Source organism: Sorex fumeus, unplaced genomic scaffold (genome assembly GCF_029834395.1).
Source record: "Sorex fumeus unplaced genomic scaffold, SorFum_2.1 ptg000006l, whole genome shotgun sequence".
Lineage (NCBI taxonomy): Eukaryota > Metazoa > Chordata > Mammalia > Eulipotyphla > Soricidae > Sorex > Sorex fumeus.
Window position 1 is genome coordinate 2,851,854 of NW_026606063.1, and position 72,089 is coordinate 2,923,942.

Below are 72,089 nucleotides of genomic sequence, written 5' to 3' on the forward strand. Positions count from 1 at the left end.
ATAGTTCCATTTGTTTATCTCTGTTTTCACTTGCTTGGCCAGAGGTGTGTCATCTTTGAAGATACTGTTAGCTTCAATGTCATGGAAGGTTTTGCCAACCTTGTCTTCAATATACCTTATGTATTCCGATCTGTGTTGAGGTATTTTATCCATTTTGATCTTACTTTTGTACACGGTGTTTGGTAGAGATCTGAACCCATTTTTTTTTGCATGTCGCTGTCCAATTTTGCCAGCACAATTTGTTAAAGAGGCTTTCCTTGCTCCACTTCACATTTCTTGCACCCTTATCAACGATTATATGATCATATTTGCGGGGGAGGCTGTCAGTATGTCAGTATATTGAACCCTGTTCCATTGGTCTGCATCTCTGCCTTTGTTCCAGTACCTTGCTTTTTTAATTATTACTGCTTTTTGTAGTAGAGTTTGAGGTTGGGGAGGTTGATTCTCCCATTTCCTTTTTCCCAAGAGTTGCTTTAGCTATTCGTGGGTGCTTAATGTTCCATATGAATCTCAGGAGTGTTTGCTCCATTTCTTTGAAGAATGTCATGAGTATCCTTATGGTGATAGCATCAAATTTGTACAATATTTGGGGAGTATTGCCATTTTGTCAATGTTAATTCTCCCAGTCCACTAGCAGGGGATATCTTTCCATTTCCTCGTGTCCTGTTTTATTTCCTGAAGTAGCATTTTGTAGTTTTTTGTATAGGTGCTTTACATCCTTAGTTAACCTGATTCCAAGTTATTCAATTTCCTGAGGATACGAACGGGGTTGCTTTTTTCATGTCACTTTCTTCTCTCTCATTATTTGCATATAGGAAAGCTGTGGACTTTGGGGTATTGATTTTATAGCCTGCAACTTTACTATACAAGTCTATTGTTTCTATGAGTTTCTTGATAGAGGTTTTAGGGTTCTCTAAGTATAGTATCATATCATCTGCAAGTAATGAGAGCTTGATTTCTTCCTTTCTTACCTGAATGCCCTTACCCGCTAACTTTTTCTTTCCTAACCGCTATTGCAAGTGCTTCCAATACTGTATTGAACAGAGTGGAGAGAGTGGGCATCCTTGTCTCATCCCTGATCTTAGAGGGAAGGCTCTTAGTTTTTCCCCATTAAGGATGATGCTTAGACATAGGCTTGTGGTAGATGACTTTGACTATATTGAGGAACGTCCCTTCTCTACTCATTTTGGTGATGGTTTTCATCATAAATGGGTGCTGGATCTTGTCAAATGTTTCTTTGCATCTATTGATATGATCATATGGATTTTATCTTTTTCGTTGTTGATATTATGGATTATGCTGATTGATTTCTGAATAATAAACCATGCTTGCATTCCCGCGATGAAACTTCTGCACCTCAAAAGAAACAGTGATCAAAATACAAAGACAGTCTACAGTTGGGAAAGGATATTTACCCAATACTCATCTATAAGGGGTTGATATCCGTTCAACAAAGCACTGGCTGAACTTCACAGAAGAAAACATACAACCCCATCAAAAAATGGGGTGCTGAAATGAACAGAAACTTTCTCAAAAAAGAAACCTGAATAGCTAAAAGGCACATGAGAAAATGCTCCACATCATTAATCATCAGGGAGATGCAGATCAAAACCACAATGAGATATCATTTAACACCACAGAGACTGGCCCATATCCACAAGAACAAAAGCAACCGGTGCTGGAGTGGATGTGGTGAGAAAGGGACAATCCTACACTGCTGGTCGGAATGCCAACTGGTTCAGACCTTTTGGAAAACAGTATGGACGATTCTCAGAAAATTAGAAATTGAGCTCCTATTTGACCCATCAATACCACTCCTGGGAATATATCCCGGAGAGGCAAAAATGTACAGTCGAAATGACATCTGCACTTGTATGTTCATTGCTGAAATCACAAAATCACAATCACAAATCATACTGTTATTCGTCGATTCCCTCGAGCAGGCCCCAGTAATGTCTCCTTCATTCTAGCCCTGAGATTATATTCAAGGCTCTTTAGGAGAATGAGACCCATCATTGTTACTGGTATTTGGCATATTGACTACGCCACGGGGAGTTTGCCAGACTCTGCCGTGTGGGTAGGCTACATTCGGTAGCCTGCCAATTTGTCCAAAGTAGGAATGAGATAATAAGATGTCATAATAAGATGTCGCGCGGCCACATTTGAGGCCGCACGGTTCCAGAAACTGGTTTTTATAGTCTCTGAGTCTTGGCCGCTGATGGGATTACATGGCGCCAGGGGGCCAGTTGGTGGCTGTGACCCCTGCCTACTGGAATTTGGAGGATCTAGGTGAAGGATTCTCGGCCCAAATCCGAGTAGGCTTGGAGATCTCGGCCCCGGAACCCACGTGACTTTGTCCCTCTGCCAGTACCTTCATGTGTGTGGAGAGTGTACTCAGCATGGTGGTGGCTGGTCCTGGAGGTCTTTGGCTGCCGGAGCCCTGGTTGGTGTGGGGAGGAAAGCTCAACCCGCTCCCCTCCAAGGGTCCCCGGTGGCGAGGACAGTCAGGCGCGGGGGCAGGAGACTGCACTGTTCTCTTCCGGGAACTGGTTTTTATAGTCTCTGAATCTTGGCCGCTGATGGGATTACACGGTGCCAGGGGGCCAGTTGGTGGGTGTGACCCCCGCCTACTGGAATTTGGAGGATCTAGGTGGAGGACACTCGGCCCAAATCCGAGTAGGCTTGGAGATCTTGTCCCCGGAACCCACGTGACTTTGTCCCTCTGCCAGTACTTCATGTGTGCGGAGAGTGGTCTCAGTATGGTGGTGGCTGGTCCTGGAGATCTTTGGCTGACCTCCACAATAGACAAAATCTGTAAAAAAAAAAAAAACCGAGTGCCCAAGAACAGATGACTGGTTAAAGAAACTTTGGTACTGGTTAAAGAAACTTTACTACACAACTGTTAGAAAAGATGAAGTCATGAAATTTGCATACAACTGGTTCTACTTGAAAAGTATCATGCTAAGTGAAATGAACAAAAAAGAGGAACAGACATAGAAACACTACACTCATCTGGGGAATATAAAGTAACGGAATGGGAGTCGAACATCGAAGAATAGTTGAGATAAGTACCAGGAGGTCTGCTCTAGGGCTTGGAAGCCGGCAACACATGCTGGAGGAAAAGGCAGCTCAGATAGAGTAGGGAACACCAAGCAAAGGGTGTTTGAAGGATTTGCTCGAGATGCGAGATGCATGATGAAAGTAGACTATAGAATGAACACCTCTACTGCAAACCACAACACCCTATAGGAAAGAGAGAGAAAAAGGGAATTCCCTGCTATAGAGGCAGGACCGGATGGGGGCAGATGGGGTGGGAGGGTGGGTCGGCTACTGGGGTCATTGGTGGTGGAGAATGGGCACTGGTGGAGGGATGGGTACCGGATCGTTGTATAACTGAAACCCAACACAAAAGTTTGTAAGTCTACAACTGTACTTCATGATGTTTCACTAATAATAAATAAATATAAGAAGAAAATAAAGAAGGAAAAAAAGCTAAATTACATATCAATGGTGTGAGAGTATCGATTAAGTTCAAAATTTAAGTTATTCATTTTTCAATTAGTGGTATTTACAAGTGTTTTATCAATGTTAAATAAATTATCCAAATTGCACATTTGGTTAGCTCATAACTATATAATAGTATTCCCTGAATGTTGTTGGAGTTATCTAGCTCTTATTTTTCAATAGCAAAGAATTAAATAAGATAATTTAGTACAATTAATCTTTTTAAATTTTTTAATAATATTAAATTATTAAATGTATTATTAAAATTGATTCATTCTTAGTGTGTTAAAAGAATATATTAGTTTATATATAAATAAACGTGTTTGAAAATATAAAATCTTTTTCAAGATATCAAAAGAGAAGATAAAATATTAGAAAGATCTAAAGGAAATGAAATTCTGAAACAGGAATGGGGAAGACTTACTATTATAAACCAGGTTTTCAAAGAGGTAGAAACAAAACAATTCAAATATCAGAATTAATGTTCCCTGGTGAGTACTGAAGAGATCCAACATATTTCTTGGCAGAAAAGATCCAAGGGAAAAATGCATGGACAAAGCTAGATGTGCACATTGGGTTACGTATGATAAGATTCCTTGATACATGGTTAGAGGAGATATAAGAGTCTAGCCTGTAAATTATGACTTTTATTTATTCCTATTTTCTTTGCAAAGAAGTCCTTACCTAAATCGTTAGAACTGTGCATTGCATCAATGAAAGGCCTTCATGTGGCACCCATGGGTAAGAGATAACGCCTTCTAATACAAGCAAGACATCAGTGAAGTCCTTGACCAGTACCCATCTGTAAGAGACAACCAAGGGAAGCTGAGAAGAGGAGGGTGAATTGGAAGCAGCTGTCATAGAGCCAGATTCTCTGAGAATTATCAGATGGGTGCTTTAGAGTGAGTGATATGGTCAGAAAATGACCATTTCCAGTGTCTTAATTGCAAAGGGCACTACAGCGTGTCAGGACTCATAGGGAAATTCACTCCTGGAAAGTTCATGAGAGGAATTTCCTCTCAAAAGGTGCTGAGGGCCTGTTTCCAGCGGAATCTCTGTGTTTCTCTTTAGGTATGTGATCTGTTGGAAGACAAATGAAGCTCTTTAGTTTGGAATTTCCTTTTCTTGGAAATATATATTCTGTCTATACTGTTTTGGTCTTGGTAATAATTTTTAGTTTCAGCCTTGATGGCTACGTCTTCCTTCTTAAATTACATTTATTATTTGTCACTGCAATGGTGAATTTGATGGAGATTATGCATCACTGGACTCCTTGATTCTCCAGTCTGTCCGATGGAGGAATATCACCACTAATGACCATGTAACATCCTTTGTCATTAACTACCAAAGATGAACCTGGACAGAATACAGCTTGAAGATTGCACCCAGAGGTGCTCAGGGACCATGCAATGCTGTCCTCCGGCATGCAAAGCATGTCCTCAGTCCTGCAAGGTATCTCTCCAACACCATAATCAAAGTTTGATTTTTCCATCTCCATTCATGTTGATAAGCAACCTTCTTCCTCTGGCCTTCCTTATAACAGGAAGGAAGGATAAGGAACTGTCAGACTTTCAGAAGGATTGATAACCAGGAATTCCCAGGCTCAGAATATGAAAAGATGAACTTTGAGCACTTAAGAACAGAGAGGGTAAAGCAGTTAAATTCACGACTCTGAGAAATCAGAACCCGAGTTCTTTTGCATTTTCTAGCTTCACACTCAAGTGGAACAAAAGAAGACCTATTTGCTATTTCATTGTGAACTTTTTAAATGAAATGTCGTTGAAATTTGCTATTTCAATGTAAACCATATATGTCTAACTCCAGTGAAAATTTCTCACTTCTCTCCCAGATCTAATCCCATTCCTCTACTTTTTTTATGGTAGTAAATATTCTATAATATAGCACAGTGGTAGGGTGTTTGCCTTGCATATGGGCAGCCTGGCAGAGCCGGGTTTGATTCCTCTGCCCCTCTCAGAGAGCCCGGCAAGCTACCGAGAGTATCTCGCCCACACAGCAAAGCCTGGCAAGCTACCCGTGACATATTCAATATGCCAAACACAGCAACAAGTCTAAAAATGATAGCGCTGCTGAGCCCGCTCGAGCAAATTGATGAACAACGGGAGGCTGTGCAGTGATTATTTAAATATATATGTATGTATAGCTTAAGCTATAAATTTTGAAACGTACTTCTTTTAAGTATCAAAATCGTTGCATGATTTATACCGCTGTTTACTAATACAGTTTTCTTAACTGGATTCTTTTATTTTACCATTTCTTATCTCCATGGAAATATGAATTATTTGTTCTCAAAAATTTCTGTGTGTGTGTGAGTGTGTGTGGTGTTTGTGTATCTGTGTGTATCTCTGTTTTTGTGTATGTGTGTGCATGTACAGGTATGTATCGATGTGTATATGAGTGTTCACATGTACAAATGTATGTGTATGTCAGAGATGGCTTGGACACAAACATACAAATACTCTCATTCAGATTTAAAACAGGTTTATACCACGCACTAAGATAGAGTACTTTCCAAAAAGTACTTTTCTGCAAAGTGAATTCTCTCTAGAGAAAGTGCCACTTCCAATAGTTCCCCTAATGCATCCTTTTTCAGATATATTTCAATATGAATGACGCTGAGAAATTCCTACTTGAGAACCAATACTAGATAAACTTATGAAATTTAAACTTGCTCCCCCCAAAAAGATGAGAGAGCTTCGAATGAGTGATCTTTTTTATGGACAAATTGTCCTTCTTTTTGGATACGTCAGATTGATGGCAAGAAAAGGCATAATTATCATGTGAAATGACAGAAATATTTGGCAAAATACAACTTGTAATTTCACTTTTCCTGATCCTCCAACATATTGAGAATGTTCCGCACTGGAAGTGGATAAAAGGCAGTAATGGGAGCTTTTCTTCCCAGCTGGCTCGGCACTTGACAAGCCCTGGAACTCCAGCAAGGGATTTAAGACAAATAAAACCAGCTACAGCAAAAGTAACAAAACGACAAAAATAAAAAGATAAACCTTCCTTTATTCTGCCCTTGTCTGGCTAACACTGTCACTTAAGTGTCCAAACAGCTGTGGCCATTCTAGATTGCCAGCAGACAAAAAACAAAGTGGCTTCTACAAAAACAGTCTCAACTGATGCCTTTTAACGGGCGACAGGGGAGGATAATTCGTCGCATCTCCATCTCTTATAAAACCTGTCGCATTTATCTGTGAGCAAAGATTAAATAACACTGTGTCCAAGTTTAGTGACTAATGAAACAGGCTCAGTTCTAAATGTTCCCGTAGACCTGATAACAATAGCCCTCATATTAATTCTTTGACTCCATTCCTATTTATATCATTCTTTTAAAGAAGGAATTTATTAAATTGCTTGACTCACATAGCTAATAGGAGTTGAAGCAAGGATGCAAGGCCAGGTTTGATTGGAAAACACGTTCTCCAGCTAAACTGTAATACTTGTTTTATCTTCCTAAACACTTATTTACCTACACTTGATCCTATGTTCCTTGCTTAAGGTATAGTAACTTAGCAAGTTACTGAATATGATTCTCTTAGCACAGCGGGTAGGGCATTCGCCTTACAAGTGGCCAACATGGCCGACCCGAGTTCGATACCTCCGCCCCTCTCGGAGAGCCCGGCAAGCTACCGAGAGTATCTCGCCCGCACGGCAGAGCCTGGCAAGCTCCCCGTGACGTATTCGATATGCCAAACACAGTAACAACAAAGTCTCCAATGGAGACATTACTAGGCCCGCTCAAGCAAATCGACGATCAACGGGAGGGCCTTTACCTTTTACCTTTACAAGAGAAAAGTCACCTTTCTTTTGTTTTCTGCTTTTGGGGTCACACCCAGCGATATACAGGGGTTACTCCTGGCTCTGCACTCAGGAATTACTCCTGGCTGTGCTCAGGGGACCAAGTGGGATGCTGGGAATAGGACCCGGGTCAGCCATATGCAAGGCAAATGCCCTACCCTATGTTCTATCACTACAGCACCCAAAAGTCACCTTTCTTAAACCAAGTAGTTTTTATAAGTGAACTCAGGACTATGAAGGCCTCTCTCCAGCAGGATCAGAGGCTTCTAAGAGAGCCGCAGGGCTCAAACCCACATGACCTTACTTATCCCACAAAGAAATGAGACTCAGTGAACTTCCCTTTGCCCCTCTCTTGGAATCATTCCCATCTTGAACTCAAATAAAGAACAAAAGACATTTCCCACCTCTGTTCCATAGAGGTAGGAAAGTGGCAGAATTTTTTTAACATTTCCTGAAGACTGTAAGTTAATTAAAAGAAAAGGGAAAGTGATGTGGAAAACGAAAGATCCCCCAAATGATCATTATTGCAGCAACACAAAACAAATTTCTTAAATTCCAGAGCCAAAAAATTTCTGGCAAACAAATGAATTCCTCTATTACTCCAAACAAGAGGCAATAAATGGATAGCTAGATATTCCTTGCCAAAAATGGCAATCCCGCTCTGGCCCTGAGAGATAATACAGAGCCCTGAACCACTTAGTCATTCCAGTGGCTTCACAATAGTTGATGTACAGTAAGCTATTATCATTGTGAAAGAAGTGATTGCAATTTTTCCCCTTGGTGGCAAATCTAAAACTCCCTGTACAAAATCCATTGGCTTTTGTAGGTATAAAAGCCACTACCTTTGTTGTCAACATTTGTGACACGGTCCAGCTGGTTTCAAAACCAAGAAGACATTTAGTGTACATGCAATGAGATTAGCCGTACTTGCTGGCAATGTAATTACTCGGCTTAATCATTTTAATGATCCTATAAAAGAGACTGAGGTATGTTAGCAGAGGATGAGCAAGGGAGCCTGGGAAGGCCATTCTTTGAAGCAAAATGCAACAGTGGAGTGGAGGAGATAAGCCAGGATTTGTTAGTGGAGCTTCCAGTTTGCAGTGACATCAGAAAACTAAGCAGATCTGAAAGTGACTTTCACCAGCCTCTGAATAAGATTGAATAGAAGCTGTTTGATGGAACTGCACTCATTGCTTTTGGATAACGCCTAACACTCTCTGCTCTTGTTTTACAAATTGAACCACATAACACTAGAGATTTCGCCTATAAAGGCATTGGGATGGGATTTAATTCAAACTTTAACCCTGGGGCAGAAATCTCCCCGCAGAATAACCCTAAACAGGTTATCCACTATCTGGATGGATCCTGTTGATGATTCAGCCCGACTGATGGAAGCATCCCATTTAATGTCTGTTTTCCTTTCTAATGGATATGATATCTTCCTGGTAAGCGAACTGAAATGCATGTCACTGAAATAGCTGACCTGTTTGTTCTAATTCCTTCTGAAATCTCAACATTAATTTTTAGTTCTTTTGCTCCGCATAATATTTGAATGCACAAAACATGTAATCCTTGGAATCATCCTAGGAGAGATTTTTAATCAAGTCTAGACCTCAACAGTTCTTCATGGGTATAAATCTTAATAGTTGAGAGTAAATAAATTTTCTCTTATTAAGAAGTAATTAAAGGAAGTATGAACTGCTAGTTCCATGAGTTTATTCTTTCTTAGAACCACATAAGCAATCCATTATATATAATGGATTATATATGCACATGCAGATACATCACAGCAACATAGAACTAGAGGATACCATACTAGGTGAAGTCAGTAAGTATATTATATATATATATATATATATATATATATATATATATATATATATCACTGTATCACTGTCATCCCGTTGTTCATTGATTTACTAGAGCAGGTGCCAGTGATGTGTCTATTCCTCCCGGCCCTGAGATTTTAGCAGCCTCTCCTTACTCGTCTTTCCCAGTGATTGGAAGCTCTCTCAGTGTCAGGAGTCAGGGGAATGAGACCTACTATTGTTACTGTATTTGGCATATCGAATATGTCATGGGAGCTTGCCAGGCTCTGCCTGTGTGGGCAGAATACTCTCGGTAGCTTGCCAGGCTCTCCAAGAGGCATGATTTATATATATAATTTGTTGCCTACTGTATGAACCCCATCAAATATGATGTGGTAATTATGGAAATTGGGTAGGAAGTGTCTTATGATGTGTCGTACCCGCATGGTCCAGAAAGCAGCCTGGAGAGTGGCGGCAGTTGGGTAGTGGAGGTTGGCTGCCAGGACTATGTCCCTTGAGGCAGGGAAGGCGCCAAGTGAAAACAGTCTGGCGCGGAGTCCTATACATATATATGTGTTTGGGGCCATGCCTGGTGGTGCTCAGGACTTATCTGACTCGGGTATCACTACTGGAAAAGCTTGGGAAACCCATGGAGTGCAGGGGATGAGACTCAGGTCAGTCATGTGCAAGGTGAATTCCCTCTCTGAAGTATTATTGTTCCAGCCCCAGATAACATTATTTTTCTGTTAAAATTTGTCTTATGAATTTTGAACCAAGACATGCAACCAATCCCATGTTTGATTATCAAGTTACATATTAACTACGTATCTCATTTTTAAATTACAATGCCACTTTCCATGATATTATTGATTTCAATATTATACGAGTGTACATACTCATAATTAAATATGTGTGTATCCATCGCGAATATTTGCATTTATATTCATTCCTGCTTTTCTTAAGATGTTTGCATCTACTCTTTGTTTATAAATAGTGGGGCATGATTACACTTACATACACAGTATGACAAATTATTGTTTGGGTTTTTTGTTTGCCTATTTCATACATAAACAACAAGTAGGGCTCAGGGCTTACTCCAAACTTTAACCTCAGGGATCACCCACCCCTGTAAGTGCTTGGAGGACCATATGCATGCCAGATATTGAACCCAGGTTGGCTGTGTACAAGGTAAACATCTTAGCTGTTTTACCATATAATTAGCCCTGCAAATTATTATTAAAATATCAAATTAGTCTAAAGAATGATAATGAAACTAAAAAGGCAGATGATAACACTCTCACCTTACTCCTTGTAATTTAAGAATTTTAATTCTGAAGCACTTTTATGCATCATCTATTTTTTGTGCTTTTCTGTACAATCCATTGAAATATATATTTTCATTCTTAGTTCATAAATAAAATTTAAGTCGCAAAATACTAAAAATTCAAAGTAACGAAGTGGTAGAGCAAGGACTAGGAGCAATTCTCTTGACATTCAGAAATCTTTAATATATATAGTGCAAACAAATATTAAGTACATGCGATTGGTTTTTGTATATTGAACAGCAGAATCATTGCCTTTGGTTTGCTCATTATTGAAGGGCTTAACCATTGGCTACTGGTGCAAAAACTGCTCAACAGTAATCTCTAATCACTGATCAATCTCAACGACTGAGAGTTATCAGTAAATCTTATGTGATAAATTCAAGCAAGGTACACAAATGGATGATGCATGCAAAATTCAGCAGGTATAAATTCAAAACTTTTATGCTGGCTCTCATTCATTGATACTCTAATGAACTTTGTTTCCTGACAAAATCTTCATGTGTAATAAAAGTTAATCATTCTTTAACTAAACGAAGCAGAGCACTGCAACATACTATCTTGGAGTCTAAAGTGAAATGACTTCAATGCTCACACTTGTTCTACTCCTTTCCAATCAGAGAGCTATAAACTTGAACTTCCAATAAAATCAGAGCCTTTGAAGTGGCCGTTTGTTCTTAAAAGGCATCCTGTAGCATACCAATTGCTGAATCTAGAAACTCTCCATTGATATTCCACTTAATAAAATAGCACACCAGACACGTTTATTTTAAGTTCAGGTTTAATTAAAAGATAAGAAAAGAGTGACAGAATGCAAAGGAAGTCTGGATGTTGGGTTTTTTTGTTTGTTTGCTATTGCAGAGTAACTGCTTGTATTTTTAACTAATCTCTGTTCATGTCAGATGAAGAAGCACTTATACCTGTTTGCAGTTTACTTGTTACCTGCCTTTTTCAGGAAGTTTTAACACACTTGCTCATTCTGGGTTGAAATCCTGTATGAACCCATCGTTGTCGAGCTGAAAAGTGCTGAGACAGAGTTATCATATAGCATTATTTACATTAAAACATTTTCACTTGTTTGGTCAGGGATGCTTACTGAGGAATTACAGTGCATTAACCTATGTTCTGAGATTTTCTTTTTTTTTTTTTTTTGTTATGTGTGGGTGTGGGAGAAGTGTCTGGCATAAACAGCCCCAAGATAGAAAGAAACAGCGAACATACATATTAAAGGACATCAGAAAATTCTGTATTGCTGTATTTAATTGTTCTGTATTTTAGAATGACTCTGGTTTTCAGACTCAAGTCAAGCTACCTATTGATACGTATTTAAAGCTTATAATTAATCCCGATGGACAGTTCCACAATGAAATAGACCACATCATATTCAATCGGCGGTTTTGCCTAACCGATGTTGCTGTTGTCCCAAAATTCCAAACGGGATCAGACCACCGTCTTCTTCGTGCAAAATTCTACCTCACAGAATGAGGAGAAAAGAATGCAAGGTTTAAGAAGAGGACTCCCAGAACAACCACCAACTGGGAGCTCTTTGGCTCTATTGTGGCAACATGGGAAGATGCCGTCATTGACAACATTGATGAGGAATACGATCGAATGATTCAGCACCTCCATGATTGTGCAAAGAATGCCAAGAGAGAGATAACCACAAAAAATCGTCTTTCTTCGAACACTCTTGAACTTATTCGCCAACGTGGCTTGGCACATGCCTCAGGCAACCACAAGCAAACATCCAAACTGGAAAAACAGTGCAGAGAAGCCATCAAGGATGACCTCAAAAACAGGAGAGCAGCAGTACTGATAGATGCAGCAGAAGCTGGGAAAAACATTTGTAATGCCCGCCTGTCCTTCACCAACTACAAAACCAAGATGACTGCCCTCGGACATCATGATGGATCTATCACATCTTCCAGAAGGGCAATGGAGAAGATTATTCATGACTTCTACTCAGATCTGTTTAATAGCCATATCCACTTGCCCACATACCACATACCACATGATGGATATGCCGTTCCCAATGTTCTCCCTTCCGAAATCCAACATGCCATCTCGTTGGTAAAGAAGCAAAGAGCACCTGGCCAAGACAAGATCAGACCTGAACACCTGAAGAACTTACCATCAGTACTCATCAATACATTGGCTCGACTCTTCACACACTACCTGTCTGAATGCAAGGTTCCATTCCAATGGAAAACCAGCAGGACTGTACTACTATACAAGAAAGGAGACATCCACGACATTGGCAACTATCGCCCAATCTGCCTATTGTCTGTCATCTACAAACTATTCACTCGAGTCATCCTGAATAGGATTAGCAGAACACTAGATGAAGGACAACCATGTGAACAAGCCAGATTCCGAAAAGGATTCAGTACCATCGACCATATCCACACAATTACCAAGCTCATTGAGGTATCTCGGGAGTTCAAGATGCCGCTCTGTCTAACGTTCATTGATTTAAAGAAGGCCTTTGATTCTGTTGAGATGGAAGCGGTCATAGAAGCCCTAGCCAATCAGGGCGTACAAACTCAATACATCAGGATCCTTCGTGAGCTCTATTGCGGATTCACTACCAAGATCTCACCATTCTACAAAGAAGTAATCATCCATATCAAGAGAGGGGTTCGGCAGGGTGATACCATTTCACCAAAACTCTTCAATGCCACCCTCAAGAACATCATGCAATGACTAGAATGGGAAAACATGGGAGTGAAGATAGATGGTCGGCAACTACACCACCTCCGCTTTGCTGATGACATCGTTCTAATAACACCAAACATCAGCCAAGCGGCACAAATGCTGGCCGACTTTGACCGTGAGTGTGGAAAGGTAGGACTACAGCTGAACCTTACGAAGACAATGTTTATGAGAAACAGCCTTGTTCCTGATGCTCCATTCGCTCTCAACGGAACCACCATCTCCGAATGCAACAGTTATATATACCTAGGTCGAGAAATCAACATGATGAATGACCTGGCACCTGAGTTGCGCAGGAGGAAGAGAGCAGCTTGGAATGCCTTCAAGAGCATTGAAAAAATAACTAAAAGGACAAAGAACCTCCAGCTACGAGCACATCTCTTTGATTCCACTATTCTTCCTGCATTAACATATGCCTCAGAGACCTGGACCCTACAAAAACAGGATGAGAACGCTATTCGGGTCTCTCAAAGAGGAATCGAAAGAACTATGCTTGGAATATCTCGATTCACTCAAATGAGAGATAGAATCTGGAGTTCTGATCTTCGTCAACGCTCAAGAATCAGGGACGCTGTCTCATTTGCCAAGACATCAAAAATCAGATGGGCTGGACACGTAATGAGGTTTACAGACAACCGCTGGACTAGAGCCATTACTGATTGGATTCCACGGGACATCAAAAGATCACGTGGACGCCCATCTATAAGATGGTCAGACTTCTTCGTCAAGACCCTAAATGATCGGTTTGAGGCTCTGCATGTTCCTAGAACAAACAGATACTATTGGGCTACGCTAGCACGCAACCGGGATGAATGGAGACGTTACTGGCACCCGCTCGAATAAATCGATGAATAACGGGGATTAAGTGATTAGGTGATTAAGTGATTAATTAATCGAGCATTACCTATACATAACAGATGTTTTTCCAAAGATACTTTATATTATTATAACATTCAACTTTTTCAGTACCTGCCCATAAGACACATATGAGAAAGATCTCACTTGATTGTGAGAGAAATATGAAGGAGGAAGAAGGAAGATGTCAGAGGCAGCTTCTGTCATGAAGTTTGAGAGACTAGTTCCTTTGACTTGGCTCTCTCAGTTCTGCACAAAGCTTCTGAGTTGCATTTTGGCCTTCCCTTTCCCCAATTTCTAGGATAGAGCATAGAAGAGAAAATAAAACCTCATGAAAATGGTGCTGAATGAATACCCAAGTTACCTGTTTCTTAAGGTAAAGAAAATGCTCTTAAGAGCATATCATTTTTAGAAAAAAATAATAATCACATTATAACATTCCAAATATTTGTAAAAATGCCTTTTCTAAAAGAATGTAACACATAATTTTTTTTTGCTCTTTGGGTCACACCTGGTGATGCACAGGGGTTACTCCTGGCTCTGCACTCAGGAGTTACTCCTCCTGGCGGTGCTCAGGGGACCATATGGGATGCTGGGAATCAAACGCAGGTCAACTGCATGCAAAGCAAATGTCCTACCTGCTGTGCTATCTCTCCAGCCCCAACACATAATTTAAAAAAAAATCTATGGGTTCATTATAGGAAAAATCCATTGAGATAAAAAACAGTTTTATTTAGATACTATATAAAACAAAATATTGGCTATCGACTACTTATCAAAGTTTTTTCATATAATATAACTCCGTTTGATCTTTAGTACAAAATTTATACCAATTATTCTATATACTGAGTTCTCAAAACTAACTTGCTGAATGAGTTATACAATTCATTCAAAATTAATCCTTACCCAGTTTAGAGCACTCATGTATAATGTCTTTAAATCTTTTGGGATTCTCATTGAACCATTCATTCAGTTTTTCAATTGATAGATCAAATAAGGAAAATTTTGTCTCCCTTTTGGTATCTGTTAATAATATAAATTTTGCTTAGGATGCAACCTCAATAATAATTATTTTATTTTATACACAAATAAGTATTTAAAACTTAGAACTAATAGAATATTACATATACATAACAGATATTTTGTGATAATTAAAGAAGAAATAAACAAGTACCCAGGATTAGATTAATTACCTCAAACCATTATTAGCATTCTTAATCCCCTTTTCACATAACTACTCTAAATTCTGTGCATTAACATTAATGCATGATTCTTTGGGGATTTATCTAGGACCTAGATAATTTATGCTGACATAGCACATAAAGCACAACGTAGGTTTTTTTTAAGTAGATACTGAAATCGATGGGCTAGATACATTTTACATCTATTTTAAATATTTATGCTTAGACCACTTCTAAAGGAATTTGAGGTAGCTTCAATTTTGTTATAAGACTTAAATATTGTGGAATAGGATGCCTAAAAATAAGACACATGGTTTGAATATTATTACCAGACACAAGATAGTCAGCTATTTCGTGTTGTTCTCAGAGATCTAAGACCCAGGTCTTAAAAGATCTTGGGAAAAGAGGGGGGAAATATTTTTTCATCATGTCAATATTGCAATCATTCAAAATATCTAAATCAAACTTCCTTACAGAGTTAAGAGACATCCATGATGTAAAGTTAAGGAGGAATTTATGGTGAACATCTCAGACACAGATTAACACAATGAGTAATCTATGATGTAATGAAAGATAGAACTGTTATTTTAAGTACATGCATTTACCATTAAACTTTCATAAAGGAGGAGGCATAGTATTAAATCTTACTCAGTGAGAGTCTGATATCATTGTGCCTAGGTTCTGCTGAATTCTGATTGTACAAATAAATGTGAGAAAAGCAAATTAAGAGACCATCTGATGGGCACACAATCCCTTCATGTAGTCATTCTTCCTCTCAAATACCACATGTCTTTAGCAGACACTTGGCAGCTATTAAATTGTATACTCAAGATTGAATTCTCTAACAAGAACCTATAGTGGTGATAATCTATTGTTCTGGCTAAAGAGTGAGCCATATACTTCAATCATTTTTGACATATCACTCTATCCACAAGACGCACAGAAAAGAGACATTTTTTCCTGATGCAGTTACAGGGGCAGACTGGAGACAGACAAGCCCTTTTGGAAGTCAATTATGTTAAGAGTACATCTCCATCTGTGTCCATCCTGCCCTTGGAGGGAATCCGAGTTAAACCCCTCATATAGACTCAAGCTTTCAACAGATCCAAGAAAAGGCTGCTTCTGAAAATGATTGCCACAAAATAACTGCACTCATTTGTGGGATATAAAAAACATGGTATGAGACTAATATTTAAGGAACAGTAGAAGCACGGGCCAGGAGGATTGGTCCACGCTTGGAAGCTTGTTTTAATTGCTTGGAGAGAAGGCAGTTGAGATAGTGAAGGGACCTCTATGACAATGACAATTGGAAATGATCACTCTGGATAAGATCTGCATGTTGAAAGTAGATAAAGGAATAAACATGATAACCCCTAAGTAACTGCATTACAAACCAAAATGATCAAAAGGGGAGAGAGACAGAGAGACAGAGAGAGACAGAGAAAGAGAGAAAGACAGAGAGACAGAGAGACAGAGAGAGACAGAGAAAGAGAGAGAGAGGCAGAGAGACACAGAAAGACAGAGACAGAGAGAGACAGAGACAGAGAAAGACAGAGACAGAGAAAAACAGAGACAGAGAGAGACAGACAGACAGAGGGGAAGAGAGAAAGAAAGAGAGAGAGAGAAGAAAAAGAAAAGTGTGTGCTATGCACATCTTGGGGTAGGAGAATGGAGGGATAGAAACTAGAGACATTGGTACATTGGTGGTGGGAAATATACTCTGATGGAAAGATGGGTGTTGAAAATTGTTTGAATGAAAACAGATCATCAACAGCTTCATAACTGTATCTCACAGTGATTCAATTAAAAATAAAGAAAGAAAAAAGAAAAGAAAAAATACTTGCATATTTCCCTTTGAGAAATTGTTAAAGCCAGTCCCTCTAAGTCAAACTCACTACCAGAAGCTTGGCCTTTTTGGTTAACCCCATAGTCCAAAGACTTAAACTAGGTTTCTACTATACTCTCTGAAATCTCCAAGCAATGTCTTCACGGGTTCCCCTGAGTATGCTGCTGAAAATACTCCCAGTGTCAGGTATGTTTTGTTCAGTAATGCATCTACAACTAGCCCTGACAGTCTTTTCCCTTGCTTGTCGCTGCCTTTTTCCTAAACAAACCAAATCACAAAGAAAGACACTCTAAAGTACATGCCTTCACACACATCATCTGCACAACTCCAGAGTAAGCTTCTTCTTTGCTTGGTTTGTATTTCCCTACGAAGACTTTTTGCATCTGATTCACTATTCTTCATTCACTCAGATGCCAATCAGTTTCATATTTATTTTATGATAATTCCACCATCTTCTCAAGTGTCTGGGCCGTGAGGCCTCCACCAGCAGTGATTTAATCTTCCATCCTATTCGAGCTTATCTTCAATGAATACTGGTATCCTTTTGAAGTTTTTATTGTATTTTATAATATCCACTATGATTATTCCACTTCTGATCTTTCTCACCCTATGTCCATCATTCTAATGTCTTCATGTTCTGCTTTTATTCATACATCTTTGATCAATCCAACAAATTAGCAGAATTGATATTTTGCTAGCTCCTTACACTCTTTAATTTTTCTTTAGAGCTTGAATCTCAACCTGAAATTATGTATCTGTATCATTACCTTACCCCCCTAAGTGTGGCGGTGTCAAGAGATCAGCTTTTTATTTGTGTGACACCTACAACAGAAGGGCATCCAGAAATGTTGAAATTTCTTTGTTTTTTATTCACAAGTGAACAAACAAATGAAAGAGTTAGGATATGAGCAAAATAGCCATAGCAAAAAAGATACACAAGAACAGTTCAAGACTCCTGCTAAGAATGAAATAGCACATCATGAAGGGAATAAAAATCCCACAAGGAAATAATGAGAAGTACCCCAGCATTTAAGACTATGGATAAATGTATCCTATATCAAAGGAAATGCCTATCCAGGGATGTAGACCTACTAGTGGTTCTGTTTTTGACAGACTCTGACATGTAAAGAGAGGAATTTCAGACTGCTTGACAGAATTTTCAAATAAAAGTAATTGCAGTGGACAGTTTAGACATATAAAAATCCCTTAACTTATGAAGATGAGCTAAAACAACTCAAATTTTTTTAATGCTAAAATAATATTTTTCCAGAGATTTTGCCTTATTTGAAGATATTTGTCATTGTTTTTGTGGCAATCCCAAATCATTTTGGGGCTTGAATTCATTTTCATGATAGAGAATATCATATAAAATTTAAACTTATTATGTAAGTATTGTTACCTGATGCTTATTAACCCACTTTCCTATACCAAAAAAAAATGAAAATAGACAAAAACAATCGATGTAATGTTGTGCTCTCCCTATGTTGGTGATTGCTGGGAAACCATAATACACTCCACTATTAGCTTCACTAGAAAAACCAACCTAAATGTGTGCTGAAAAGACCATTTATTTAGATAGAAAATAGTGGAGCTTTTCTTTTTCTGTGCTTACAATGTCTGTGACTTAAAGCATGTTGCCTAATTACTTTGGACCACTCTTCTACATCTGCAAATGCAAACACTAACATCTGCCTGGAAGGTTAAGATAGAACATGCATGATAATCAGAGTGGCTTAAAAAAGAAAACAAAAAAAAAATTCTCACTCTCACATGGGCTCAATACTTTCACTATGTCAGTTACATCATATTCCGAGGTAGCAAATTATTAGATAAAACATTGAATTGCGGTCACGGTCCTCCCATTGTTCATCCATTTGCTCAAGTGGGCCCAGTAACATCTCCATCGCGAGACTTTGTTGTTACTGTGTTTGGCATATCGAGTACGTCACGGGGAGCTTGCCAGGCTCTGCCGTGCGGGCGAGATACTCTCGGTAGCTTGCTGGGCTCTTCAAGAGGGATGGAGAAATTGAACCCAGGTCGGCCACGTGCAGGGCAAACGCCCTACCCGCTGTGCTATTGCAATAAAACAATGCTAATCTGTGCTATTGCAATAAAACAATGCTAATGCCTGTCCTTCGCCAACTATAAGACCAAGATGACTGCCCTCCGACGTCCTGATGGATCCATCACATCCTCCAGAACGGCAATGGAGAAGATTATCCATGACTTCTACTCAAATCTCTTCGATAGCCATGTCCACTTGCCGACATACCAAATTCCACAGGATGGGTATGTCGTTCCCAACGTTCTCCCTTCCGAAATCCGACACGCCATTTCGTCAGTAAAGAAGCAAACAGCACCCGGCCCAGACAAGGTCAGACCTGAACACCTGAAGAACCTGCCATCAGTACTCATCAATACACTGGCTCGGCTCTTCACTCGCTACCTGTCTGAATGCAAGGTTCCATCTCAATGGAAAACCAGCAGGACCGTACTACTGTTCAAGAAGGGAGACATCCATGACATTGGCAACTATCGCCCGATCTGCCTATTGTCTGTCATCTACAAGTTGTTCACTCGAGTCATCCTGAATAGGATTGGCAGAACACTAGATGAAGGACAACCATGTGAGCAAGCAGGGTTCCGCAAAGGATTCAGCACCATCGACCATATCCACACGATAACCAAACTCATTGAGGTTTCTCGGGAGTTCAAGATGCCGCTCTGCTTAACGTTCATTGATTTAAAGAAGGCCTTTGATTCTGTTGAGACGGAAGCGGTCATTGAAGCCCTAGCCAATCAGGGCATACAAGCCCAATACATCAGGATCCTCCGTGAGCTGTATTGCGGATTCACTACCAGGATCTCACCATTCTACAAAGAAGTGATCGTTGATGTCAAGAGAGGGGTGCGGCAGGGTGATACCATTTCACCAAAACTCTTCAGTGCCACCCTCGAGAACATCATGCGACGACTGGAATGGGAAGGAATGGGAGTGAAGATAGATGGTCGGCAACTACACCACCTCCGCTTTGCTGATGACATTGTTTTAATAACACCAAACATCAGCCAAGCGGCACAAATGCTGGCCGACTTTGACCGTGAGTGTGGAAAGGTAGGACTACAGCTGAATCTTACGAAGACAATGTTTATGAGAAATAGCCTTGTTCCTGACGCCCCATTCGCTCTCAATGGAACGACCATCTCCGAATGCAACAGCTATGTGTACCTAGGTCGAGAGGTCAACATGACAAATGACCTGGCACCCGAGCTGCGCAGGAGGAAGAGAGCGGCTTGGAACGCCTTCAAGAACGTCGAAGAAATAGCTAAGAGGACGAAGAACCTCCGGCTCCGGGCACATCTCTTTGATTCCACTGTTCTTCCTGCATTAACATATGCCTCAGAGACCTGGGCCCTACGCAAACAAGATGAGAACGCCATTCAGGTCTCCCAAAGAAGAATAGAAAGAGCTATGCTTGGAATATCACGTTTCACTCAAATGAGAGAACGAATCCGGAGTTCTGACATCCGTCGACGATCAAGGATCAGGGATGCTGTCTCATTTGCCAAGGTGTCGAAAATCAGATGGGCTGGTCACGTAATGAGATTTAAAGACGACCGTTGGACTAGAGCTGTTACTGATTGGATTCCACGGGATGTCAAGAGACGGCGTGGCCGCCCACCTACCAGATGGTCAGACTTCTTTGTCAAGGTCATGAGCGATCGGTTTGAGGCCCTCCATGTTCCCGGAGCGAAGAGATGCCATTGGGCTACACTAGCACGCGACAGGGACAAATGGAGACGTTACTGGCGCCCGCTCGAGCAAATCGACGACTAACGGGAAGTTAAGTGATTAAATGATTAATCTGAAAGTATAAGATCCTTCTGTCGAATAATCTGAGCTTCTTAAAAGTCATGTATTAACCTAGAACATGAAGTAGCTGCTAATAGTTTGGGGAATTTATTATTCCCAACAAATTCAAGATTCTATATAAGAGAATAACATGATGAGTCTATATTAGTTTTAAAAGAATAAACTATGATTCAGTCTTCTGCCAACTACAAACACTTTTTTTGAGTATAGAGTTGAAATACATTTGTGCTGCAGTTGTACATAAAGAATAGCATTTTAAGCCCTCATTTTCCCTACTTTAGCACTTCTCCATAATTTATCTGTCACTTTTGAAGTTGCACCTTTGGCAAACTTAAACTTGCAAAGAATCCTTATAAGAAATGCAAATGTCCATTTTTACAAAGACCAAGACTATCCTTCCTTAATGCCTTTGTTTATGCAGACATTAATCCTGAGCCTAGAGGATACATAAACTGTTCTTTCTTCAATGACCTGTAAAAATGCAAACTCATAAACATCTAGTGTCAAATTTATGGCCCTACCTTAAGGGGCAGGAAGCTGTAGTCTTGTGGCAATGCCTGAACTCCACTGCAACTGAAAAATGAGTATGTTCTCAACTGTGTTCCCCAGCTCCTCCAAATTCAATATCGAAGTCTTGCCTCTATTATCTTAGAATATAACTATGCTTTTTCATTTCATTTCATCATACTGTTAATCGTCGATTGCCTCGAGCAGGCCCCAGTAACGTCTCTTTCATCCTAGCCCTGAGATTATATTCACGGCTCTTTAAAAGAATGAGACCGATCATTGTTACTGGTATTTGGCATATTTGGTAGGCCACGGGGAGTTTGCCAGACTCTGCCCTGTGGGCAGGCTACATTCGATAGCCTGCAAGTTTGTCCAAAGTAGGAATGAGATAATAAGAGGTCGCGCGGTTCCGGGATCTGGATTTTATAGTCTCTGAGTCTTGGCCGCTGATGGGATTACACGGCGCCAGGGGGCCAGGTGGTGGGTGTGACCCCCGCCTACTGGAATTTGGAGGATCTGGGTGGAAGATGCTCGACTCCAATTCGAGTAGGCTTGGAGGTCTCGGCCCCGGAACCCGCGTGGCTTTGTCCCTCTGCCAGTACCTTCATGTGTGCGGAGAGTGGTCTCAGCATGGTGGTGGCTGGTCCTGGAGGTCTTCGGCTGCTGTAGCCCTGGTCAGGGTGGGGAGGAAAGCTCAACCCGCTCCCCTCCAAGGGACTCCGGGAAGGAACACCCAGGCGCGGGGGCAGAGACTGCACTGTTCTCGTCCGGGATCTGGATTTTATAGTCTCTGAGTCTTGGCCGCTGATGGGATTACACGGCGCCAGGGGGCCAGGTGGTGGGTGTGACCCCCGCCTACTGGAAATTGGAGGATCTGGGTGGAAGATGCTCGACTCCAATTCGAGTAGGCTTGGAGGTCTCGGCCCCGGAACCCGCGTGGCTTTGTCCCTCTGCCAGTACCTTCATGTGTGCGGAGAGTGGTCTCAGCATGGTGGTGGCTGGTCCTGGAGGTCTTCGGCTGCTGTAGCCCTGGTCAGGGTGGGGAGGAAAGCTCAACCCGCTCCCCTCCAAGGGACTCCGGGAAGGAACACCCAGGCACGGGGGCAGAGACTGCACTGTTCTCGTCCGGGATCTGGATTTTATAGTCTCTGAGTCTTGGCCGCTGATGGGATTACATGGCGCCAGGGGGCCAGGTGGTGGGTGTGACCCCCGCCTACTGGAATTTGGAGGATCTGGGTGGAAGATGCTCGACTCCAATTCGAGTAGGCTTGGAGGTCTCGGCCCCGGAACCCGCGTGGCTTTGTCCCTCTGCCAGTACCTTCATGTGTGCGGAGAGTGGTCTCAGCATGGTGGTGGCTGGTCCTGGAGGTCTTCGGCTGCTGTAGCCCTGGTCAGGGTGGGGAGGAAAGCTCAACCCGCTCCCCTCCAAGGGACTCCGGGAAGGAACACCCAGGCGCGGGGGCAGAGACTGCACTGTTCCATACCTATGCTTGGAAATAGGTATTTATAAAGTTCATTAAATTAAGATCGGGATACTTGAATGGGCCTCACCTAGTGGAATTGGTGTCCTTATAAGGGAATCAGAACATACACAATTATAGAGAAAAAGCCAAATGAAGACTCAGGGAGAAGTAAGCAATAGACCAGCCTTGGGGAGGAAAGAAATCAACCCTGATGAGAACTTGATCATGGTCTACAACTGCCAGAAATATGAGAAAAGGAATTTTTTGTGTCAACCAACTAGTCTGTGGCATTGTTTATGACATTCATAGAAAACCAACACTCTCTCTTAGTTGACTTATACGTAATACCCTCTAGACGTAGCAACCAGTACAAAATCCTCAGCCGTGAATGGTAGATGGGAGTTGGGAATAAAATCTGGTCTTCTGGTTTAGGTGAATCTTTACTTATACCCTTAGAACCCTAGTTTTCATTAATGCATCGATCACAACACATTTGATGTAGTAGGTTTTTTCATTTATTTCCTATTGTAGACATGCCTTCCTTATTTTATCAGCAAAATATGGGGTGTACTCAAAGATGCCAAATCCCCCCACTACCTTTAATAGAGAGAAAATGAAGTTGGGTTCCAGCCTAGGCAAAACCACTCTGGTAGGGAGGAGCAGAATCCTACAAGTGGAAGAGGCAATATTTATCTTTGGCTTCAGCCCTATTAAAAAGGTCACTGTAATTTCATTGTCTCTTGTGATTCTTACAGGCTATGACTACTGAGTCGATAAGCCAAGACAAAATCTGGTAAATTCAGTCTTTGCAGGAACCCTTAATAGCAACGTCAGGGGCTCTGTCAGACAGTCAGCATTCCACTTCAAAAAGCGTCAAGGCCCAAAAAGTGATTGATTTTATTTCACGTTATTTTTTCTACATGACACAATCACCCAGCAAAAACCACAACTGCCCGTGTTGCTTTCTGTGTTCCTAGCTGAATTATTAATCTTTCTGTCAAGTCTAATTCCTGACCCTCAATTTAATTCTATTTCAGCGGTTGATGCCTTTATTAGCCTCTGCTCTTGAATTTGGCTGCTCCCTGGGCTCTCGCCTGCTGAGAAACTGTTTTTCGAGTCCTTAGCAGAAACACTCTGTGCTTTATTGACTCAGATTTTAATTCCAAATACTATTCTCACTGATCAGGTACTTGAAAACAAATGTTTTGAAAGGCTTCCCTCATGCGCTGAAAGACGATTGCCGAATTTCATATAGTTCAAGAACAGAGAATGATCAGAAAATCTTTTATTCTTTATGCCATGAATAAACTCTGGAAGAATCAATGATGCTGAAGGTGAAAAATAAACAATTTTAAGAACACTGACAATGGAGAAATATGGATCAGTAAAAAGGGAGAGTGACTAAGTCCAGATTTCACTATTTCTGAGCATTATTAGCTATTATAGCAGGATAAACATATTCTAATAAAATATGAAGCCGCTATTTTTTAAAAGAGAAAAGGCATAATCCATTAATTAACGAAGCATGAGCTTAGTGTGAGAGATCAATATAACTAAATAAAACCACTTCAGACCCCGGGACTGCACATAGCTCAGTCCAGCACATATACAATTTCTAGCAAAGCTATATATTGAATCAATTAATTAAGCTGCCTTAACACTTATTTGTACACCCTCAACAACCCCAGCAGAATTCTAAAGTGTATGGAACAGAGATCATGCTCCGGGCAAAATGATATAAATCAATAAAATACACCACTATGCCCCATGGTGAAAATTAAAGTTAGATTACCAGCTTCTTCTCAAGTCCACTTCTAGCTGTAAAGCAGTTCTATAAATACCCTCAATGTTATGTATCCCAATACTTCTCCGGTGATAGAATGTACACCTCTGTACAATGCTATTACACTTTGGGTGAATCTAATTATTAGAGAATGTCTTCTTATAATGACTTCTTTGTACTTCTACTGCTATCTGCAGACACCACAGGGACACTGGAAGTCATACAGTGACCACATTTTATTCCTGGGCTACTTGCTAGCTTTTGGAATTAGCTTGACTCTCTCTTTGACATTCCTTCCCCATTTCCTCTATGGAAACTCACATAAAATGGTTTATATGCCTTTGATAGACTTGATCAGATTCATCAAGACATGCCTTAATGTGTTGCATGTCTATAAACTATTTACTCCGGTCAACATCCATGTGTCGGTAAGCACAGGGTTTATTTCCTGTGATTTTTGCAAGTGGTCTTCCAGAGATTATCAATTAAGGTCAACAAGTATTTAGTGAGTTGTTTCTATCTTTTCTTTTTGCCAGAATTACTTGAAGAGGAACGACGAAAGCAGTGTCAATATCTGCCAGAGCCAGTTAGGATAGAATGGTGGTTTTCAGCTAATAATCCTGGGACCGTGACTGAGTCACAAGCATACAAAAGGTAGAAAACTGCTGGTCAACCACAGGGATTACTGTCAGTCTGGGACCTGTGCACAGATGGCTATCCAACTCCTTAGGTATAAACAGGTTGAAAATTGCTACTCTATGGGGATCCATGTACAATAGAGATATACAACAGGTAGGGTGCTTGCCATACATGAACTGCCCTGGGTTTGATCTCAGCACTCCACAGTTTCTCAAGCCCTACCAGAGAAAGTTTTACCTGAGAACAGAGCCATAAGTAAGTATGACCTCTACTACCTGTGGTCCAAAAGAATAAAAAAAATGAAAGAAAAAAAGGAAGGAAGGAAGGAAGGAAGGAAGGAAGGAAGGAAGGAAGGAAGGGAGGGAGGGAGGGAGGGAGGGAGGGAGGGAGGGAGGGAGGGAGGGAGGAAGGAAGGAAGGAAGGAAGGAAGGAAGGAAGGAAGGAAGGAAGGAAGGGAGGGAGGAAGCAACAGAGAAAGGAAGAAACCACTGCTCTCTAGGACAGTGCAAAGTGATCCATGTTGTAGTGAGATAATACAATGTTGTGGTACTATAGTGAGATAAATACAAAATATTGTATGATTTCATGGATTCTTAGAGATATTTTTAAGACCTCTACAATGACAGTAAATTCTGAGACAAATGACTCATCTCTGGAAAACAGCATGTCTTTCCTTAGTGTACCTGCCAGATAGTCTGGAAAAGGACATGAAGCCTGAAATGAATAAGTAAACACTGGAGTGAGAGTAGGTCATAGTCCTCCACACAATATAACAGCAGAACAAGCTGGAGCTCATACACAGCAGAAACCCTTCCCTCATGGCTCTTCAGTCTGGAAGCCCAAGATCCTGGTAAGAGCATGCTTGTCCCTGGGCAAGGCCTCTTCTTGCTGCAGGCTTCTCCCTATGTGGTCACATGAGGAAATATGCAAAAAAATTCCCTAAGGTCTCTTTGCTGAGGCCTCAAATTGCAGTGATAATGACCTAATAATTTCCCAAAGGCCACCACTCTGAATGCTACAATACTGATGATTAATACCTCAATACACAAATTGTACAGACACAAATATTCAGTCTATAGCACTGCATTTGTTTTCTAGGACTGATATGATCACACATTTCAGTGGATGGCTTACATGAACAGAAAAACATTCTTTTAAGCTATGAGGCACAAGCACGAAAATCCAGGCACTAGGGTTTTACTCTCTCCAAATCTATCCTCTAGGGAAATCCATCCTCTACCATCTTCTGTAGACCCCAGGTGTTCTGTGCCCTGCAGTCCTCAACCTTATCTCTGACTCTATCTTCACTGCATATCTCTGTGCTAATCTGTCCTTTCCCTCTAAAAACATCTGCCTCGGCATTCAATATAGGTAATTCCACCTTGAGACCCTAACAAAGTGAATCTGTAAAGACCCTACTTTAAAAGAAAACCATGAACTTCTGAGCAAATATACAGTTTGAGATGACACAACTTAGCCCGCAGAAATAAGAAATTAGGTTTTAATTCTATGTAATAAAAAGTCATTGATGAGATTGTATAGGTTTATAAACTTCAGAAATATCATTAATGTATAGAAACAGATCTGGAGAAGAGTAATCGTTTTATATATAGCACTGCACTACAGTACTGTCCTCCCGTTGTTCATAGACTTGCTCAAGCGGGCACCAGTAGCATCTCCATTTTGAGACTTGTTTTTACTGTTTTTGGTATATCAAATATGCCACTGGGAGCTTGCCAGGCTCTGCCATGCGGACGGGATACTCTCGGTAACTTGCCGGGCTCTCTGAGAGGGACGGAGGACCCGAACCTGGGTCAGCCGCATGCAAGGTAAACGCCCTACCCACTGTGCTATTGCTCCAAGCCAATACTTTGACATATACTATGCATAAAATATTGGAGAACATCAATATGAAGATGATAAGGGGTATTGATAAAAATGTGGACTATTGTATAGTGACCTAAATAACATGTTATTATCTGCAAAGGATTCTATAATGCTTCTATTTTTTTTTCTAATTTGACTATCATTGACCTGAAGCTAAAACTTATTAGTTCAGAAGAGTCATTGTTAACTAAGATGTTTGTTGAGATCTCAGGGACAGAGGTAAAAATCCTGACTGCCACACTTCTGACCCAGGTTTTATTCCTGGCACATCAATGATTGTGCCCAAACCCACGAGAATGATCCCCTAGTCCAGAGCCAGAAATAAGCTCTGAGCACAGCCAGGTATACAAGAACAAGAAAGAAATTCCTTGAGGCCTTGAAAAACCACGGTGGTTTGCAATCAGCAAAGGTGTGACTGTTCATAATATGAATATTAACAAATGCCCTCAACTAGGATGTTTACTTTTTCTGATAATGCAGTTAACATTAAATTTCACTTACTTTAAAATGTAGAGGAATGCACTGGACCATCCTCAAAGGAATAGAGCATCAGTCTTTATCTGTCACACTTTTAAGGCAACAATAAATATTATTGGTGCTTTAAATTTCAAGATCATTTGAAGGAGAGAATAATGATGGCAGAACTCTGTGAAAATTACATTAACTATAGTTTTGAAGGAGAGAAAATGTTGGACAGAGGCAAAGCAGAAAATTGAGTGATACTATGAAGATTTAGCACTCTACTAGCAATAGAAGAAACCGGGTTCAAGGATGGGTCTCAGGGGCTCAAGGACAAATGAATGCAAATAAGAAAACTGAAATTGAGGGTTACACTGTAATCTTGCTTATATTAATTCTTAAAATAAATATTTATTTTAGCTGTATGATTATATTAAATGCCTACAAATATTCTTCTAAATGCTGTATTTATGTTATAACAATACCCATCTATTGGATACAGATTGACTTTTAGTTTCATATTGGAAGTTAGAGATATAACTGCATCTTATTCATCATCTCAAGAACCTCTCTGCATCATCCTAAGCACCTTGAACAAAACCTCCCCATCTCCTGAGATATACTGCTTTGGTCACTACAAAATCTGAGACCTTGACTTAAAAAGTCCTGAATATAAAACCAACCTTCCTGATGTAAAGTCATCTCCCCCAAATTTCTGCTTGTGAATCTAGCCCCATATTGTTGAATTAGTTTATCCAGTCCACACAAAAGTTCGCTTCAATTTTCTGTTACTTATCTGAAATATGAGAGGTCACAAGTCGGCAGATTTGATAAAGAACTGGGAAAATGATTTTTGACATAAACTCTATTAAAATTGAGACAATGGATAGCTATCGCTGGCATCAAATAACTCTCCAGTCAGTTCACTATCTTTCGTGCCCAACATCAATTCCCTGGATGTTCCAGTCAAATGTGCCAAATAGGTCTCATGGCCAAACCAGATGCATCTGCTGAGAGAGTGTTCTTGGCCTTGAATTTGAACACCTGGCTGCATGATCCCAACACCCTGTGCTTATTTTCCTGGAACCTGTGGTTGACTGGTACTACAAGACATCCCTGCCACAGGAGAGGGAACACAATTTGCACTCCCAGCCATTTGGTTTTCATCCAGGTTCTGTGTTAACACCGAAAGGTTTCTAACTCATTCTCTTGCCGCTGCACCTTTTCCTCAGAAAAGAAAAGCAAAATCAAAACTTTTTCATCCTGTGGAGACTTCAGAGAGATTAGCACACAGAACTCATTTTCTTCATGAATAACAGCGACTTCAATAATGGCAGGTAAGCTAAATATGTGCTGAAATATTTAGCTTTATGAAGAACATTTTAACTTATTTAAACATTAAAATGTCTTGTTTGAACATTAATTAAACAAAAGAAATCATGTTTTGTTCCTAAAAAGTAGGTTCTGTAGTGAGATCCCTGTAGATCCCAAGGTGGTCTACACATCCTGCTATTCTGCTTAACTGACTTATTAGTTATGTATCTCCAGCAGGTTGCTTATTTCTCTGAATCACAGTTCCTTACCTATAAAGTGCAAGGAAAATGTTTGCCCTATAAATATTTTCAAGGACTAGATGGATCAATATATTCCACAGGTATCACACATTGAGATCTCAATAAGCAGTAGAAAAGGTCCTGCAATGGTGCTAATGGATCCCTCTATATCCCATTTGTTCAGCAATCTGATTATGGAGACAGCATGAAATCCAGCAAACCATTCTGCTAATGAAGAGAGCTAGGTTCTAGAAGGTTTAAACAACTTTGCTAAGAAAGAATTTAATAATGGAAAACTAAAAATTTGTCTGAATCTGAAAAAAGAAAATCCTAAAGTCAACACCAACATCATTCTCTTCCCGAGAAATCCTATTTTTTTGCCGTGGCCCTGGAAAAGTTTGGGGGCTTATGATTGTCACCCATTGCCTCTTTTGCAAACCACAACACCCAATAAGAGAGAGAGAACAAAAGGGAAAGCCCTGCCACAGAGGGAGGGTGGGATAGGGGGATGGGGGGTGGAAGGGATACTGGGATCCGTGGTGATGGGAAATGGGCACTGGTGGAGGGATGGGTATTGTGTAATTGAAACCCAAGCACAAAAATTTGTAAGTCTGCAACTGTACCTCATGATGTCTCACTAATCTAAATAAATAAATAAATAAATTTCATACAACATTAAGTACTGAAATCTATTCGGTGTTCTCTCTAAGGCTTCACTTATAATTCACCTCCAAATTGGACAAAAATCACTTAGGACAGAGAGAAATTAAAAATTTAATAATATGGATTAAACCAGTGAGCTTGACTTTGATAAACATTAAAAAATCCAGACTTTCTAGCATACTCTGAAGCAGCTTACACTTGAAGAGGCTGAGTGGAGATCACCGACATTTTCCACTATGCTTTCTTCTAGAAGATTGTAATTCTATTATATGTTTAGAGCTATAATTAATTTCTACTTGATTTTTTTCATGATATAAATAAAAATAGTTAATTTTTTGCACACATGGAAACATGATTTTATTCCACCACAATTTATTTTGTTTCATAGACTTAAACTTTTTAGAGAAATTTTTGTTGCATAACAAAACTGAGCAAATAGTACAGTTTCTATGTAGAAACCAAAGAACAAAATCTCCCTTAATGCACATTATTCCCAATGGACTAGTTGTACAATTGATTTTAATTATTTTAATGGAATATTTGTCTCAACTATTGACTCATTTTATCAGTTATTATTTCAGCAAGATCTCAAAGATTTTGTTTTATATATATGAGTTACATTCCAATTCATTTGCATTTTATAGGTTGAATTGTGTTATTCTGAGCCATTCTCAGATTCTTAGTTACTTTTAATGCCCTTTAGCATGTTTCATGAGGAATAAACTCTTTGTTTCTTTCTGGTACTAATATGGCCCAGATTCACCTGGTAAACTCTCTGACCTAGTTCAGAAATCAGTCATTTCTCAGGAGATATTTGTATTTTCTTATGGGATAATCATGATATTTTTTAAAAAACCAGTGTCTAAAAGTTGGGAATAATCATTGCCTCTAAAATATTATTATTTTTTAGATAATCCAAGCTAACATGGCAAAGAAATGTGTATGTTCATCTTATATACCAATAATTTTTATACATACACCTTAAATATTTTCAGCAGCACACATCTACACCTCTGTTAAATAAAGAGTGGGTACTAAATGAATTTTCCAATTTTTATCCATTTTGCAATAGATTCCAGCCTTCTACCCTGATGAATTATAGATTTCCATTATGATAGTGATATCTAGCTTCCACATTCCACTGCTAACTTACCTCATTCTTCATTCCCAGAATGATTCAAATATCAGAATTGGTAAACCATTCTCCTATAAGACATGGCTTTGTCACTAATATACTTAATTGCAGCTCAGTTTAGCTTTAGTTTTATAGACACATTTATTTTCCACGAGTTTTTGGTGGCGTGTTTTCTCCCTCTAAGTTCATTTATCTTATTTCATTTAAAATATAGTTAACCTTTCTTGGCATAGTATTAAATCTTTCCTGGCCGTTCTGATTGTCCAAGCCATTTAAAATATCTAGTTATATACTGTAGTTTAGGCAAGGTTATTATAATAATACTGGCTTTTATGGTTTTGATGTGCAAACTAAATTCACCTTCATCATGACCAAAGTGTCCCAAATATTCACCACTGTGCTCATGTTATTTCTAATCCACCCCAACCCCACCTATTCCTCTTGGTAGTCTCTGTATCACAATTAAAGTTCAAGTGTTTTTTTTTCTCACTTAATATTTTTTATTCTTTTGTTTTGTTTCTTTGTATACAACAGATGAGTGAGATCATCCATATTGTTCTTTCTCCGACTTAATTCACTTGAAATAATGCCTTCCAATCTCATCAAAGTTAAACTGAAAGATTATGTAGGACATATGGGAATATATACATATATATGTATATACATTATATCGAACTCGGGTCGGCCATGTTGGCCGCATGCAAGGCAGACGCCCTACCCGCTGTGCTATCGCTCCAGCAGAGCGATAGCACAGCGGGTAAGGCGTTCGCCTTACAAGCGGCCAACATGGCCGACCCGAGTTCGATTCCTCCGCCCCTCTCGGAGAGCCCGGCAAGCTACGACAAGAAAAATAATTTTGAAAGGAATATACATGCTCTATGTTCCAAATGTGTTATATTCAGTGAAAGGCAGAAATGGAGAAATATTTGGGGAAAAAAAACTTGGGAGTTGCTTGAATTTGTTGCATAGCAAAGATGGGTGGGATGAAGAAGTGATAGTTTTAGAGTACTTAAAGTAACAATTCTGTATCACATAAAAATGTGTAGTTACAATTGGTAGAAAAGTATACCAAAAATAGGTGAGACTATCTATATGTCTAAAACACCTGTGTTTTTAACAACTTTGAAATTTGTATATGTCCTATACATATGGGGCTGGAGCGATAGCACAGCGGGTAGGGCATTCGCCTTAAACGCAGCCAACATGGCCGACCCGAGTTCGATTCCTCCGCCCCTCTCGGAAAGCCCGGCAAGCTACCGAGAGTATTGGATATGCCAGACACAGTAACAACAAAGTCTCCAATGGAGACGTTACTGGGCCCGCTCAAGCAAATCGACGATCAACGGGAGGGCCTTTACCTTACCTTACCTTACCTATACATATATTGCATATATATGTGTACCTATATAATTAAAATTGCATGCTGTGTTTTGGTAACTGAATGATTCATCTGTGGGGTGGGAGCATAGAAAACAGAGCTATTTGGGGCTTATGCATGACTCTGTGCTCAGGCATCACCCCTGGGCAGGCTGGGGAACCATATATGATGCTGAGGATGGAACCAGTGTCAGCCATAAGCAAGACAAGTGCCTTAGTGCCTGCACTGTATATTCAGCCCCTGAATAGCTTATTTTTAAGTATTATACAGTCATCGCGATAGCACAGTTGTAGGGTGTTTGCCTTGCATGCATCCAACATGGCCTCCGCCCCTCTCGGAGAGCCCGGCAAGCTACCTAGAGTATCTCGCCCGCACGGCAGAGCCTGGCAAGCTCCCGTGACGTATTCGATATGCCAGACACAGTAACAAGTCTCATGATGGAGACATTACTGGTGCCCGCTCGAGCAAATCGATGAACAACAGGAGGACCGTGTACCGTGTATACATTTTGTGACGATACCATACACTGTATTCTCACTATCATTTTTAGTTATGCAAGTTTTGAGAATTTCTATAAAATAATAAATTTATTGAAGTAGCGATCATGACCATCCTGTTGTTTGTCGATTGCCTTGAGCAGGCCCCAGTAACGTCTCCTTCATCCTAGCCCTGAGATTTTTTTAAAAGTGCCATATTAAAGGCTCTTTCAGGGTTAGGAGAATGAGCCCCATCATTGTTACTGATATTTGGCATATTTGGTACCCCACGGGGAGTTTGCCAGACTCTGCCATGTGGACAGGTTACATTTGGTAGCCTGCCATTTTGTCCAAAGTAAGAATGAGATAATAAGATGTTCGTGGCTGCGTACTTCCAGGAGCTGGGTTTTATAGTCTCTAGGTCTTGGCCGCTGATGCGATTACACAGCGCCATGTGGCCAGTTGGTGGGTGTGACCCTTACCTACTGGAATTTGGAGGATCTTGGTGGAAGATGCTCAGCCCCGATCCGAGCAACCTTGGAGATCTCAGCCCCGCGACCCGCATGCCTTTGTTCCTCTGCCGGTACCTTCATGCATGTGGAGAGTGGTCTCAGCATGGTGGTGGCTGGTTCTGGAGGTCTTCGGCTACTGGAGCCCTGGTCGGGGTTGGGAGGGAAACTCAACCCACTACCCTCCATGGGGCCCTGGTGAGGACAGCCAGGCGCGGGGGCAGGAGACTCTGCATTCTATCATCATATAATAACAATTCCAGTTATTCCAAGATAGGGATACATTGGTAATCCCTGTATTCATTGAAGACACAGTTATGTAAACAGCGTTAAGATTGTTTGTTAAGGATTTGTTATCAGTATATCTTCACCAGCCTATTCAGATCTTCCATTCACTTACAAAATTTTCCTTATGTTGAGTTTAAGAGTAATTTTTATATTTTCATACATTTTTTCATATATGTTTTGCAAAATACAAAATGGGTTGTGTTCTCTTTTTTTCTTCTAATTTTAACATTATTGGGGGGTTTGCTAGGGATGTAACTCAAGGCCTCACAAGTGCAATGAAAGTGCTCTGCCATTGATTTACATGCAAAGTTTTTGTTTTTATTATATTGAGAGCCCTTTGTCAAACATAAAACTTTAATGTTAATTAAATCCTACCTATCTGCTATTTTGTTAGTGAGTCATGTTGATGTTTTGCCAAAAAATATTACCCAGCTCAAAGTAAACTAGATTTTCTCCAATTATTTTTTAGAAATTTTTGTTTATGTTTAAACATTCTAGTCTGTAATCTCCTTTGAGTTAATTTTTGTGAGAAGTTTAAAGTCTGTCCCTGGACTCCTTTTTTTTAATAGGTGTTGTCCAATTATTTGAGCACCATTACTTGAAAAGGTCACACTTTCTACATTGAATTGCCTTAGTTCCATTGTAAAGATCAGTTGACTGTATTTGTGTGAATCTTTTTTCCAGATTCTCTCTTCTGCCTCATTGATCTATCTATCTATCTGTTTGAGAATGCCAGGCTGTCTTGATCATTATAACTTTGTAGTAATATCATTATAGCTGTATCTTTGAAGTTGGGCAATGCCAGATCTCCAACATTCCTCTTTTCTGTAATGGATTGGCTATTCTGAAGTGTTCCACTTTTCATGTAAACTTCTGAATCATTTCTCTCCACTTTTTTGATGAGTGGTTAAAGGCTTATTAATTTTATTGATCTCTTTAAACATTCTTTGGTTTCGATGATTACCCGCTTCATTTTCTATTTCACTTGTGTGTATTTTTGGTTTAACTTTTATTATTTCTTATTTGCTGCTTACCTTAGGCTCAATGCTTCATTTTCTAGTGTTCTTAAAGTTAAGATTGCATTATTGATATTAGGTTGTCACCACCCATAGTGACAAGGTACCTGGGAAGAACCGAGCATTTGAACTCCTAAAAAGACTGATAAATTAGACAGGAATGTAGACTATTGACTTGGAACCAATAGACACTGGCCAATGACTGGTGGTCAATTGACAAACTGACAAGTATATTCTGGGCAAGCAGTGATTATAGACTGGCCAAAATGGGCATGTGGGAAGGGCGCAAAGGGGAAGATCAAAGGCTGGCTGTCAACATATAGTTTCACGGAGACAAAACTCTGTATCTCTAAACTCTCTAAACAGAATCAAATCTTATTTTCCTTAAAGGTTTCCAAAGGCAACCATGAAAGTCTCAAGGTAACCAACGTCCCCAAGCCCAGCCAAAGATGAATTATTAACCTATACTATACTCTGGGGACTTGTAGGTCCCATAGCTACGGTTGGGTGCTGTTGCCTGGAATCAGTATCTAAAGTCACTCTGGGAGCCCTGGAGTGATCTCACAGGTTACTCAGTCCAGATAGTTTAGGATCTGTGCCAGTAGGAATTCCAACATTACGTCTTTTTTATTTTCTAGTATATCCATGAATATAATTTATTTAAACACCAAAATTTTGATGAATTCTTATTTTTTTCGTTAAAAGTATAGTTGCTCTTTTAAATTATGGGATAAGTAAGATATATCTTATTTGTTCCATATATTATTTATATACATGTAGATATTGATTTTTGTTGCTCTTGGTACGGAGTAAGCATGTTTAAAGTACATTTATGGTGTTTATTTTTAGTTTGGTTCCATTGTGGTTTTGGGTACTTTGTGTCATATCTATTCTTTGAAATATATTAAAGTATGTTGATTTCTCAGGAAATTATCTCTATTGGTGAATATGTGAACTAGAGAGTATGTTGTGTGTGTGTGAAGAAAGAAGGTTGTTACTAAAACTTATTTAGAAAAATGTGAGGGGAGAAAGAGAAGTAGAGAGAATACAGGTTTCTGTACAGTGAAACTAGGCAAGCAAAAAGACATTGTTATTACAATGTACTATTTATTCTGAAGAACTTCACTGTCACTGTCGTGCAGTTGTTCATCGAGTTGCTCAAGCGGGCACTAGTAATGTCTCCATTGTAAGACTTGTTGTTACTATTTTTGGCGTATCGAATACTCCACAGGGAGCTTGCCAGGCTCTACCCCGCAGGAGGGATACTCTCAGTAGCTTTCCAGTCTCTCCGAGAGGGATGGAGGATGGAGGAATCAAACCCGGTCCGCCACGTGCAAGGCAATAGTACAGCGGGTAGGCCATTTGCCTGAAATGCGGCTGACCTGGTTTGATCTTCAGCAGCCCAGCACCACCAGGAATAATTCCCGAGTGCAGGGCCAAGAGTAACCCCTGAGCATTGCTGGGTGTGACCCCCAAAGCAAAATAATAATAATAATAATAATAATAATAATAAAAGGCCCTCCCGTTGATTGTCGATTTGCTCGAGCGGGCCCAGTAACGTCTCCATTGGAGACTTTGTTGTTACTGTGTCTGGCATATCGAATACGTCACAGGGAGCTTGCCAGGCTCTGTCATGCGGGCAAGATACTCTAGGTAACTTGCCGGGCTCTCCGAGAGGGGCGGAGGAATTGAACTCGGGTCGCTTGTAAGGCGAACGCCCTACCGCTGTGCTATCGCTCCAGGTGTTGGGCCGTGAAGAGATGGTATAACAGCAAGGAAGGTGTTATCACCTCCTGTGCTATCACTCCACCAAGAGCACATTCCCACCAATCATTCTCACTCCCTTCCCCTCCCCAGTCCTAGTTCACTTTCCTTCTTGCTCAAAGATGTGCCCCTTGCCTGTTCCTGACCCCAAACCTGTTACTGAAACGGAGGCTCAGTTTTCCACTGCTTGAAGGTTCAATAAAATGAGGAGGGAGGGACCAGAGAGACAGTCCAGCGGGGAGGGTGCTGGCCTTGCATACAGCTGACCCAGGCTGGATCCCTGGCATTCCATTTGGTCCCAAGAGCCGGCCAGGAGTGACCCCTGAATGCAGAGCCAAGAGTAAGTCCTGAGCAGAATTGGGTGGGCCCCCAAACAAACAAAAAGATGGGAAAAGAGATGGCATGGGGACACTCTCCTTCCCTCACAACTTTACCCCAGTATCTTTTTTCTAGGGGGAAACCCACAACTGGCGGCGCTCAGGAGTTACTCCTGGCTATTGCATCAGTAATTACTCCTGGCAGTGCTCAGACGTCCATATGAGGTGCCAGGGATTGACTCTCGGTCAGCCACATGCAAAGCAGACGTCCTCCCTGCTTGCTGTGCTACAGCTCCACGCTCCACACACCCACCCCTATTATCGCTTTAAAAACGTATTTTATTTTATTTTTTTAGATTTTGGATACAGCAGTGGTGCTCAGGGGTCACTCCTGGCTGGGTTTGAGGAACCATATGCAGTGCCAAACACCTTCCTTGCTGCTATGCCATCTCTTCACGCCCAACACCTGGTCTTTTATTATTATTATCATTATTATTATTATTTTGCTTTTGAGGTCACACCCAGCGATGCTCAGGGGTTACTCCTGGCTCTGCACTCAGGAATTATTCCTTGTGGTGCTGTGGTGCTGGAGATCAAACCAGGTCAGCTGCATTTCAGGCAAACGCCCTACCTTTTTGAATATAAGAAACATTTGTTTCCTCTGAAGAAGACTGGGGGGATGCCCCCACCCAATATCTAGTTTTCTCGGGCTCCCCCCAGTATTGTCTGAGGTTTGAGAACTTAAAATAGAATTTTGGGTATTTCTTACATACTCTAAATCTGTTTTGAAATTTTCTTCATATTAAAAATTTCCTCAAATCTTTGCAATTTTATTATATGGAATTTTCCAATATTTTGTTAAAAATAAAAATAATTATAAAAGAGGAAACATTGATAAAAGCAAACAAGATACACGTTTAAGAAAGAACATAGGGTTGAAAAGTGAGTCCACATACATGTGAGTTCACACTTAATATGTATTTTGCAATAGTTGGGTGAAGTATTCAATGCTTTCAATTCAATCCAATTGATTTATGACTCTGTTAAGTTCATCTATATCCTTACTTCCTTCTGGAATTGTCAATCATTAGTAAAAGGAGGTTAACATCTAAAACTGTAGTGAGTAAATAGGATAAATAATTTATTTCTCTTTGCTCTGCTCTCAGTTTTTGATGCCTTTTTAAATTGTATACACATCAAGATTTTTTACATTCTTAGAGTACGTACCCCTGTATTATTACATAATTCCCATGATTATTTACCTCAATGTCTCTTCATCTGAAGTTTGTCCTTTAAAAAGTTTTTTCTAATTTTTCATCAGTTCACAATATTATGTAATTCCAGGTGTTTATCTTCACACCACTATATGTGTATAATTGTCACTACTTCTACCACTAAGTCCTATGTCCATTCCTCAATGAATAGACCCTCCTCATTTCTTCTTTCCTCGTTCTCTTTCTTTCAGCTTTCACTGAGTTTAGGAATTTGTTGTGCGGTTTTACAGTTCATTTGCTCTGGGAATCTAAACTTCACCCGAAAACAAAACTCTCCACTGACTCTTTTTTATGTAGTCAAAATGAGTTTGGCTACCCCAACTTTCTTCTGATTCGTGTTAAGAAAGCGTTCTTCACTCTGCACCTTTACTTTTAGAGATCAACCAATCCAAGTAATCACCAGATGGAAAATAATGAAAAGGCTAGTTTGTAATCTTGAAAAAAGAAAAGAAAATCAAACCCAAGCAGAAGTCTTCAAGATCAAAATTCTGAGGCCCCTAAATCCCAGCGATCTTGATTTTTAGAAGAGAATAATGGAGAAGACATTTCCCCAAAATTCTTCCAGAGACATTTCCTGATGCTCTCAGGGAAAGTGTGTTATCTGAAGCCCCACCAGTCACTCTTCCTGTCTTGGAGAACTGTTGGATGCTCTCTTTACACAGGTGTTAGGCTCTTGGTGATTTTGAAGCAATTTGCAAAATGTCATAGCAGCTGCAATGAGCTCTTTTGCTGTGAGGTAGCATGTAACACTGCCCTCCTGTTGTTCATCGATTTGCTAAAGCGGGCTCCAGTAATGTCTCCATTGTGAGACTTGTTACTGTTTCTGGCATATAGAATACACCACCAGGAGCTTGCCAGCCTCTGCCATGTGGTCAGAATATTCTCAGTAGTTTGCTGGGCTCTTCAAGAGGGACAGAGGAATCAAACCCAGGTCAGCCGCGTGCAAGTGCTGTGAGGTATTTTATACAAAATTCCCCGGGAACTGTGAAGGGCCAGTTTCCCTCTGTCCAGTCCCATAATTGCAGACCTCATTTGAGACTTCTTAAGAATTCTTCTCCCATAAATTTTCCTTCCAGACTCTGAAAGCAGAAATTTGCAGAATTCAACTTTGAGATGGATTATTATATTCAGGATTTGGGACAGTGGCAACTATGATTTTCCGAGAACTGTGGGAAACTGTTTCTTAGAAATGAAACAATTTCTCTCTTCTCCTAGAAGGTGGCTTGACTTGCATTAGAGTTTAAATTTCTTCCTTTCAATATTAGTGCAGTTCCACTATGCTATGCTATCAGACAAGGTTGTCTGGGTATCTGTTTCATACCTTAAAATATTTGGTTTGTTGTCTGGCTTTTCTTAATGGCTACACAAATAAATTTGTATACAATATTAACTTCTCATTAGGAATACCTCCATGGTACCTGCAATTTGGAGAATATAGTATCAAGACGGGTGTCTCTTCAAGAAAAAATGAGCATATAAAATTCCCTTATGCTTTACATAGTCATAAAAACTACAGCATTAGGCAATAAATGGTGATGCATTACATAGTCCTTTGAAGAGAAGCACATGAAGTATTAAACCTAAAATGATTATGTGGTCCTTTCGTTAGATTAATTTTTATAATTCACAAAATCTTATCTCCCATTAAGACGTTCCTAATATTGCAGGCCTTATTTGCATTAATGAGGATTTGAGATTTTGCAAAATAAAAAAAGTTTGCTTTCCCTTTATTATTCTCGAAAATGTGTGTGCATTTATATTTTATATTGTTTTAATATATATGTGCACACACATATACAAAATGAGCACACATAATTCATATTTTAAAATGCTTGCAGCAACTTTAATTTTAATAATGGGATACCTCTGCCTTCCAATATTAGCTTTTTACTCATGATACCATAAAGTCTTTAAAAATATCAAAGTGCTGAAAATTCCCATTCCTTACCTGTGCACATTGTCCAATACTCAAGTGGTACCTTTGAATGGGGTTTCCTTAAGGTGAAAGCAGGTTGGGATGCAAAGCAGAGCTTGGAGAGGATGCATTGTGTAAAGTAATATATATATATATATGAATGAATATATATATATACATATTTATTGAGAGAGAGTTGATCTAGAAGCAAAGATCCTCACAGGAAACTGAAAGTACAAGGAAGCTAAAGCCAACAAATGAGTTCAAGAGTCCCATTCTGATAAGAGATCTGCAAACAGAAAAGGTGGACAAGCTGTGGATATTTCCTGAAGCTCCACTAATATTTCCTGAGTCTTCCTTTATGGATTGTTGTGAGTTGTTGGGATATTTTTTAAAATCTCACTCATGTGAACTATAGGAAAACAAAGCAATGGGATAGACAAAGGGCATTGAAAGCAAATGCTGTGTCTTTGACTACAAAGACAAAGACTTTGACTTCCTTTCCCTTTGAGAAGGAAGAAGAGGAAGGGCCACAGCAGGAGGTGGAGAGGGAACTTCAGGATACTGGTGGGCATATGCAGGGGACTCACAACTTGAGACATCTGAAAGACCACCTACAACGTAAACATCCAACATTTTACACAAACAGATAAGTGGAGAAATCAGATTGTTAAACAAAATGGATTGTACCAATCTGGAATTTCCAAAATTGTGAGATCTAGCCCTTCCCATAAATACAAAAATTTTACTATGATTTCTCACATCTTAACACTTGCTTCACCAACAAAATTTTTTAGGTCCCTTAGATATGACGGGCTATTCAGTTTAATTTTAATTTCCCCCAGTCCACCATAGAGAAAGCAAAGACAAAAAAGTATGTGAATGTTAAATAGTTCATGTTTATTTTATTTTAAATTTTTATAGCAGTACATTAACATTATGGTTTAGAATCATTGTAAACAATGCCATCAACAACAAACAACACAAAAAGTATAAGAAGTATAAGTATATACTTATACTTACACATAGGTATATAAGCATATAAGAAGTATCTAAGTATATAAGAAGTATATGTCCTGTCCTCCCGTTGTTCATCGATTTTCTCAAGCGGGCCCAGTAACGTCTCCATTGTGAGACTTTGTTGTTACTGTATTTGGCATATCGAATACGTCACAGGTTGCTTGCCAGGCTCTGCCATGCGGGCAAGATACTCTCGGTACCTTGCTGGGCTCTCCGAGAGGGGCAGAGGAATCGAACTCAGGTCGGCCATACTGGCTGCCTGCAAGGCAAACGCCCTACCACTGTGCTATATACTTATACAAAAAAAGTATAAGAAGACCACATACACAGAACACAGTCACAACGGAAACTTATGTGACTTCAGTGGAGAAATTAGGTTGTGTAACTCAGATTTTCATTTAATAATTTTTAGATTCATCTAAAGAATTAGAGTTATCAAAAATCCTTTATATTCAAATCAGGATTGCTTTATTGATTTATTTTTATATTACAGTTAGAGGGAAAGTGGACCTACCTTAGCTGTTGGATTCATGAGAATTGTATGAAAGATTTGTCTACAAAATTTGGAAGGTTAAGAGGTTAGTTTTTTGTATGATTCAAATAGATGGTTCCAGGTTCCTCCCCAATGTCAAGGCCTCTCTTCTATCCATGCTTGAGGTCATTCATCTTGTCTCACAATACCACTCTGTGTGCATTGCTTTGTGACTCTATCCCTCTGCATGAACTCACCTCCAGTGGAGGATGAGCTGGTCTCTATCTCTGGTGGTTCTGCTCCAGTGATGCTTTCCCAGTCTGAAATCTTGTCTGTTGGCCTCTCTTGGACTCTAAGACAATGAGTCCCCATTGTCCTGGCCTTTCTTAGTTTCTAGTCAAGGTCATGGTCTTCACGAGCAACTCTCCTATGCTAAGTCCCTGTCACTGGGCCTCCTTCAAACCCTTCCCTAGTGGGTCTTGGCCCAGCTTTTTCTGGCCACCACCACGTGTATATGGTTGGGATTACTGTACCCTTTCCTTGGATCTGTTCAAGGAATATGAGCCCGATCCTGCAGTCAGCCCGGGTATGGGTGAGTGTGAGGAGAGAAAGAAGGGCTGGAGGCTTCGTTTTATCTGCTGTTATCCCCCACCCCTCAGCCATTCCATTATTTACTCCAATAATGGGCAAGATTTAAACTCACCAACTAATTCACCCTTCTATCTGAACTACATCATTATGACCTGAATCAGCCAAAAATACAAAATTAAGGTTAGAACCAGTACTTTGTAAGACTACTGAAGCAAAAGAATATGACTAAGTATCTTTCCCGTACAAATTTGACAGTAAAATAGAAAATAAAGTGATACATTACAAAACTACAACTTGCACTTTTCATGCATACATTGTTCCAGCACAGCAGCCCCTCCAGAATGCCCTTTTTTACCTTCTACTAATAAGCCAGGGACCCCTCCAGCCTCCCACCCCACCCAAGTAAGCCTGTTCTATAGACCAATCTTCAGTTCTGATTTATCTTGAAGCATAACAGGACCTCTGTGGCTTCGTTTTGAAAACAGACTCCATTTTGTGCCTAAGGGTGGTGATTTAAAAATTAAGTGAGGAAAATCCCCAAGGGTTTTCCAATACCGTGCAGATTCCAATACCAAGCCACGGGTAAAGAGGTAACTGCCTCAAGACAGAGATGTTTGACTTACCTCTGCCCTACAGCACTGCTCAGGTTAAAATCATGCTGTATTTGTAGTTTGCAGTGGAGAGGCAGGATTAGCAGAGTAACTGCTTGGTTTGCTTCTATGCATCTGCTTTGCCTAGATGGAATAATTAGGGATGTGACCTAAGTTTCGTTTGTCTTGGAAGTAAAATGTTTAAAAAAAAGGAAACAAACAAACAAACAAACAAACAAAAAACCAGTGTTCAGGATTCCAAGCCCAGGGCATGGACCCAATTTGTGAACCCTTAACTCTCAATCCCTTGTAGGAGTGAGTTTTGGTCTGTTTGAATTAAACCTTGAGAAATCTGTTCTGTGTGGTGTGTCACAGGCTGAGCTCAGGCTTGGGGCCACTTCACAAATTTGGCCAGTTTTTCCCCTTACTTCATTTCTTTATATTCCACATGTGATATGGGTCTTTTTTTCATTGTGGAGGGGCAAATATACATGGATGAATGGAACTAAACTCGTGAAATTCTATAGAAGTGCGCATAAATGAGATATTGGTTTAAATGATTCAAAACTTTTTTTTATATTTTTGACAGGTATATACATGTAAAATGTTAGTATTATTAATAATCCCATGTAATGCATTTTAAGATTTGCATAAGTTTAAGATTTATATTGAGAGATTTTGTGTTCATGGAGCGATCACCTAACTGAAATAAATCTTGCGAGATAAAACAGATGACAGAAGGAAAGCATATTCCAAACAGATACAAAACAAGGAAAATTTCTTTTATTTATTTAGTGTGTGTGTGTTGCATGCATACATGGATACACCCGTGTCTTTTTGACAGTCTTTTGTTTATAGACTCTCACTTGAGTTATATTTTATGCCTTTTAATGCTCACGTAATCAGTCCTCATTATCTAAGCCATAATTGTTAAGTCTTGAATCCAGATTACTATCCTTATCCTTTCTTCTTATTTATTCCTGAGTTTTTCTTCATTTTCCCATTTACCTGCTCTTAGGAATTGCATAGAACAACAACAGAAGGGGCAAGGAGGGAATTTGCAGGAATCCCGAATGTTGTTCTTAATACCAACTTCTTAGGTCTGTAGAACAATTTTTAAATCTGATTTGAGTTCACTGGAACATCTAGTAATGAAAAGATATTATTACACCTGAAGAAACTTTCTGATCCAGATACAAAGTCAATACGTATTTATTCACGTATGACTCACTGGAAACAGTGATCTTCCTTAGTCTGTGGTGAGCTAGTTCTGTGACTATGTAAAGAATCCTTCATACTTAGTAACAAACTATTAGTACCACTACCAGTTAATTAATTCTAATTTTGAAAATTACTTCCTCCAACCCCACGATTGCTCAAAAGAGCTATAACCACAATTGATTATTTAAAAGTAGCCATTCGAATCAGACATGTAGGAACATACTTATAGAATGATTTCAATAAATTAATAACTTTGGGAAGAGTTTGGGTGACAAGAGTTGGTGCTCGAGGGATTCTCCTGGATGTAAACTCAGGGATAGCTACTGAGGATGCTCCGAGGACCAGAAAGAGATAGAAACAGGGATAGAAACAGGCTACAAGTAAGTCAAGCACCTTTCTTTACTATCTCTCTAGTCTACAATTAATTTAAAATATTAAAGCCATGAACTCGGGTCGGCCATGTTGGCCGCGTGTAAGGCGAACGCCCTACCCGCTGTGCACAGCGGGTAGGGCGTTTGCCTTGCACGCAGCCAACATGGCCGACCCGAGTTCGATTCCTCCGCCCCTCTCGGAGAGCCCGGCAAGCTACCGAGAGTATCTCGCCCGCACAGCAGAGCCTGGCAAGCTCCCCGTGACGTATTCGATATGCCAGACACAGTAACAACAAAGTCTCCAATGGAGACGTTACTGGGCCCGCGCGAGCAAATCGATGATCAACGGGAGGGCCTTTACTTACTTTTACTTATTAAAGCCACATTTTATTTATAACCAGTTTTGTCTTATATTTTAAGTTGACTTGTGGTGCCTTTTTCCACTCATATTTATCAGACATGTACTAAATTAGACCGTTTTCTGACATAAAACTGTTGAATACTTTAGACATATGAAGACGGTTAAACATAGTAAATTTCCAATAAGTCTTGTTAATCAATCAATTAAGATAAGCAGATTGGGAAACTTTTTTAGGTTCAGTATGTTTTAGAGATGGAATCATTCTGTCATTTTTTTGTATACCAGATACGATTTTTACTGATTAATCAATGACATTAAGAACATAGGAATGAATTAATGACATTAAGTTACACTCATCAAACAAAAAGTCTATCAAATATCAATGCTAAATAATTAATGCTATAGCAATATTATTTTTGGTACTGTCTTGATAATTTTTCCTTGTTTACATTTTCAAAGGTCTCTAATTTGCCTCCAAGTTAATATTTTTCTGAGTCTGCTAAGAATAATATAAGTGCTGCCATTTATAAATCTGAAAGGAAAGTCACCATAAGGTCACAGAATTTGTAAACAAATTGAAAATTTATTATTTTTTGGAAATAGTTTATTATCCATAAGTATAAATAGCACTTTTGTTCTATTTTATGCTAGACATCTAATAATTACTGAAGAATCAATCAAAGATTAGTCGAGAAATTTTCAAGATAACATTGAAATATCCAATACTTAGAACTATATCACTATATATTTTTCAAAATGCATCATTTCTAGAGCCTACTGAAAAATCTGTATTTATTAACTTTAGTAACAATATTCAAGGGAGAACATTACTTGTTAAAATTTAATGGCGAATTACAATATAAATTTATATGTGTATATGCACGGTTAAATATTGCATGCAGATTATCAAACATTGAAATATTTTATGCAAAGTATTGTGTTTATTATGTTTCACTATCAAAATTACTTATATTAATTTTCTAAGGAACATTTTTGTTAGTGGGCTGGTATATTTTGAATTAATAAAGAATCCTGATTAGCTGCAATAATTGCTTCTAGTTTGGCTATGGCTATCTGTAAGACTAATTGCTAAACAAACTTTTCATCTTATATTTGATACTATATTTTTTCATCATTAGGAATACATTTGCATGAAAAGATAATATCCATGTGAAATGCTTCCAAATTATTGCAAGGAAAAAAAGTAGAACATTGAATCATTATTGAGCTCATTAGAAAAAGACGCTATGAAAGTGCAAAATATTATCATTTTGCCTGACAAATGCTGTTAGTTCATTATGAAGTATAGCATTCAATTATCTACAACATGAAACAGAAATGAGATGCCTTATTAGGTGCTACTACAGTGCTGTTCTGCAAATGCTTTTTAAATTTACCTGGCATAACACTTCTGTTATTAAAGGAAGAATGGGCTTCACTTAATTCAAAACACATTGTTTCCTTTTAAGATAATCTGACTGAAGGGCCAGAATAGCATAGTGAAGACCACTTCCTTTGATTATGACTAGTATGACTCTGTAAGGACTACTCATGATCCAAAATTCAGACATCCCAGCATGCCTTACATGAAGTCATGTCTTTCTTTGTTTGGGGACCACACCTGACAGTAGTCAGGGGACCATGCCCTGGGGTTACTACTAGCAATGCTTGGGGACCATCCCGTGCTGAAGATAGGAGTAGACCTTAGGTATGCTAAGCATACACTCCATCCCCTTGAGATCAACCTAAGACTACTCAAAAATTTCTGGTAATCACTAGAAAAAAAAAGAGAAGAGGAAAGGCATTTCTCTAGAACTTAAGATGACTAAGTTTGCGGTATTTATGATGGCTGTTATAGAAAATTAACAGAATGTATAAAGCTAAACAGTTTGTAGAGAGATTATGCCAAAGACTTTTCTAATTTAGCTCACTTCTGTTAATTTTCCTTACCTAATTTTTCTGGTGTGGATTTAATTATTATTTTGAATTTAAGTGTTAAGACTGGCATCTTATTTCCTTCCTGATTTTAGAGGAAACACTTTCAGAAGAGAAAATAGAGAAAGAATAATCTCTTCAACAAATGGTTTTCACACAGCTGAATATCTACACAATAAAACATACATAAAATTGGACACATATTCTTCTATAAAAGCAATTCAAAATCATTAAATACTTAAAACGTTGAACAATCTTCATATATTGGATGTGATAATGTTTTCCAGATTATCACACCAAAGCATAGACTCTGAAAGAAAAATAGACAAGGGAAGTACATCAAAATAAAATCTTCTATATCTCAAAGTAAACAGAGTGAAATGAAAGTAAAAAGAATGGTAAAAAATATTTTATGTAGTAAAATGCACACAACTCAAAGCAGAAATAAAGTTTTAACGTGATTACAATGGGCTACAGGCTTAAAAAGCATTTCTTTTTAAAAAAGACCAACAAATAACTATTGGTGTATGAATTTTTAATTTTCAACCTCACCAGTCATCAGGGGAATGTGAATCCAAATCATCTTGAGATACCACTTTTACTTGTTCTGAAAAGATAATGTAATAAAATAGGTAAAATTCTTATGCTTGTTATGGACAGATAATAAAATAAAATAGGGAAAAGGACACTGGTATAGCTGAAAGGCTTGTACAGTGTTAGTGGGAATGCAAGATAGTACTATTGCTACAAAAACAATATGGAGGTTTCCAAAATACCAGAAATAGAACTACTCTATGATCCAATAGTCTTCATTCTGGGTTTATTTACCAAAATAATTGAATGAGAATCTTGAAACAATATCAGCCATTCTTCTCTGTGGCATTGTTCATGGTAGCTGAGATCGAGAACAAGTCAAGTGTCTGTCAACAAACGAGTATTGAGGGGAAAAATAGGACAGACACCAGCAATGAACGGGCACTGAGCCTTTACACAGAGCAAGTTCTGTAACATATGACAGCACAAAAGTCCTTCTACTACCTGAGTTAAGCCTGTCACACATTCACAAATAACTACGTTATGTCATTTATGTGAGTAACCAAAGGTGTCAAAATCACAGGTTCAAAATGTGAAGGGATTGTTGGAAGGTTTTAAGTAGGAGAGTTGAGAAGTCACTGAAGAGTAGATACAACTTTCGCTGATAAAACCCCTTGAAGATGAATTCTAAATTCCTGTACAAAATTTGCCTCATCGGTGCCTAGGTTCAGGAAAAATCATCTGCTCTTCTGGTTTATCATGTTAGAAAAGAAATCAAAAGGCACACAATTTATCAAAAGAAACATAATTAATTTTCTAGTATTAGTATGGAAACTTTGGATGGCAGTTGAAATTCTAAAGAAAACTGGACAGACCTGGCATTTTCTGTGGTAAGGGACTGGGGCCTCAAAGAGGGACATTTTACCTAATAAAAAAGAGGGATGACCATCTTTATTCAGTTGAAAATATTCTATGGAGAGATGACATATTCAGAGATTCACTAATGAGCATACAACCTGGACGATAATCCCTCAAACTACCTCCATTCTGTTAGGACACATAAAAGGGGTACAGTGATTGATTCGTTGCTTGGGACCATATCAAAGAACTAATCTGAGGCGTGAGCTTCTTTGCAGCCTCTGTCTTTCATTGCTCAAGGATTTAAATAATAAATATGCATCTCTGAATCATGGTAATAGTTTGTCTCGAGACCACAGGAACTTTGATTGGTGCTAATTTCCCACACCAAATCTTCTTCCAATCTACTGGAAGAAGACATCCTTGGATTTATGGAGAAATTATTTTATTCTGGGACATAATCACTCCAAATCTGCACAGTATACAAAATTTTAAAAATAGATCTCATGGTAGTTATTTTTTTACTTCTTTTTTATATGATGGCACTGTTACCAAGCAATTCTTATGGGACTTCAGGGCTACCCCTGGTAGTACTGGGTCAGCTAGTCCTTGGTTCAGTGCTAATTCCAAGGTCTCTGTGATGTGAGGTGACCAGTAGGATCTGGTTAGGGATTCTCAGGCTTCAAAGGCTATTCTTGGTGGTATTTGGGAGGCCATGCCCTACAGAGAACTGAATCTGGTTTGGATTTGTATGCCTAGCATGTGCCCTAGTTCTGTTATTTCCTAGTCTCACGACTAAGAGTCTTACCACAACACTTCTTAATTTAAAAGGGAGTAGGCATGAAGGTGTTTAGCAGCAGCATAAATGAGGAAAGCTAACATTCTATTCGTATGCTGATCGAGAGTAAAGTTTTCTCGCCTCAAAAATATAAGCCAAGTGTTTTGTGCAGAAGAGGAAAGAAAAAGCAGGTGCATTATCCAAGAAATTCACATTTGGTAATTTGTTTCTCAGAAAAAAAATGGATTTCAGGAGTTTGTCTGATCATGAACAGAAAAGAATTCCAGTTAACTCTCAGAAAAGGACCAACATATTGAGAACTGACTGGCCAATAAGTTGGATAGCCATGGCCAAGCTCTGCTCTTCAGTTCCCTGTTTTTTTTTCTTCCCTCTTTTCTGCTGTTTTCATGTATATATTATCACCTTCTCAGATAAACCACTGAGACTGTACTGGGAAAGCAAGTCACACAATTATTTTTCTAAATTATTGTATTGCTTTAGCTGGATTATAAATGACTTTAAAATTCAAATGCAATTTTGGGTTCCTGAAATCTTCGTATCAGAGTGAAAAAAAATTGAGAAGACAGTGGAAAGATTTCCCATTGAGAAAGAATGAAGAACAGTTCGTTTTTATTTTCCCAAATGCCATATGCTCCCAGGATTTGGTCTGCAATCTGGAACTGAGGGCTGTAATGGCCCCTGCTGAGTAAAACATCCGTTAAGAACAGACAAGTGTTGGTGAGCAAGAGAGGAATGCAGACACTTGGCACTGGCAGCTCAGAGTCTGAAATAACAGAGAATGTGTTTCAGCAGCATTATATATATATACATATATATATATATAGAGAGAGAGAGCAACTCTTCAGCATTATGCAAAAAAAATACTTTCAGCCTTTTGAATTCTTATCACTAAAAATAATCTAAGTGAGTCTTATTTTCCTGAGCACCCTCCTTGCACCTTTCTCCTTATGGCCTTACTTTGCTATGAACATGCTTCCATTTTCTGGTTATATGAGTACAAAAGACATTAAGTAATTGATTCTATATCTTGAAAAATAGAATGCAACCAGTTGCGCTCAGAATTCCTTTATTGACCAAATTGTTCTTTCCTACCAATCATCCTATAAACACATATAAGTGTGTGTGTTCGTATGTTACATATTAGAATTGAAGAGTCCTGTGTCATTTTATTTCTGCCCTATAGCACACATGACCGTGTCAATGACATAGGGGGTTTGTTTAGAGGGGTAGTATTATGAGGCTGTGCTTCGACATTCTTCCTTCTGAACTAAGAACTCATAGTATTTCTAAGATGCCTGCAAGTCTGACTGTGTTTTGATTAGGGCTCATTTGGCATATGAAAATGCACTCATACTACTGAGGGTTGTTGGTCATATCTGAAGCTTTGGTGGGCTAGTGGCTTTCAAGAGGTGTCCATTTTCAGGGATATACAAGGTCAAACATAATATACCATTATAATAATATGAAGACATTACTTTGGTTTTTATTTTCTCTCAAGTGTGTGTGTTCCAGAAGTTTGTAGATGTGTGATGTTGCAAAATATTGAATGCACAAGTGTATGGTTTTGATCTTCTTTCTCTTTCCAGTCCTTTCCTCCCTCCCTCTCATCTCATTCAGGGCAATAGCACTGCTAATCTAGGCCTCAACACTTGCTAACTTTGGTTCTAATAGGAGTGCTAATGGTATCAGAGTGCAAAGAACAAAATGACTAAGATTCATTTATCAACAATGTCTCCTCCATAAACAAACAAGGGCCAGAGAAATAGATAGGACACCATGTAAGGAGTTTGCTTTGCATGCAGCCAACCTCTGTTCCATTCCCAGTACTCCAATAGCCCTTCGAGTCCACCAAGGGGGATCTCTGAGCACGGATCCAAGAGTGTTCCCCAAGCACCACTAGGCATGTACCAAAACCAAAATTATGGTGGGGACTTTGGGGGAGAGTAAGAAGATGAAGGCATCAAAAACTCAGAAAGAAACTTTGTCTAAAAAATACGTATGTCCTAGAACCAGAGAACTCATATTTTGGTACTTAGAATCCCTAGGAAACGATTTTAAGGGTATAAATGCAAGACACCATAATGAAAAATAGTATAATACATTGTTACTAATATTTCAAAGTATCATAGCAAGATTTCAGAGTGCTAGGTTTTTCTTATTTGTTTGTTTTCTTAACAGAATGGTTAAGCAAGCCTCAAACACTAAAGCAAGAAGTCATATGGCAACACAGTTCAAAAGAGTTTGGAAGGAACCAGGGATTTTGGAGGAAATACGTGTTCATCAGGAAACTAACCAGGAACAAGCCCTTGAGAACAGGGACACACCAAAAGGAAAACAACAGGGGCATAAAATAAATGTTATTCTTCTTAAATTCACACCCTACTCCCTCGTATAAGTTGATGCATCTTTGTTTTTACATATATTCTTATTACATATATTTAAAGCTATATATATATATATACAAACACATGTCTATAAAAGGTATATTGTTTGTGTGAATTGTATGTGTGATCTAACAGGGATAATCTGGAGATATGTAAGTATGAATTTGCTGGGTTTAACATACTAAAAACATATTAAAGAAACAGTGCCAATGACTTATCCTCTATAGATTTCAGAATGTTATTTACAATAAGGGCAAAGGACAAAGGACAAAACAGCTTTATCTTTACAAAAGGGCAAAGCTGTTTGTTCTTCCTTTGGTTATAGCATCATCGGGAAATATCAGAGTGCTGTCTCAACCTTTCAGCACTGTAGACAGGCATGACGGAATCATTACTTTATTACCTCTACCATAGGTGCATTCCATTATTTCATGCCATCATTTTATTGAGGAGGAAAAGGAGGAGGATGAGAGAAGGAATAAGAGAAAGAGGAAGAGTATAAAGAAGAATAAGGAGGAGGAAGAGAAAAAGATGAAGAATGAGGAGGAGTAGAAGGAGGAGGAATAAGGAGAAGAAAAGAGGAAAAAGAAAAAGAGGAGGAAGAAGGGTTTTTCCAATTGCAGGGAAAAAAATACAAAGGGAAAATTATAATACTAAGATTTCTTAATAAACCCTTATCTTGAGTAATATCAACTTCCTTCTGCCATTCTGCTCTGAAACTGATAAATCCTACAGAAATGTTTACCATTTTTCACACAAAGTGTTGTCTTCTTTTTTTGTTGTTTTACAGTGAATCCATTTCCACCGAGGATCCGCAGAAAGAATCCTTCCTTTTCTATCATTATCCTTTCCCCCAAATTATCTTCATGCATCATACTTAAAAATCATCTAAAATGGTATCTTGTTACTTCTTGCTACTCCTTTTGAAAGTGTTCCTGCTAGAATGTCAGCTATTATTTTTGTCTTTTTTTCTTCTTCATTATTCTGAAAAAAGCCCAGTTAATCATGGGGACTAAAACTTTAATAACAAGGTAGTAATTTATATTGAACAAATTTCTATTATCCTAAGTGTATAATCTCCAGGGTGGCTTGGGAGGGCCCCAGGGGCTCTCCCTCTCACCGCCCATGGTCCGGTGGTCTCAGGCTGCTCCACCAGGCCGGGTGACCCAGTACATGAGGCAGACAAAGGAGGAAGCGAGGTTCAAGCCGGTTGATTGATCAGTTGTCATTTATTCCATTCTCCCCACATGCCTCTTCCAGTCTCTCTGAGCTCCACATTCTAGTCTCACACTGCCCCTCATTTCCGCCTCCCTCAGTCCCCCTGCTAGTCTCTCAGCACCCCATCTTGCTACCCTGCTCTCTCCTCTCTTTCATCTCTCTCCAACTCTCTGGTCTCTTTCCAACTCCCCAGCACTGGGGGTGGATGCTCCACCCTGTACCCTGTCCAGTAGCAAAATCAACATATCAAAAGCCCTCCTTTTGCTCAAGGGCAAAATACCACTTGAGATGTTTTTCTCCTTTCCTCTGTCCAATAACTTAATTTACATCTGAATTATTATCTTAATTCTACCTCTCAACATTAGTTATTTTGTAAGGACATAGTAAGAGATAGATTGAATTTGTAGGGTGACTCCCTGGGGATATCTCCCCACAGATTCAGACTACAGTGCTCAGGCTGGATTAATCACTCCTAACCCTAGTAGGGTCCAAATCTAGTTATTTCTTTTTGGAGTATGACAGCGTTTGTCCATAACCATGCTCTTAACTTATAGATAAGCATTATGGTACTTTGGTCAGGTCCATCTCTATGTCAGTGTAGCATAAAGCTCACAGCTTGCCCTCATCCAGACCCTGCTTTGGGGTTCCAGGAAGTAAGGGCAACTGAGGAATAAGTTGAGAGGTAATTATCATTCAGAGTCAATTAACTCCCAAGTTATGAAATCATAGCATTAACTGTCTTCTTGTGTCCATGCAAAAAGGACCTTGCTCTGAATTATCTATGCAAAGGACTTAAGGAGAAGAGAAAAACAATATTTACAAGTCAACAGAGCACAAAGAAAGAGGTTACAAGTAAGCACAGAGGGCTGGGAGCACTGTGATGGGAGTAACTCAATAAACTTAAGCTCCCTGTAGCAAGGTGGAAAGGACAAACCAATGTTATTTTACTCTAAGTCTGCAGGATTTGTTAACTTACTGTATATGTCTATGCTACATTTGCATGTAAAGAAATAACAGGGTTGTCATTTTATGAACACATTCCCCAACGTTCATTTAGTAAACACTGAGCGCTCATTGGCAATGATCAAAATCTTCTCTCAATATGCCCTTCTGCTGCTTCTCGTAAGGTTAAGTGAGGAAAGACTACAAATACCACTGTCATGGTCACTGTCTTCCTGTTGTTCATCAATTTGCTCGAGCGGGCCCAGTAACGTCTCCATTGTGACAATTGTTACTGTGTCTGGCATGTTGAATACGTCACAGGTAGCTTGCCAGGTTTTACCGTGCAACTCCAAATCACAATCACAATCCCAACCATCCTGTTATTAGTCGATTGCCTCGAGCAGGCCCCAGTAATGTCTCCTTCGTCCTAGCCCTGAGATTTTTTTTAAAAAAGTGCCATATTAAAGGCTCTTTCAGAGTTAGGAGAATGAGACCCTTCATTGTTACTGGTATTTGGCATATTGGGTACACGACGGGGAGTTTGCCAGACTCTGCCGTGTGGGCAGGCTACATTCGGTAGCCTGCCAGTTTGTCCAAAGTAGGAATGAGATGATAAGATGCCGTGCAGCCGTGAATGCGGCCGTGTGCTTCTGGGAGCTGAGTGTGATAATCTCTGGATCCTGGCCATTGTTGGGGTTACACGGCAGTTGGGGGATATAACTGTCTAGCTACTGGCAGGTCCAGTCCCAAACCGTGCAGGCTTGGAGATCTCAGCCCCGGGTTCCACACACCTGGGTTCCTCTGTTAGTTCTTTTATGCATGAGGCTCATCCAACTGTGTGGAGAGTGGTCCCAGCATGGCCTTGGCTGGGGCCTGGAGGTCTTCAGCTGTTGGGCCCTGGTAAGGACAGTCAGGCACAGGGTAGGAGACTCTGCCTTGTTCTCTCCCAGGAGCTTGGTGTGATAATACCATTATATAAAAATGAGAGTTTTCTCTCATCAAGGTTTTGATGTCTAGAGAGAGAGGTTCAACTAAGATCATCCCCAGAGAATGGATTGAAGAGGGCTCTTTCTCGGGATGTGACTTGAGGTACAAGTCTGTTCACTGAGGATCTGCTAGTGAGTGACATGACCATCCGGCCAATTTCAGTAGCTGCTTTATAAGCAGGAATAACATTAGGCGTCTTCCTGAAACTTTCCTTAAAGGACATCTGCAGTATGTCGTCCATCCTTTCTTTCCCGGTTCTTCTTTCTCTCAGGAACATAACACTTTCTGCTCCTATAGGACCCTGCTTATGGTTACCTGTGGCAAGTAGGTGAGGGTAAGAAAAGCCTGGTCTTGGGAGAAGAATGATTTCAGTGGATCCTTTATTCTGAAAAAAACTGAACTGTTAAATACATGGGAAATCAAAACATGGTTTTTTAGTTTCATTTATTGAGGTTTTCGTAATACCCAGAGTGTTATTTCTAACAAATCCAAAATCCATCACTTCTGAGCAGGCACATTTATTTAGCACATGGTCCTGAGTTTTCTCACAGAGACAACTAAGTTTTCTCAAGCAAATACAGGAAAACTCAAGCTGACGTTTACAATGAGGGTTGCGATAGCACAGCGGGTAGGGCGTTCGCCTTTACAAGCGGCCAACATGGCCGACCTGAGTTCGATTCCTCCGCCCCTCTCGGAGAGCCTGGCAAGCTACCGAGTGTATTTGATATGCCAGACACAGTAACAACAAAGTCTCCAATGGAGACGTTACTGGGCCCGCTCGAGCAAATCGACGATCAATGGGAGGGCCTTTTACTTAGCATTGTGTCTGATGCAAAGTAAATGTTCAGTAAATTATAACGATTTTTATGGTAGACATAACAAGCTCTCTGTCACGTGGCTGGAGTGAAGATTCAGGGACATTTTTCAAGGCATATGTGTGGATTTTATATCTGAGAGGATTATAGGATCCACTGGACTGAAGAATAAATTAAAAGCTTCATCTCACACAGAAATGACTCTCCTTGGGGGCTGTCGGGATAGTACAGCATGGTTCTTGCTTTACCCGTGGCTGACCCAGGTTTTGGTCCCAGGCACTCCATGTGGTCCCCAGAGCACCACCAGGAGTGATCTCCAAGCACAAAGCTAGGAGTAAACCAAGAACAATTCTGGGTAGGCCCCCTCCCCCTCCCCCCAAAAACAATAAAGAAGTGACTCTCTTGGTAAGTTACCAATTCTATGAAAACTCAAGTCACATAGTAAAGAAACGGCTTATAGGATTATTTTTCCAAAAGGATAAAGTTCCAAGCCCTTGAACACTTATTTCTCTCATCTCAACCTTTTCCATTCTGAAGAACTCATGTTTCTTGTTCTACAGACTCTCTCTTTCTCTCTCTCTCTCTCTCCCTCTCCCTCTCCCTTTATTCTTCCTTCCCATTCCTCTAAATTTCTTTTGAAAAAAACTATTTTGGTTCACTAAAAATTTAAAGAAAGAGGTAAATATTATAAGCCAAGCATTTGTATCAGCAAATACATATTAAAGCACACATACTTGTCTTGAGGATTAAAAAAATAAGACTGATTTAATTTTAAATAAAAAATAAACATTGATCTTTATTATCACTATTTATTACCAGAAACAAAGACAGAGTTTTGGAGATGGGTAGTGCTGATGATTGTCTGACAACTGGATGTGTAACCATGAGCTGTACATGTGTGAATGATTAAAATATTTGATTTTTGTATTGTATATACCTTTCTCCGGGTTTGATTCCTCAGCCTCTCTCAGAGAGCCCAGCAAGCTACCTAGAGTATCTCGCCCGCATGGCAAAGCCTGGTAATCTACCTGCGACGTAGTCGATATGCCAAACACAGTAATAACAAGTCCCAGAATTGTGAGACGTTACTGGGCCCACTTGAGCAAATCGATGAACCACGGGAGGATAGTGCTACAATGCTACCATTATTAACATCAGTATATCATTGATCCTTTATCACACCTACACCATAAGTTAGGATGGCATGCATATCACATACACTCAGAAATGATCAGATTAAAACATGTTTGCCTGAGATTCAATTGAGTGATATTGCACATATGTTTCTGGGCTCCTTCCAGACTTTCAGACAAATCAGAATGGAAAACAGGACCAGAGAAAGCAGATTAGCTTTTCTGGGGGAAAAAAAATCTTAAAGAAGTTCTATCATGTAATCAATTGAAATCACAATAAGAACTAGGGAAAGAAATCTTAGCTCCAAAAGGGGAGATTGTGTGAGCATTAACTACTCTTAGAGGAATACCGAATCAGGATTTAGCACTGGAAGTTCTTTTATCATCTAACACGCTGCTCTTCAGTCACCCATCATAGACGGGTACTAGGCTGCAGTTTCAGCCCATCGCTTTGGTTATAACTGTTGATCATGGATAAAAATGGGGGAGAGGTCCCAACCCTCAAGTGCAAAGCTCTCGAAGTATGCTGCTCTAATACTACTAATCTACTTGAAAAACATTTTTAAAATTCCCTTTTATGTAACAAAAACCTTCGGTTGATGTTTGGGTCACACCCAGTGATGCTCATGGGTTACTCTTGACCCTGTGTTCTGAAACGTCTCCTGGTGGGACTTATGGACCATGTATTGTGCCAGAATTGAACACAAGCCATCCAATTGCAAAGCAAATGTCCTACCCACCATACTATCTCTTGGTACAACCTAACAAGTTTTAGTAGACATGTGTACACAAAGAGATGCCTACTGAATATATGAGGCACACACTTGTGTAGTATGAAAACAATGGGAAAACATAAGGATTTGTACACATAATGTGCAAAAATGCTGAAACTCACAATGGCTATATAACTTCTGAGAACATATGTGTGCATACACATTTAAACCCTCTTGATATCAAAGCAAACTCAATTTTTTTCTGGTAATAATCAGAAAAACTGAACTTGAGATAATCCTCAATCTTTATAAATCATAGACTCAATCTGCCCACATCCCTTAGATGGACAAGATAGTCAAATAAATTACAGTTAAGTCACTGAGCCAATCCAGACTTCAAGATTTCTGAATGAGCTCTTGCAAGAAGCATGCTGCTAAAATTCTTTTGAAGAGTTGGATTTACATTCTTGTGTAAGTTCCTTATACACTGGGGAATTTCTGAATATGATAATTTATTGATATTTATCTGTTTACATGAAAATTGCATGTGCATGAGGAAAATTTACTTTTAATAAGAAGGCTAACAATCCTACAGGAAACTGAGCTCATTTGTTTTTATTTTGAATTAGAATGACATATTATAGTTATGTAGGCTTTTGGATTTTCTTCTGGGGCTTATTAAAATGCTCTGAATAAAATGTATTTGTCAATTTCTGTGTTCTCATTCACATTACAACTTAGTAAACCAATCAGTTAGGGAAATGCTTCTCGTCACATCCAGAGAGAACACACACTCCACAAATCAGCATGCAGCAACCTATTTGTTATCAATCTTTTCTATTTTCTTTCCCCTAAGAATTTAGGAAGTGTTTCAACAGACTTTTCTACTTGATGTCAGCACAAATAAATAAATAGATAAATAACTAAATAAATAAAGTAAAAGCAACCCACCAATGAGAAAACTATTACTGCTTGGGAAAAGGGCACAGAAATAAATCCAGAAACTTATATTTAGCTCATAGAAAAATAAACACACACACACACATAGAAGACCCTTTTCTTCTTCAAAGAATCCTCTGCGCTGCTGTGTGGCACAATTTTTAACTTTGTTTGCATATTCACAAAGAACTATCTTTCCAGATTTTATCTATAAGGAGTCATCATTTGGTAACCTACTAAAATTCTGGAATTTCTCAAGAGATAGTCAATACCCTGAGATTTTCAGAACACCTTTCATCTTAGTCTTATCAATGCTATGTTGGCTCATCTTTATTCTTACCTTAATCACTGGTCCAGGCACACTGGTAATCAGTGGGTTGAAAAGATATTTCCCAAACGTCAAAGTGGATATAAGAGAACTGGCAGGCAGAATTATATATGCATTGTCCTATGTTTTGATAGAAAGTCACCCAGCAATTCTTTTTTTTCTGAATAAAAAGATGTATATCTACTGTTATTTAGGGTTCTCCTTCCTTTACCAGAAATACTGAGCTAGTCAGTCAAAACTATCAATATGTGATGACATTTTCTCTCTAATGCTACATGCCTCTAGTCCTTCCATCCTAACTGTTGTGTATAACGAATGGCTTCTGCTTACTAGAACAAAGAAACTCAAGATGCTCTAAGAAGCAACCCTCATAAGATATTTTGGCCAAGTCTTCTCTACATGTGGGAGATTAAAAGAACATAAAATGGCATGACTATATGTTCTAGCCCAGAGTTGTTAACTTATTGAACCCACTGAACATCACCTGTTCTCCAAGTGTAAATGGAGAGATAAAGTATTGTAATTTAGTAAATGATGAACTAATCTCAAACACAAGTACTAACTCTAGAATCTTAAGCAAAGCATGGTTTTCTAATTCCAATTTCAGCATTAATAAGATAAGGGAAGAACAATATCTGCTTTTTTGGTATCACTCAGTTGTGGAAAAAAAATTGTTCACATAGGGCCCAAGAACAGTAGAAATCCGGTCATCTGTAGTGTTGGACAGAGTAAGCACTCAGTAAGCTGTTGCTTACTTAAACGAGAAGGCAAATGAACTGTAAAAACTCCAATTTGAAACCATGGATTAAACACAGCCTTGAAAGAGTTAAAGGTAGGGCTACAACTGGTTCAACCTCAAGTCCTCTTGAGGTTGAGGGATGGATGCTTGAGTCGTGGATAAGGTCCTCAAGTCGAGGAATAAAGCACAGTTCCTGTTTATCTCTGAGTAACTGGTTTCAGTGCCTCACCTGTTCCTGGAATAAATCTAACAATTTAATCATGTCCCTGAATGGGAATGAGAGATCATCTCAGCCTCTCTATATTGCAATGCATGTTGCCAACAGATCCTCCTTGCTCACTCTATTTATTTATTTTTAATTTTTCTGCAATTTTTAAAAATTTTCCTCCAGTGAACAAAGTTGTTCATGATGATTCGTTCTTATCCTAGGAACATTAAATCTTTTTTTCTGAGGGTTTATTAAGTTGTTACAAGATGAGCCTTCTGTGTTTTGTGAGTCGAGATAAGTTGGCTTCTACCTTATATTCCCATCCAATCTGGTGCGCTCCTACTGGGATATTAGTATTGTAGAGTTTAGAGATGCTGTTCCAGAAAATTCAAAATATTTAATCGGACAGTTTGGCCAGAAACATGGGAGTGTCTGTTGGCGGTAGGGGCTTTGGTCATTGGGAATGTGACTCGCCCCACCTCAAGGTCTCCCAGACATCTCAGACTGGACTGGGTATCTGATACACTTTCATGGTTATTATCTCTTTCGAGATTTTTTATAATTCTTTGGAGCAGGGCCTGTAGATTCCATGTAGATTCCATGGTGGTAGGGCACGGGTGTGACTGCTAGGGTTTCTGAAAGTGCAGGGATTTGGGGTGATCTGACATGATGATGACATGAGTCTGGAATCACTCTATTTGCTAATGAAGTCTGGTGGGTTTCCAGATGGTTTGCAGAGTTCTCTTCCCTTGGTCTGTGAATTTATGTCTCTCATAAACTCTTCTTTTATTAGGACATGATTAAAACAATGAGTAAGTAATAGAAAGAGCAGATGAGGAAGAATGCAGGAAAAGTAGAAAAATGTAAATAAGGCTGATGAGAGATCAAGTAAAGTGTTAAACTCACCAGTGGAGCAGAAATATATCATTGGTCAAAATTTTCTCTAATATTTCTTCTTCACAAACACTTGAGATGTTAAAATAAAAACAGAGATGAACATATGGGTATTTTCCAGCCTAAGTCTGAATATATATGGATGGGGACCCTTTTTAGCACTGCAGAATAGAGATTTGGGAAGCTATATCATTACAGATGAAAAAGAAAGCCATAGAAGTAAAATCCTGTACATAATTATTTTCAGATGTATTTCATAGGATCAGTGTTAGTGCCATTTGTTGTCTCAGTGTGGGTTGAAGGATGTAGGCAGAGAGCCTAGTTCTTCTGAAGAAATCTCTCTTCTGCGGAGGCTGACATTTAGCAATTTTCTATTAGATATGTATTCTTTGAGATGCTTGGAAGAGAGGAGGGCTTCAGAAAAGCAAACTTAATTAAAACTGAAGATTTGTGGTGGAATTGAGGAGGAGAGTTGTGGATAGCTTACATCACCATTTTCCCAATAAACCAGTATGGTTAAATAAAGGAGAAAGTAATTATAAATTCCTTGCTAAATTTTGCTCCATTTTACGAAGGGCCTGTGTAGGATAGCATTGGTTTGTCCTTTCTCCTTTGCCACAGGGAGCTTAGGTTTATTGGGTTATACCCATCACAGGGCACCCGAGCCACTCCCATTCCTCTGTTTATCTGTAAACTTTTCTCTGTGCTCTCCTCCCCAGCCAGTTAATAATCTTTTCTCCCTAATAAGCTTCTGTTAGTTTGTAAGATCAGATACTTCTAAGGACACTAAACTTGTATTGTAAGTTATATCTTTTGCATAGTTTACCTTAAAGCAATGTCCTTTCTGTATGGACACAGGAAGACAGTATTATGCTTTTGTAACTTGGGAATTGATTGACTCCAAATAGTATTTACTCCTAGGCATCTGCTTTCTTGACTCAGTTGCACTCAGTTCCTAGTACCCCAAAAGCAGTGTCCCAACGAGGGACTGAATGGACCCAGGGCAAGTTGTGAGCTACCCTGTCATCTAAATGGGCCAGGCCAAAGCACCATAACACTCAACTATAAGTTAAGGGCATGATCATGGACAAATGCTGTCATGATTCAAAAGTAAGTAACGATGAGACTAGGACCTTACTGGGGCTAGGAAGACTAACCTGGCCTGAGGACTGCGGAATATATAGTGAGATGTCATCAGGAAGAACCAAACTATAAGTTTATATCTCTTACTGTTCTCATACAGAATGACATTGCTAGAAATATTAGAAGTAGATTTACTACAACTGTTTCAGTAGATTACTAGCTGAGGAAAGAACACACCCTCGTTGAGATCCCAACCTTGGGCAGATCTCATAGTAATCTGAGGTAATCTCTTTAGATGAGATTTTATCCTTGAGTTAATCTCCTGGAGGAGTGGTCTTACCTCTCTTTTTTGATCTGTTAATGTTCAACCCACCTTTGTGTCACCACCCTATGTGATTGCTATATATTGCTAAGACTGTAAGTTTGGAGTGGGCTCGGGTTCCAGAGGGCAGAGTCAGAAGTGAGAGGGGCTCAAGCTTGAGAGATAGAAGCAGAAGGGGAATGGAGATTGGAATAAACTACAATTGTTGTCGCCCAACCTGATCCTCGTTCCTTCATTCTCCTGCCCATCGCCATTGACCTCCTCGGGGAGGGGAAAGCAGTGTGAGACTACCGAACGTGGGCAGCGGGAGAGATAGAGCATCAGGGGCCTTTTGAAAACAGACAGCCTGCTTATACTTCAAATACTTAGGTGTTGGATAACAATGGGTTGTTCTTGCTCCTTCTATAGGGAACTTAGGTTCATTGAGTAATTCCCACAAGAGTGCCCATCAAGTCCTCAATTCCACCAAGTACTAATATTCCTATATTGCCTTTCGCTTTCCTCTTTGTACTTTGCATGATCTATTTAGCAATAAACCTTTTTGTATAGACACAGGAAGATAGTTGATGCTATGCTTTTATAGCATAAGAGTTGAGTCCAAAATAATATTCACTCCTGGGCATCCCTCATATTTGCCTGGCTTAAGCCTCAGTTGCCTTTACTTTCTAACACCCCTAAAAGGAGGGTCCCGACAAAGGGATTGGATGGACTCGGGGCAAGTTGTAAACTCCCCTGGAATCAAAAAGGGACAAGCTAAGCACCATAAGTTAACGATTATTCCATAACTTAGAGGCCAGCCGGGTATCCTAGAGGAAAGGGCAGTTCAGATAAAGAAGGGAGCACCAAATAAAGGATGTTTGGAGGATCCTCCCAGGAGGGGAGATGCATGTCGAAAGTAGACTATGGACTGAACATGTTTGCCACTCAATGCCTCTTTTGCAGACCACAACACCCAAAAGGAGAGAGAGAACACAGGGGATTTCCCTGCCACAGAGACAGGGGGGAAAGGGGGATGGGGGTGGGAGGGATATTATCCATGGTGGTGGAAAATGGGCACTGGTGGAGGGATGGGTATCTGATCATTGTATAATTGAAACCAAAGCACAAAAAATTGTAAATCTACAACTGTAAAAAAAAAAAATAAAATAAAGGGAACAAAAAAAAGAGCACAGACATGGGACAAACTCTGTCATGACCCATAAAGTAGTAACTGAATAAGTAATCTGCTGGGGTTAGGAAAGACTAACCTAGCCTGAGGACTGTGGTGTGGAATATGTAGTGAGATGTCTCCAGGAAGAGCCAAACTTTAAGCTTAATATATCTTCTACTGTGTTCATATAAAATTATTACAAATATTATAAGGACTAAACCCACTATTAGTGTTTAAATGGATTGCTAGCTGAGGAAAGGAGAAAGCAATACACCCTGGATGGATTCCCATCCTTGAGCAGATCTCCTTGTAACCTAGATTGCTGAACTCTGATGAGATTTTGTCCTTGAGTTAATCTCCTAGAACTTCCCCTGAAGGAGGGGCTTTACCTATTTGTTGTTATGACAATGTTCAACCCCACCTATGTGTACCCCAATCTTCATGCCTTCTATATAACTATGCTGTCAGGGGTAAGAGGGGATGAGAAAGAGAGTGGCTGGACTAGAAAGTCGAGGACTTTGAAGTCTACAAGGAGACTAGGGTGATGAAACTAAGATGACAATGACTGGGACTACTACTGAAACTTTGACTACGATTGTGCTATCAGGGGAGAGATCAGACTATGCTGGCGAGGAGAGAGAAATAAACGGTCTACCAACCAGCCTGAGTCCCTGTTTATCCATTCTCCTCATCCTTTGTCTGTCCATCACTGTGAACCAGCCTGGGGAGGTGGCTCTCAGCCACCGAACACTCTCGTTCTTTGAGCCCCCACGCTCTTTCTTTTGAAACTCACACTTAGGAAACAATCCTCTTTGCTACTCTACAAAAAAATAATCAGGAGACGAGTAAAAATAAATTAATATACTCTGCTTTCCTTAAAGTCTAAATTATGAAATAAATATTTTTGGAATAAAACAATTTTTGTACAGGAGATTACCAGCCTCATGAAGCAATCACGTAAGTCAAGAAAAACAAACCCAGGGAAAGATCTAAGCCTCCCTTGAACTATGATCATAACTTCATACTTAGTTTTTGCTTTAGATTTTAAGTATTTTCTTTTAACACTATTGCTATCACCCCATTGTTCATCCATTTGCTCAAGCAGGCACCATCAACATCTCCATTCATCCCTGTCACATGCTAGTGTAGCTCAATGGCATACTGGGGGCTCTTTCAGGGTCAGGGAAATGAGGACCATCATTGTTACTGTTTTTGGCATACCAATTACACCAGGGGTAGCTTTCCAGGCTCTGTTGTGCGGGCAGGATACTCTTGGTAGCTTGTCAGCCTCTCCGAGAGGGATGGAGGATTTTGGGGCAGCCCCTAATCATCTCTGCAGGTATTCTCAGTCAGGCATATATGTGGGCAGGATGCTTTCAGTAGTCTGCTGGGTTCTCTAAGAGTGAGAACTAGACAATAAAAGGTCTCGTGGCCACATTTGTGGCCGCATGCTTCCGGGAGCTTGGTTTTATAGTTTCTGGATCTTGGACTTCGATGGGGTTACATGGTGGGTGTAACTGTCTAGCTACTGGAAGATGGGGAATCTGGGTAAATGAGGCCTAGTCCAGAACCGAGCAAGCTTGGAGATCTCTGCCCCGGGTTCCACACACCTGGGTTCCTCTGCCAGTTCCTTCATGCATGAGGCTTGTCCTAGCATGTGGAGAGTGGTCTCAATATGGCTGTGGCTGGGTCCCAGAGATCTTCAGCTGCCGTGTTTCTGCTCAGGGTGGAGAGGGAAACTCAAGCCACCCCCTCCAAGGGGCCCTGGTGAGGACAGCAAGGTGCAGGGGCAGGAGACTTTGCATTGCTTTATTTTATATCATCTACAATATCTGACATTCAATAATAATGCTTCTTTTGTCCCCTGACCATCATTCCATAGAGTCTATCTCTAAAGGATTCTAATACATATTAATATAGACACACACACACACACACACACATATATATATATATATATATATATATATCTGCACTCACATACATTTGAGGTGTCCTAGTTCCAAATGATCAATCTGCTCCTCCCTATCAATCCTTTGCTCATTCTTCAAGATCTTCTAGAAACACTATTTTTATATTTACCTTATGTGGTCAGGGATACCATTTCTCTAAACAAGGAATTTCATTAAAATTAATCAAGTGTCCAGAGAGAAAGTGTTGTATGCAAATCTGTTAACTGCTTGCACTCTGAGTTAAGTTTTAGGAAGAACATTATGAAATATCAATTCACAGATCTTGGTTAATTCAACATAATTTATAGTTAAACTAGATTTTATTGAACAGCCTGTTTCAGTGCAGAAACAGGATGTCATGGCACTTTTTTAATTTTAAAATTTTAAACATTAATTTTGTTTGTATTGTGTAGACAGAGTATGTTGTTGAAGGAAAAAATGCAAAGAGTAGAAGGGTAAAGCATCAAAAAAGAAGCCAGTTTTAATGCTATTTTGCAGAGGAATGTCTTATCTCTGGCGTTGAGCCCTTTTTTTGTAGAATTTAGTTTTACTCATTATTCAGTGATAAGATCAACATTATATTCTCTGTACTTCTACATGACTTCTCCACTATGATTACCTTGTCACTTCTCCACTATGATTAGAGAAACACCAGGCAGTCTACAAGGTAAATTTATTATTTTTTTTTAATGTGGATTAAGTCAATTAAAACAAAGCAGAGCAGAACAGCAACAAAAACAAATGAATAGCTTAACCTCACTGCTGCTCAGCTTCAAACCAGTTTGTGCCTGTTGAAAACGGGTTTTTTCACTTGATTTTCGTCTCTTTTAAAAACTGGTCCTAAATGTGAAAAGTATAGTGAGGTCTTGATTCTTCTTCTGTGTTAGTCATTAGAGAATGCAAAAATTGGTGAAAGCCTGATGCTAGTGTTTCCAGCATAAGTTTATGAAACAAGTGGGAGAGACAATAAAAGAAGATCAATGTTTTGTTGGAAAATTCTAAAGTAGAGAGAATCCTTGTTTGATCACTATTTTGCTATTGAACAAAAGGAAAACATTTTCTTGAGAACACTGTTTTTGATGTATCAGTTTCTTGAATAAAACTATTATGGAAAATGAGCTAGTATTGGGGGTAGCATCATGCTGGGTGAGTTGAACTTGGAAGCTACTATTATTAGGATTATTTTAACCTGGTAGCATACCGGCCATTGATTCCATGATTGGAATGGTTACAGATACCCAAAGGGACTAAACCTCACCTCCCATATTAATTAAAATCAAGATAAAAAACCCAGGTCTGGACATTTCAGTCTTTAAGCTTCTTGCTACCAATAATGCTCCATTTTGAGACACTGAAAATCACTGTTTTCCCATCTCACATCCTCACGTCCATCCAGACTACACTGACGAGCTTACCAAAAGTAGATTTTCCTGAGCAGTTACAAAGGTATCAAGGATATTTTCCTCTGCTGCCACATGACTGTTCATCGATTTTGCTTGAGCAGGCCCAGTAATGTCTCCATTTTGAGACTTCTTGTTACTGTGTTTGGCATATTGAATACATCACGAGGAGCTTGCCAGGCTTTGCCATGTGGGTGAGATACTCTCGGTAGCTTGCCAGGCTCTCCAAGAGGGGTGGAGGAATCGAACCCGGCTTGGCTGGGCTGGCTGCAAGCAAGGCAAATGCCCTACTGTTGTGCTATTGCTCCAGCTTCACATGATTGAAAACAGTGCAGGGGGCTGATTTATTTTCCTCTTCAATTGGATTCTTTCCCAACTGGAGACTGATAATTCAAGGGGTTGGAATGTTAATGTCTGAGTTGGCTTCTGAGAAAGATGGGATTGAAAAAGTGACTACTGGAGTTTGCCTCATTGCTGCACTTGAACTTCTACTTGCCCAAGGCTCTTGAGCAGTCCTTTCTTAAAAATGTTTCGGCCCAAGCATTTAGCCGAAGAGAAGGACTACATGGAGGGCGGGATCCACAGATCCCGAAGGAAAAAAAAAAAAAAACAGGTTCCAAAAAGAGCCGAGATCATCGGGAAGTCCCAGATGGGGTAGGTACCGCATCCCGCCTCCCCCAGATGGAACCCCGGTGACCAGAAACCTCTACAAGCACAGCTCGAGTATGCGGGAACTAGGACTTTTCCTCAAAAATGCCGGGACTACACCTCCCAGGTAACCTCAGATTCCGGAAGTCACAATCACAGCCCGCCCCCCAGCGCCATCTTGACAGCATTTAGCCGAAGAGAAGGACTACATGGAGGGCGGGATCCACAGATCCCGAAGGGGAAAAAAAAAACAGGTTCCAAAAAGAGCCGAGATCATCGGGAAGTCCCAGATGGGGTAGGTACCGCATCCCGCCTCCCCCAGATGGAACCCCGGTGACCAGAAACCTCTACAAGCACAGCTCGAGTATGCGGGAACTAGGATTTTTCCTCAAAACTGCGCGGCCGCGTAAGCGGCCGCGCAACATGTCTCTATATACAAAGTGATCCATGGGAAGTAAACCACCTAACGTTTCTCTCTGAAAATCATAGTTAAGCTTTGAGCATGGCCACAGCCCCAGAAACACAAGTACTTAATGCATAACCCAGCAGTTTGGAGCAGAAAAGTGAACGGGTTATGTGTTAACCCAGGCCATCAAGTCTGCCAGAGGGGAAAGGGTGTTGGTCCCTTCCGCCCTCCTCCCTCTGGAAAGAAAGGTGGCGGCCACATGGGAGCCTTGTGGACAGCAGGTATGAGCCGGGGGTGTGGGGGCGACTAAAACCTCATGGGAAGGGGGGCGTTCCGGGTCCGTCCTTCATGCCCTACCGAGGCCACCATTTGCCCCCCACGAGCGGCTCTACAGCACGGCCACAGCCCCAGAAGCACAAGGACTTAATGCAGAACCCAACAGCTTGGAGCAGAAAAGTGAACGGACTATGCGTTAATCCAGGCCATCAAATCTGCTGGAGGGGAAAGGGTGTTGCCCTATTCGCCCTCTCCTCTCTGGAAAGAAAGATGGCGGCCACATGGGAGCCTTGTGGACAGCAGGCATGAACCGGGGGAGCAGGGGCGACTAAAACCTCATGGGAAGGGGGGCGTTCTGGTCCGTCCTTCACGCCCTACCGAGGCCACCAGTTGCCCCCCACTAGCGGCTCTCCAGCACGGCCACGACTCCAGAGCACAGAAACCAATTTCTTAACTATCTGACTTTCAGTATAAATACTTCCAGGGTCAATAAGTAAAATAGCAGAAATCCAAAACCAACATTTAATTCTTGAACCCAGCTGTAGAAAGCAAATCACGTCACAATGCTTTTTCAGCATGTCTGATTTGGGGGGGGGGGTAAACTCTAAATAATAGTGGTGAATCTTTTATTGAAACAATGAATATAATCAAAGCAGATAGAGTGTTAACTAGAATTCATCTGCCCCACAGGGACTGGGAGGGGTGGGGTTTTATTGGGGTTCTTCATGGTAAAAAAAAAAGTATTGGTAAAGGGAAATGTGTTTGATATTTGCATGACTGAGACCTAAACCTGAAAGCTTTGTAACCTTTCCCAAGGTGATTCAATAAATTAAAAAAAAAATGTTTCGGCCCTGGTACACCCAGAAGGAATCTGAGGGTCCAGAAAACTGGTGAGGGAGCATGACATCCTGGAAATGGGACTTTCCCAACTCCAACTCCAAGTATTATACTGCCACTAGCTCCTGGATCAAGCCAAATGCAGAATCACTTTGGTGTTTTGTGATATTCTGGGGTGAATAAAGAAGATCTTGGCAAATATATATATTTGCCACCTTCTTAATTTATTCTTAATTTATATATAAAATCCAGCTCCCGGACGAGAACAGTGCAGTCTCCTGCCCCCGCGCCTGGCTGTTCCTAGCTGGGGCCCCTTGGAGGGGAGCAGGTTAAGCTTTCCTCCCCACCCCGATCAGGGCTCCGGCAGCCGAAGACCTCCAGGACCAGCCACCACCATGCTGAGACCACTCTCCGCACACATGGAGGTACTGGCAGAGGGACAAAGCCACGTGGGTTCCGGGGCCGAGATCTCCAGGCCTACTCGGATTGGAGTCGAGCATCCTCCACCCAGATCCTCCAAATTCCAGTAGGCGGGGGTCACACCCACCACCTGGCCCCCTGGCACCGTGTAATCCCATCAACGGCCAAGACTCAGAGACTATAAAATCCAGCTCCCGGAACCGCACGGCCGTGCACATCTTATCAGGACATCTTTTTATGACATCTTATTGTCTCATTCCTACTTTGGACAAACTTGCAGGCTATCGAATGTAGCCTGCCCACAGGGCAGAGTCTGGCAAACTCCCCGTGGCGTCCCCAATATGCCAAATACCAGTAACAATGATGGGTCTCATTCTCCTAAAGAGCCTTGAATATAATCTCAGGGCTAGGATGAAAGAGACGTTACTGGGGCCTGCTCGAGGCAATCGATGATATATATAATTGCCACCTTCTTAATTTATCAATGAAACCATTTTTGAAATTCTGCATTAAAGTGATGGCATTATACTCAAGCAAAAATGGAGGCTATAGGAATACAAAAGACTAGGGCTTCGTGATCAAAGATGTACAAGCTATTGGAATAATTACAAATACTAGGCATAATTTCCTTGAAACTCTGATTCTTGTCTGATTCCTTCCCCTAATGTAAAACAGCCACATAAGGAGTACTGTTCTCCTGAAATATCACCTTATAAAGATATACCATAAATATCACATACCATAAATCATTTATCATAAAAAATCAATTCTATATCGTGTATTCACAATTATTTTCCAATAAAAAGTCGGCAGATATGACAACTCCAAGGAATATTTCTCCAATGAAGGATTATTCGGAACCCTCACTTTTCTTGGGGAGCTTAGATGTAGACAGCCAGAAACAAAGCCTCTTCGTGTTCAAACCCCCATTTTTTTGGTCTACCTATTATGATCAATTCTGATAAGTAATATATTATTCTCACTGAGAAACCAACCACAGTTTGATCTAGGAACCTGGATCACTTCCCCAGTGAGACAGTGGCATTATTTTTAATATTCACCTTTTATATATAATACACTGTGTTTGGTATCTTTATAAGGTGGTATTTCAGGAGAACAGTACTCCTTATGTGGTCTGAATAATGTCAGCCTTTTCACATTATTAGTATGCAGGCTTTGGTTTAGGGAACAAGGTTGCCAGCCGAGTTGAAGATGTGTGCAGAATACCAGCAGTGTCGAGACAGTGTTCAGGGAACTTTCAGCCATTCACAGCGGTCACAATTTCTGCTTTTATTAAGGTAGAACAATTGAAGGGAAAGATACCCTCTTCTGTCTTTAAGGAGGAAGAAGTGGGAGAGGCCTAATGTCTTAACCCCAAACCAAATATTGAGTGGATGCAAATTTGCCCTTTTACAATATCAACCAAATTGTTCGTCCCACACAAGAAGAAGGACAGGGGACTCCCAAGGTCATGTTTCATGAATGCTTTATTGTACTATGATAATTCATGACCTTTATGAAATACAGAATTATTAGGATGGACCTGATTTGTTTGGTCACTGATAATGTTATCATCGGGACACATACAAATCAATGATATGAAAATAAAAATATCCAAAACAAACTAAAATGATCTATTATCAGTTCAATTTTTGTGAAGCTTATGTGAATTTCTGAACAATCCAGATTAGGTTTTCCCTCAGTTCTCCCTCCTAAACATTGAATGAAGCTTGATGAATTTATGAAGACTTCTTATTTTAAGATGAGGAAGGAAAATGTTTTCATTTGCACTTTTAGAAGCTAATAATTTTAAGTGCTTTGAAGACACTTGGCTGGGGGGTTGATATCGGTAGCAAAGATGATATTAATCTGGCAATTAATATTTTGGGTAAATTGGAAATACACATTTAACCAAAACCACAGCTACTTGTCAGGCTTTAAACTTGGATGTGCTTTAATTATAATTATGAGTGTCAGTGTATTTATATAAATATATAAAAATAATTTTTGAAGGACCATTCCTACAGCTCTGGAGATTACTTCTGATGGTTCTGAGGCTCAAATTCGGGTCAAATTCTATTAAGGTAGATGTCCTAAGTCCTAGTCTATCTGTCTGACCTTTAGAGTAAACATTTTAAACTCATTTTCATACATATTCAGAAATAGCACATTGGGGCAACAAAAAGACCTTTAGGTATTAAAATTTACCATTTGCTTTTAGTAATGTTTTAAGAAAGCATCTGAAAGAGTTGCTAGTATTTTGCTGGTTTAGAAATCATCTCAAAACCTGTGCAAAAAAGAAGCATTGCCCTTCTGAAAGGGTATGCGGTCAGAATATTTTTCTTGATTACATGAGTAATATAGCCCACTCCAGAACATTCAAGTTAGGATATGATAAATATGTTTATTAAAACTTAAAATGTCCAATATTGATTTTTAAATTGACACAGTTATAATCAAATATACATTTTCATTTTATTATTTTATGTTTATTTCTTATTTGTTTATATTTTTATTTTATCGATTTTTATTTTATCATATCATACAATTCCCTATCCATCAAAATTTTACTGTCAAGTGATCTCAAATTTGTGTTTTTCTCAGAAGACTGTAAAGTAAGAGCTCAACCTCTGTTAGATATAGACTCAGTTGCAAGATTGATCCTTATTACCAAATATTAGACAAGAGGTCATTACAATTCCTGAATTTTTTCATATGTTGGACTTAAAATATGGGAACTATAGAAAGACTTGGATAAAAGCATTCTAACAATAATACACATCTCTGGAGCAATAGGACCATTTTTGTTTGCAGTTTTTCTCTCAGAAACTGGTTTTAGAAAATATCCAAGTCAATAAAATAAAAGCAATTTCTTCCTGCACTTCTTGCAAATGAAAAGTGCATTTTAGAGTTTGCATTTACAATGTCTTGACCAAGAACTTTCTTACATATGACTATTTAAATCCCAAACATCCTTTATAAATGAGAATCTTACCTTGGCTAGCATTCTAGCTTCCAATCGCCAATCGACTGCATCATCATGTACTGCAAACATTTTAAAATCTGTCACTCAAGGATTAAGCCATGTTCTTATTATGTGGTGGAAATATATCATTAAAAAATGTAATCTCAAAGCAATGTCATGAAGATGGATATTTATTCCTATTTTATAGAAAACAGGAACTCAGAGAGATAAACTGAAGCAGGAGGATTCAAAAACTGGTTTGTCAGATACCCATATATATGGTTTGTCTTTCGAAGTATCTTGGTACAAAACTTTCCTGAAACATCAAGAGAATATGTAGGCTTTCAGCATGAAAAGGTGTCATTGGTCTAAAGAAGCGATAGCACAGCGGGTAGGGCGTCTGCCTTGCACGCAGCCAACATGGCCGACCCGAGTTCGATTCCTCCGCCCCTCTCGGAGAGCCCGGCAAGCTACCGAGAGTATTCGATATGCCAGACACAGTAACAACAAAGTCTCCAATGGAGACGTTACTGGGCCCGCTCGAGCAAATCTCAAATACCATTGTCTTAGAATATACATAAATATAAAAAATCATAACAAGCAACAGTTACAAATGTCAATTAAC